The following is a 72,089-nucleotide window of genomic DNA, read 5'->3' as shown; positions in this document are numbered from 1 at the left end:
GAGTTTTCGGCCTCTAGTCGGGTGAACTCTTCGGCGAACTCCGCCACAGCATCGACTGTGGCATAAATTGGCTGCAGCAAAGTAAGATTATGAGGATTCAGTCGATAAAAAAAAACTCGGCAAAGTCAAGCAGGTTGAATACTTACATGGTCGCGACCAGCCGATGAAGTAGGAACGTCGCCAGGAGGAATAACTGTCGACAATGGAACCTTCTCTACAACCGTTCGCGAGGGAGGCGTCGATTTCGCGGGAGAAGGATTAGATTCCTTGGCCGACGCAACTCTCTCAGAGACAAATTTGGCCCTCTTCGCAAGAGGGACCTCATCATCATCATCATCAGAGCTACTTAAATACAGTGCACAGTTAGCATGCAAGATGATACAAAGTAAATCAAGAAAGGAGTATAAGACACTCACAGGTCAAGATCATCTTCGCCTGCAAAGAAGCTTGTTGAACTCTTCTTGACGGGAGGAGGCGCGGCAGTTTCATCGGCATCATTATCTCCTCCGCTAGGACTTGATTCAGCCGTGGTGATAAATTCATCGTGTACCTGCTTCCGACACCTACTCCCGATGAAGGCGTCGTCTTCGGTAGCCTCTTCCCCTTGGACATCGTTGTCCTCAAGGGCGCGCTGGGCATCCTCGGTTCCATCAGAATCTTCATCGTCATCCTCTAGTACCACACCGCTTTCGGGTGTAGGAGGATAGCATCGGGCAGCAGCGAGCGCCTGCCGAGGAAAAAGAAATTTGTGAGACACGGCAGGAAAAGGAGTAACAACAGCAAAAAAAAAGCAAACAAAGGATTACCTCAGTTGGGGGATGATCAGAATCATAAGGAGAACGATCCGATGTCAGGACGATGTTGTCCTTCATAATAAGGCACGTTAAGCGGCGGACTCCGTCTCGGAGGTCTTCAGCCGAAAGATCGGCAGAGCTAACTCTGGACTCGTCATCCTTGCCCGTGTAAAGCCACAGCTGGTGGGGGCGAGACATTAACGGTTGCACTCGACGTTGTAGGAACACTGAGACAACCTCAGTGCCGCACATTGTCAAGCCTCCCGTGTTCTTCAGGATGACGATTTGGTCGAACAGCCTGTCGGCTGTCAATCTCTCTTCGGGAGAAAGGGTGTTTTGCCAAGATTTCTTCGGCTTAGCTATCAGTTTATCTTCGAAGGGAGGAAGGTTTGAGCGTCGCCCAGGCACCAAAGGGTCTCGCAGGTAAAACCACTTGTTGCGCCAGCCTTGGACGGACTCCATTGGATAATCAAGGTAGTCGACCTCCTTCCTAACAACAAAGCCAACGCCGCCGACGACGGGGGGGCCGTTGCTGTCATTGTGGCGCTTCACGTAGAAGATTTTCCTCCAGAGACCCCAGTGAGGGTCAATGCCGAGGAAGGCTTCGCAGACAATAATGAAGATAGAAAGGTGGAGGATGGAGTTTGGGGTCAGCTGCCAGAGCTGGATCCCGTAGAAGAAAAGAAGAGAGCGAAGGAACTCGTGCGACGAAAGAGAAAGGCCACGGAACAAAAAGGCAGTGAACATGATGATGAAGCCCTTCGGGGGCTTTGGGCGAGAAACCGCACCTGGAAGACGAATATCATCCTCAGATGCGGAGATGAATCCAAGGGCTCGCAGCTTGTTGATGTCGCGGTTGGAAATGGCGGAGGCGCTCCAATCGCGGCTAACTTTGGCCGCGTCCGAAGCACTGGCCCCCTTCTTTTTACCCATGGCGCCTGAAGCTTCTGAGGAAAGGATGGGCGAAGAAGATGAGCAGTAGGAAGCGTAAAAAAGTAAAAACGAGGAAGTCCTCTATTTATACCGTGAGAATTAGCGTGAGATCGTGGCCATAACTCCATAGGCGTCGTGGGAGGTGGAGCGAATCTGGCTGTACATGTGGCGCTTGGAAAGGGAATGGAACCGGCGGCCCATTATTCCCACGTCGCGCGAAAATCGAGGAAACGCCTCGGTCGCTGCGCGTGCACTGGTCAAAACCTAAAAACTGCCCGCGCAGAACTAGGGTGGGCCCGCTAGGTCAAGTCTTGTCAATCGAGCCACGACGGCGATACGTCATCAGTGACATCATGGGTGCTGCCGAAAGCATTCGAAGAAATGAAAAGCTATCGGATAGTCAATTTGAGTCTATGCACAGATTGCAAAGCATCTGCACTTAGACTCGGGGGCTGCTCCTATCGGGAGCGCTGGACGCGCACCCGACAGAATGAGGACTCGAAGGAAAAACTTGACTCGAGTCTGCACCCGGTCGTGAGCGCCCGTGCTCAGACTCGGGGGCTATTCCCATCGGGAGCGCTGGACGCGCACCCGACAGAACTTTTTTCGCACTCCAGGATCATGCCCGGGGACTTGATTCTGTGTAGGGTAACGTTGTTTTGCCATCGGCAGTTAACCAACAAAAGTTGGGCACGTTGTTCATTATCCCTTGCATAAAGAAAATATATCGGATGACTTACGAAGACTTGCAGGAAAAACTTCGACAGAAGATGTTCGAGTGGTACAACTTGAGTCTACGCACGGATTGCAAGCATCCGTACCTAGACTCGGGGGCTACTCCCATCGGGAGCGCTGACGCGCACCCGATAGAAGAAAATAATACAGACAGAAGAAAAACAAGAATGATCAAAGAGAAGGACGTCGGAAGAATGCATGCTTCAGTCTCTACCCGAACTATGTTCGGCTAGACACTCGGGGGCTACTGACGTGGGCATTACCCTTCGGGTAACCGATGTTGCCTTACCCTATGCGGTCCAACTGGAGGCCCATGAAGGTACCCGATGGCAAGATGGGCCACTAGGACGGTGCGGCGGAAGCTTACTTGAAGTACAAGGCTCAAAAGAAGCCGAACAAGGAAAGTTTAGAGATAGATCTACTGTAAACCTACTCGTACTCGATTAGACCTCTCGAGACCTGGCCACCTATATAAAGGCCAGGAGAGGGGCTGTCGAGGGAGACAATCAATCTTAGTGATCTTAGCCAGCAGAAGCTTAGAGCTAGGTTACCCTAGCAATTAACCATCTTGACAAGATCTCAGCTGAACTATTCGGCACCCCATTGTAACCTGTTATCATCATAATCAAGAACAGACAGGCAGGACGTAAGGGTTTTACCTCATCGAGGGCCCCGAACCTGGGTAAATCGCTCTCCCCGCTTGTCTGTGTACCGATGTCTCGTGTCAGCTTGCAGGATTCCATCAACCCTAAGCCCCTATCGGAGGGCATTGCCGAGGAGCACCCTCGACAACCGGTGAGTGGCGAAGGCTGTCGTACCGCTCAGAGTGTCGCCCTATGGAGGTCTGGGCGCCGGTGTTGATAGATGGGAAGCTATATGTGGCGACCCTTCCTTGGAAAAAGAAAGATTCGAGGGACCGTTTGATCCCCGAGAGAATAATGGTGATTGATGTCTCTAACGAGATGTGCCACACCTATAGTCTTCCAAGCTATCATACTTATTCCTGTCATAACCCGTTGGCGAACCCCTTTGAGCTCAAGGGTCGGTTGTGCTTTGCTGTGCATGTAACTAACATGCACGAGTACCGTTACTCTCGAACCATAAACTTCTGGGTCATGCCACCGCCACCACCAGAGGACAACGATGACTGCGATAGTTATAGGTATCTGCACTGGGATCAGCGCTACAGCTTCCACATGGAAGGTTACTACTCCCCTGATTTGCCATGCGTCGCCCGGCTTGACGACAATGGCATGCTGTGCTACATGGAGGGTTCCACACTACACAAGTATGACACGAGAGGCCAAGGCTCATTGTCAGATGACGAGGATGGCGATGAGGAGGAGGATGAGAACGACAACCAGAGCGGGAGCGATGAGGACGATAACGAGAGCGAGGGCAACGAGGAGGATAGCGAGGATGATGATGAGGAGGAGGAGGAAGAGGAGAAGGAGAACATTATTCTGCAATGGGAGCAACAAGTCGATTTGCCCATGACTCCTTCCTTATCGGGATGCCAATGGCCAAACATCCACGGTGGTTACCGTCCCACCCTGCTCCCTCCACTCACACTGCAACCCCAAGACGACGTCAATGACGGAAATAGGTACCAGCTGGAGCACGCCATGTTTTTTTTTTGACAATCAATACCACATATATTCATAGTAACAAATAGTACATGGTAGAGATACATGAACTGACTCCAACGATTACAAAATAAATTCTAAAAGATAGTAACAAATCTTCGAGGTCTTCAATTTCTTTCTTCTTCCGAACACAATCTTGTACTCTTGTGAAGGCAGCCAAAGATACATAACGAACCATAGACCCGTAGATACCGACGAAAGTTCTCCCATAATTTTTTGAGCCGCAATGCCAAGACTGCGTGCACGCACGCAACCATTAAAGCGGTCATACAACATCGGCAAGAGTACCAACACCGGTATATCGGGGAATAATAACCAACTAGCTTTGTCGTCGTCGATGGAGAGCCGAGAGTACGAATCACCATTGTCGAGGACGTAGCAGCCGGGACAAAAACTGCGAGGATAATCCTCCTCGCGGCAACAACGACAAAAGATCCAAAATCGATCTGGCGAAGCAAGATCCGAAGACCCATACTGTCGTTGCCTAATCGACGGTACCCCAGAGGAGGGATCCTCACAAGGGGGAGAAGAAGTAGGGGCCATAGGGCGGAGTGCACACGGGACGGTGGTACGCGAGTTACCCAGCCTTCGAACACCCGCACGATGACAGGGCCTACCGCTGCTTGTCTGGAATTATCTGGGCGCTTTCGCGTCGTTACAATGAGTTGTGGTTGTGCCTCTAGGGCTCCCGGGATCCGGCTTATAAAGGCGCACGGATCTAGGGTTTACATGGAGAGTCCTAGCCGGATTACAGATAACCTAACTACGGTACAATATCTTGCCGTGCACGTCACGGATCCGCCTTCCATACACATCGTCCTGGATCCGGGTTCCTCATGGGCCTCCATGGATCCGGGTTACTTCTATGTCGGTACGGATCCGGCCTGCTGATCCTGGGCTGGACTTCTTCCTTCATGATCAACAGCAACTGGGCCGCCCGATGGGCCACATGCCTCATCACCATCTCGTGGGCCACCCGGGCTTGCCGGATCTAGGCACTCGTCGATGGTACACCCATGAAGTATACCCACAACAGTAGCCCCGCAGTTCTCCGAGTTTCGCCCTGGCAGCTTCCGCCTTGCTGGTCCAACATGATCTCCGGCAAACGATGGTAACGCGGAGAAACTTGAAGAGCTCCAACTTTGCATTTTCTTCTTTTTCCCAACTTATAGCCGGAAAATGCTCCCATCCCGCGGGACTTCATCCATCGACGTTCCAAAGAACATTTCCGGATTACTCCCCGCTCGAATGAGAAACAACTTATCTTCACAAAATTACCCGGAATCTTTAAAAGACTCAAACGGCTTCGGAAATCGTTCATCTTCAGATCATACTTAACAACGGAAGTTCCTTATTCCCTGCGCACAACTTCCTCATTTCCCGCGCTAAATTTTCGCAGACGCAAATCTTCAGCCGGAATTTTCGGGAGCGCGCAGTCAAATCACCTCCACGTTGTTTTACCGCATCTGACCTAAACACGTGTCAACCATCCAACGGCGTGACCGTTCAGTTTCCACCGTTGGATCCGGATCCCGAATCTCCGAGCGCGGCCTATAAATACCCCGCGGCCCGGTAAAAACTCATTCTTTCACCCCCTCTCACCACATCGTCTTCCTCCTCGCGCCGCGCCGCCCGCCAGATCTAGACTCCGGCGAACTTTGTCACGGTGAACTTCGCGCGCCGCCGAACCAAGGCTCCCCTCGCACCAAGATTCTCACGTTTGAACGAGAAACTCGCTCCGCCGCCGATTCGTGGTTACGCGAGTCGATTTCCTTCAAGTTCGGCGACCTCATCTCCGCCGGAGCTCCGTCGAGCCACCGCGCCATTAGCGGTAAGTACGCCGGCCTTGTAGAAGACAACCTAGTGTAGAAGATATGTTTAGTGATCCGGGTACTCAAACACTTTGTATGGGTGCAGACGGAAGCATGCCACTCGAATCGTCACTTTGCACTGGTAGCTCTTCGAGTAGCCCGGATCTCAACCAAATAGAACCCATATGCCCGGATCCCATATCATTCCTGCCACCATATATTTCCGACATAAGACTAGCTCAACCTTTTTCCGCATCTTCCAGCACCGCTCCAAGCCGGATCCCTTCCCTCCAAGAGCTCCAAGAAGAACTTGAAGGGCAAGCTCGGATGGCAGCGAAGGTTCAGGAGACGGAAAATAAGAAGGCGTCCAAGGCCCGGATCCGCGAAGGAGAACGGGGTCAATGGTGGCCTTGCGAGACTACCGACGTGGAGCTTAGGGAGCTCCAGAACAAGGAATGATCTCCTCACATTGGAGTTTCACTCGTGATTCCGACGTCCCCAAGCCAGAAGCCGGAGAAGTAGTCATGACCAAGGCTTGGGTGGAACGCGGTCTTTCACTTCCCTGTTCGGAGTTTTTTCTCTCTATCCTCAACACGTACGGGCTCCAGCCCCACAACATCTGCCCAAATTCATACCTTCTCTTGTCCAACTTCGTGACTCTCTGCGAAGGACATCTTGGGATCCGGCCAGATGTCAAGTTGTGGCAATTCTTTTTCCGGGTGAAGAAAGAAACCAAGGACAAAGCAATGGTGAACTGCGGAAGCATGACGTTCATGCTCCGCCCTAGCCGCATGTACCCTCCCCACGACTCGCACGAATCCGTCCGGTACTGGAATGCCGGATGGTTCTATGAGAAGAATGCCTCAGTTCCGAAGGTCCACGAAGGCCTGCCTCAGTTCGTAAACGAACCTCCGGAAGAACTTGCAAGCTGGAGCTTCGTCCCTTCGCTCGCCCAGACCCCAATCCTGGAGAAGGCTGCGCGGAGAATCTCCTGGCTAGTCCACGACGGACTAACCGGAGCCCAGCTCACACTTAGCTGGTTTTCCCGGAGAATCCAACCTTTACGCTACAACGCGCGCCTGATGTGCGCTTATACCGGGGCGGATGATCTTCTCCGGGTTACCCGCCACGATCTCCCGGCCGACTCTCTGAAGAGAAGGATCAAGACGTTGGTGAAGATTCCGAGGGGCCAACAGGTTCCAGAACTGACTAAAGACATTTACACGAACGACCAATGTCCTCTGGTAAGCTTTGTTCTTTTCGCTGCTTCAAACTTCACAAGCTTTTGGGTGTTTAACTTAACTCTTATTTATCTTCCTTCCAGCTCAACACTTTGGCGGAGGAAAGCTTCCGCACCATTCTTCGCGTCCCCGTCACCGATGACACGGCGGAGGAGGCTCCGGACGACGACGAGGAGGAAGAGGAACAGGCACCTCGCAAGGCGGCCCCTCGACCTACAAAGCGTCCCCGCGCCAAGGCTTCCGGTTCTGAGGCCGGAGCTAGCGGCGAGGCCTCCGCCAAGAAACCGAAGACGACAAAACCACCTCCACTTGACTCAAGGAAAGCGGAGCGTGCGCGTATAAGGATGCTCTCAACGGCTGGCCAAGGCACGCGCCCCATCATCCCCGGCGCCTCGTAAGTTTCCGAACATGATGCAACTTTATCTTGGCAAAATTATCTCTTGTCTGAACCCTTTCACTTGTTTGCAGGAATCCGAAAGCCGCCGCCACGCGGACCGCCAGCCAGGAGCCCATCACCAAATACATGAAGAAATCTCCGGCAGTCGGTCCGGCTACTCCGGCTCCACCAAGTGCCTCCCACCCAACTCCTCAACCGTCTCCCCCCCAGGCTGATCCATCTCCCCCACCTGCCGCAAATACTCCACCGGAAGTAATTCCGGTTAGCAGCGGGCATGCGGGCGAAGAAGATGCTAAGGCCAAAAGCCCTGCCCAAGAAGACGCAGAAAAACAAAGCCGAGGAGAGGCCGAAGTAACTTCTTCTGAGAAAGCCGGAGATGGCGCTGGCGACATCGTCGTTTTCCCGAAGAATTTTGGAGATCCGGCTGACATCACTTCCACCCCTAAGGCGTATGCTACCAAATTTTTTAACAAGCTGTCCGAGGCGGAGAAATGGGAGCTTGAACAAGACCTGCTCAACGCCATGCTGAACAATGCCTGGGGGAAACCTGATGCCGCGACATCGGAGATCCAAGATTTTAAGAAGGATGTCGGCCAGTTCTTCGACAAGCTCATCTGTAAGCAAAAGGTACTCCCCAGTAGCCCCCAAGCATGTATGCGGAAACTCAAATAATAGTTAGCGCTTATATGCTTAGAGAATAAATTATTTCCGGGAAAGTTTTTAAATTGGACCAGTAGCCCCCAAGCATTATGGCGGAAAGATTCCGGCAATGATGCTTTGAAAGAAACCACTGCTACAGGCGGAATTTTTACTCCTGCATTGTGTAAATTTTACAGGAACAGCAGGCGCTGCACTACGAGCTACACAAGAACATTGCCCTGCAGCGCCGCGTTACTCTGAGTCAGGCGGAAAATATCCGGACTCTGAAGGATGAGAATGCGGAGCTGGCTAAACAACTGGCAGACGCCCAAGGTTGGTTTCCGCCTTCTTCGTTGTTAACCAAATTCCGACTTTGAACTTGCTGTTAACTTTTATTATTATAGGCGCGTCCTCCTCCCTGGCGACGGCTTCGTCTGAACTTGAGAACCTGCGCTCCTCGTACCAAGAGTTGGAAACGAAGCTGAAGGAGGCGGAACTTAAGAGAGAGAAAGCCGAAAAACAGCTGGCGGAGAAAAACTTCGAGCATATCAGGGAAACAGGCGAGCTGAAATTGAAGATGAATGTTGACAGTGAGACCATCAAATGTCAGCAAAAAGAGCTCAATGGACTCCGGAAGTATATGGAGACCGCAGAACAGCACTGGGATTTGCTCAATGAGAACATCTTGGGTACTGATACTGGATCCTTTCCCAGATATCTGCTCCGACGTTTTACTTTATGCTCAACATTGTATGCTTATAACCTGACTGTTTTATGCAGAGCCGCTTGGGTATTCGGAAGAGCGCCGGAATTTGTTCCCACGAGATGACCTTCTTCAACTTGCAGGCGATGACTGCAAAGATCTCATCTCCGCCTCCCGCAAGATATGTTATAACTTATCCATCAAAAGGAGTCGTACTTGCGACGTCCGGAAACTTATTGGAAAGATGGATGTTCTGCCGGAGCTGGTGACGGATCTGCAAGCGTCGTCAGCCCGAGGCGCAGCTGCAATGGCCTTGACCATGTGCCTAGCACATCATGCGGATCTTGATCTTGATCAGGTAACCACGGCGTTCCTCCGGATGCGGATGTTAGCGCGCTCCTCGGATGCGAGTGAGCGGCTACGACACCCGTATCGCGCGCAGGATCCGGCACGAGGAATTCTACGACAAGGTCGTCCTTCCCGCCGACGAGCCCTTAGAAGCAGAACTTCGAAGGAGCTCGCCGCCAAGGCGCGACCTGCGGAATCCGAACCCGGCTTACTCGGACCAGCTCCAAGAATGCTCCCCAAGAGGAACCCAAGACCAGCGCTGCTGCTTCTGAAGAAAGTGATGAAGACGTGTCCTCTCCGGCCGAAGGCGCCAAGGAAAAAGATTCAGAGGGCAAGACTTCTCCGGCTAAGGGGGAGTGAAAACTTTTATTCCTGCGGGAAAAACAATGCATCATTTTGGCCCCAACGAGGGTTTGTAATAAGACTTTAAATTCTTAAGTAGCTAGGAACGAAACGATTATGCATGGGGCGGAAACACTTATCCTGCTATCCGTTTAATATTATGTGCATGTTTCGTTTTATGTCGGAAAGCAAGTGCTGACTTCGTTATTTTCCGGCTAGCCCGCTTGACCTTCCACGAGCCGGAAAACCTTAGCCGGAAATGTTCGCCAGCGGCGACGAAGCCCAATGGCAATCCGTCCATAACCGCGGAAACAAGCCCCCATGCATAGGTGCCGGAAATCGTTACTAGGAATCCACGAGTTCGCAACAGATAACAACTTAATCAGAAAACTTAAGCTTACGTCCTAAAGGACGGTTTTAGAAATCACAACTTTTATACACGCCTAGGCGGAAAACATCCAGCTCTGCGGTTTTAGTCGGAAAAAACATACACGATCTAAAATGAACAAGTAAAGGAGGTAAAAGACTCAAAGAGTGAACCATAAGCTTTATTTCATTGATCATGTATAACTATTACAAGAGTTTGTAACTCGGAAAGATATGCTAAGTGTAGAAAGGACGTAGGCTGTGCGATATTCCAAGGGCGATCTGTTTCATCGTAGATGTCATCCGGATCCTCACGCTTGCGTTTCCGGCGCCGCTAGCAGTGTCTATCCCTCGGCTCGCGGAAATCGACAAGGTAGTACGATCCGTTATGAAGCACTTTGCTAACGACAAAGGGTCCTTCCCATGGAGATTGCAACTTATGGTCTTTCACTCGTCGAAGGCGGAGGACCAGGTCTCCGGCCATGAAGGAGCGTTTCCGAACTCGACGACCGTGATAGCGTCGGAGCTTCTGGCCGGTAGATGGCGGAGCGCTGGTCGGCTAGGTTCCGAGCTTCTTCGATCAGGTCCACGATAGCTGTCTGCGGCCTCGTCGACTGTTTCTTCATTATAGGCGGAAACTCGCGGTGAATCGTGGATGATGTCGGAGGGAATCACGGCTTCGGATCCGTATACCGGGAAGAAAGGGGTAAACCCCGTTGACCTGTTAGGGGTAGTTCGCAAACTCCACAAGACAGCGTCTAGTTCGTCGGCCCAAGCTCCAGCTGCTCGTCGCAGCGGTTCTTCAAGGCGTGGCTTGATTCCTGATAATATTAGACCGTTAGCTCTTTCGACTTGACCATTGGATTGTGGGTGAGCCACGGATGCAAGGTCCAATCGAATCCCCATTGTCTCACAGTAATCCTTCAATTCTCCCTGAGCGAAGTTTGTGCCATTATCCGTGATTATGCTCGTGTGGGATGCCGAATCTCATTACGAGGCTGATGACAAATTTTAGTGCCGTAGCACCGTCGGCTTTTCTCACTGGCTTGGCCTCGATCCACTTGCTGAACTTGTCAACAGCGACCAGGAGGTATTCACAACCGCCAGGGGATGATCGTTTTAACTTACCAACCATATCGAGCCCCCAGACCGCAAATGGCCAGGTGATAGGTATGGTCTTCAGCTCTTGGGCTGGAGCGTTTGGTTGAGTAGCGTAGTACTGGCAACCTCGGCAGGTCTTGACTATCTTGTCGGCATCTTCTTTAGCTGTGAGCCAATAAAAGCCTAGCCGAAAAGCTTTTGCAACGAGTGACCAGGGAGCGGCATGGTGCCCGCAGTCCCCTGCGTGGATCTCTCTGAGGATTTCAATGCCATCTTGATTGGAGACGCATTTGAGAAATACCCCTGTTGCGCTTCGTTTGTAGAGCTGTCCATCAACAATTGTGTAGGATCGTGCTCGTCGGATGATCTGGCGCGCGAGGACTTCATCCTCCGGCAACTTCTGATCGATGAGGTAGTCCAGGAAAGGCTGTGTCCAAGCCGGAACGGTAGCCAATACCTCTCTAGCCGGAGACACTGCCACTTCTGGGTTTTCCGGGTTAGCGCCCTTCACCGAGGGTATCCGGAGATGCTCTAGGAAGATTCCAGGCGGAATTGGCTTTCTGCCGGATCCGAGCTTGGATAGCATATCTGCCGCTGTGTTATCGTCTCTTCTGACGTACTTGACTTCGTATCCGAGGAAGCTCTTGGCGATCTCATCAACTTCGTCTCTCGTAGGCCGCCATGACGGAGTTTCGGCGTTCCGGGTTCCGGCTACTCGTCGTGCCACCGGGTCGGAATCTCCGCAATGGATGATGTGCTTGATCCCTATTTCCTTAGCGATGCGCGATCCGTGTAGTAGAGCCTCGTATTCCGCCATGTTATTTGTAGCTTCGAAGTGGATCTGCGAACGTACTCGCAGTTCTTCTCCGGTAGGGGACTTCAGGGTGACTCCGGCTCCTGAGCCTTGATGCTGCTTGGATCCGTCGAAGTGCATGACCCATGTTTCTGGTTCCGGCTCCAGACTTGCATCCGGAGCTTCTGTCCAATCCGCAACGAAATCTGCCAAGACCTGGGATTTTACCGCAGTCCTTGGTTTGTAGGCGATGTCGAAGGCGGATAATTCAATGCCCCATTTAGCCGTCCGTCCTGTTGCGTCAGCGTTGTTGAGAATTGTTGACAGCGGAGCTTTGCTCACAACCGTGACCGGGTGCTCTTGGAAGTAGTGTCTCGGCTTCCGGCTGCCTAGGAAAACTCCATAAGCTAGCTTCTGAAAGTGAGGGTATCTTTGCTTTGACTCCGTCAGCACCTCGCTTATGTAGTAGACTGGTCTTTGGACGTCATATTCATGACCTTCTTCCTTTCTCTCCATGACGATGACGAGGCTGATGACTTTGTTGGTAGCTGCCAGGTAAAGGAGCATTGGCTCTGACTCTGCTGGGGCTGCCAAGATAGGTGGGGAGGTGAGTAGTTCCTTCAAACCTCGAAGAGCTGCATCAGCTGCGTCGTCCCAGACAAATTTGTCTGTTTTCTTCAACAACTTGTACAGAGGTAGCACCTTCTCGCCAAGACGGCTAACAAACCTACTGATTGCTGCGACACAACCAGTTAGTCGTTGCACATCTTTGAGACAAGTTGGCCGTTTGATACACGAGATTGCCTTGATTTTTTCCGGGTTAACCTCAATGCCTCCGTGAGAGACTATGAAGCCGAGGAGTTTTCCGGCTGGCACGCCAAAGACGCACTTCAGCGGATTCAACATCATCTTGTACCGACGGAGATTCTCAAAGGTTTCTGTGAGGTCGCTGATCAAGTCGGATCCTTTCCGGGTCATGACCGCGATGTCGTCGACGTAGGCGTGCACGTTCCGGCCAATTTGGTCCTTCAGGCACCGCTGCATCGTCCGTTGGTAGGTGGCACCTGCGTTTTTCAAACCAAAGGGCATAGTAACATAGTAGTAAGTACCAAACGGGGTAATGAATGAAGTCGCCTTTTGGTCGGACTCCTTCATCCGGATCTGATGGTACCCGGAATACGCATCAAGAAAACACAGAAGTTCCGCCCCCGCCGTCGAATCAATGACTTGGTCAATGCGCGAGCAAGGGGAACGGATCCTTCGGGCAATGTTTGTTCAAGCCGAGTAATCGATGCACATTCTTAGTATTTCAGTGTTCTTTTTGGGTACAAGGACGGGATTCGCGACCCAATCGGTGTGAATAACTTCTATTACAAAACCTGCTTCTAGTAACTTTGCTAGTTCCATTCCTATGGCGCGGCGCTTCTTATCTCCAAAGCGTCGCATAGCTTGCTTCACCGGTTTAGCCCCCGGATTTATGTTGAGGTAGTGCTCGGCGAGTTCCCTAGGTACTCCGGACATGTCGAAGGTTGCCATGCGAAGATATCCATGTTAGCGCGGAGGAACTCGACGAGCGCGCTTTCCTATTTGGGGTCCATGTTGGCTCCGATCGAGACTTGCTTGCTAGGGTCATCTTCCTTGAAGCTGACTTTCTTGGTCTCAATCGCGGCCCCGAAGGAGTTTTTCCGCTCGGAGATCTGCTTCTTGGTGGTTTGCATCTCGGCCGGATCCACCGCGGCTCCGTAGCCTTTCGGCTCTTCTCCGGATATGACGGACTCGCGAAGGCGGCTTCGCCCAACTCGCACTCGTGAGCCTTTTTGTAGTCTCCGGTTATGGTAATCATGCCATTGGGACCCGGCATCTTGAGTTTGTTGTAGATATAGCACGCTCTTGCGTGGAACTTGTGGTAGGTGGGCCTGCCGAAGATGACGTGGTAGGAGCTCTTGAAGGGCACAACTTCAAACGTGATCTTCTCTTCGCGGAAATTATGAACATCGCCGAAGGCCACGGGAAGTGTTATGCTGCCGAGGGAGTTCGCCTTCTTACCCGGAACCACGCCGTGAAACTCAGTGTTGCTGTGCTTGAGCTGTTCCTTGGTGAGGTTCATCCGCTCTAGAGTCTCCAGGTACATGATGTTCAAGCTGGCTCCGCCATCCATGAGGCACTTGGAGAAGTCATACCCGTCTATGCGGGGACTCACAACCAAGGCGTAGTGTTCTTTTGGCACAATGGGGGGATGGTCCTCCCTGTCAAATGTGCATGGAACTTCCGACCAACTGACATACTGCGGCACAGCCGGAACTGTGGCGTTCAGGATCCGGGTAGCTGATTTTGTAGCGCGGACTGTGGGGGTTCCGAGGAAAGTGTGGTAAGCCCCCACGCTCTTTTTCTCGAAGGGGTTGGATTTACCTGTGGATCCGGCTTTGGGATCCGGCGAGTTGTCATCCTCGTCCATCGCCTCGGAACTGTCCTCCTCCTTGTCCTTGTTCTTGCCCTTGCCTCCTTTGCCGCGTGGGCGGTGCTTCCGGGCTCGCTTGTATCCTGCCTCCGGGTCGTTCTTTAGGTCGTTGACCCACTTGCGGTTGCGGTTGGTGTGTGTGGACTTCCCGTAGCCGGATCCAAGTGGGCCGGGCAGGGCATGTCTCCAGTACTCCTCGTAGGTTTGCGGGGCGCGGGATCCGCCGGCGGTGACCTCGGTGCCATGCCGCCGACCCTCGCCGGCTCCGCCTCCGCGGCCGCGTCCTCTTCCGCCTCCCGAACCTCCGCGTTGGAACGCCATGGCGACCATGTCGGATCCGCCACTCTTCCGGTCATCGGGGTTTTTGCGTTTCGGCCGCTGTTGTTACCGTTATCGCGGTTCTTCTTTTGTTGGTGCAGGGGGATTGCTGTAGCTGCGAGATCACCGCCTGCGTCGTCATCGGCGGCAGTGTGGTCACTGGCAATGGAGATCATCTCGTCCAAGGTCAGTTTGTTGGCGTTAGCCAAACAAGTAAGCTTATGCCTCAGCAATCCTCCTCTCTGCAGTCCACCAATGAAGGCGTACATGGCGATGGTGTGGTCGACGTTTTCGCACTCGTTCCTGCATGCCAACCATCGTGTGAGGAAGTTTCTTGAAGATTCTCCCTTCTTCCGGATACAAGCTTGTAAGTCGCTTGCCGTGGCGGGTCTTTTGTAGGTGCCCACGAAGTGTTTTTCAAAAGCGGTCTTCGGGTCAAACCAGACAAAAGATGGAGTTTTCTCGAGGTCACCGAGCCGGATCCGGGCTGGGCCTACAAGGTACAACTCGGAGCATGCGGCGGGCGATATTAGGGGTTCCTCCGGCGAAGGTTACTCGCATTGTAATAATCCTCAATCCAGGTATCCGGCCTTTCGGTGCCATCGTAATGCTTCGGGTTTCGGGTAGCTTGAGGGAGCTCCTTGGCTTTGGTTCCTCTCGAATCATCCTGCCAAAGCACTTCGGTCCGATGTAGTCGGTTCTGTATTCGTTGAGGCGTTCCCGCGCGTCGCGCGAACCGTGACGGGGGGACTGTGAGCGAGAGCGAGATCTCCGGCCGCCGCCTCCGCCTCCACCTCCGCCGCCACCGCTAGGTGGTGGTGAGGGAGACCTGCGAGGGGGCCGATCCGACCTCTTGCTTCCGCCTCCGAGATTCTCCCCTGTGCCGGCTCCGGCTCCCGTGGCTGCCTTCGCCGTGGCGCTGGCTGCCCCGGTCGTTCCGGCTCCGGCGAGGTTCCGGTCGCGCTCCTCATTCCGGCTCCTCCCGGGCTCGGGCTCTCGATCGTTGTTCCGATTCCAGCGAGGTTCCGGCGTGCGCTCCCCGTTCCGGTTTCCGGAGGGCAGCACGTTGTCGCGGATAACAATTCCACCATGCCCTTGAGGCCCGGTGTTTCCGGGCTGGACTACGGCGGCGAGGGGGATGCGGGTAACCATTAGGCGGAGGAGAGGGGTTGCGGTACTTGTCTCGTCCAGAGTACATTGGGTCCTTTCCCTTTCTCGGATCTGACGGTGGCGTCTTTGATGGTACGGGGATCGGATTTGGATGTTCCCTGGTTTTCCTTCGCGTTCGAGGATCCGGTTCGCGATTCGTCATCTCGATGGCGGTTGTCGTGGGCGTCCTTACGCGCAGTGGAGACGCAATGCTCCGGGTTAGATTCCAGCTTGCGTGAAGTGTCTGCCTTGCTTTGCTGTTTAACCGCTGAAGCGACGAGCGTGCGCAGGTAGTTGATGTCGATCTCCTCGTCTCGTTTCTTCAGGAGTTCTGCAGCTTTTGTCATATTGTCTTTTGGGGTTGCAAGCGGCTGTTGCTCTGTTGGAGTTGCGAAAGTGATCTTGCGGGGAGCTATCATCTCACGCCGGATCTTCTCGACCTCTCTGTGAGCTTCAACGACCTTGTCTTCCCAATGCTTGCGGAGTTCCTTGACTTGCGCCAGTCCTGCGTCCACCTCCTGCTCACGCTGGATGAAGTCTTCCACAAAAACTGCGGCGTGCTTCCTTTCCTCCAGCATGGCGGCTGCGGTGTCCTTAAACTTTTTGGCTGTGGCCAGCAGCTCCACTCTTTTAGCTTCTAAAGCTTCTACGTCTTCGGGAGTGATGGGTTTGTTAAGAATATCCGAGCGATAAACCGCATCCATGCCCGCTTGCGCGACCATCTCTTCGGGCGACAGGAGGCTCTCCGAGGAAGAATCCTTACGGGGCCGTTCCCGCGACATCGGAGATCCGTGGCGGGATGGCTGGGGGTCGGATTGGGTGCCTGCGTCTTCTGATCCGTTCTCTCCCGGCGCTGCTACGCTTGCAAGTACACGCTTTGGCTGGATGGAATCAACTTCAGACTGTTCACCGTATCCGAGCTCCTTCACCTTGCGATCGAACTCTTCAGTGTTCATGGATTGAGTGTCTCCGGAGATTGGGCTTAGATTTCCCAAAATCGACTCTTCAGCCGGAGTTTCGCTTTCTCCGACAGACCTGCGGCCGATCCGGAGCGGCGTTGTTTTCCGGGGCCTCGACTCGCTCGGGGCCAGCTCCGACTTCATGAGGGGCGGTTCCGGCGGTATGGGCCAAGAAGTGTACGAAGTGACACCTTTGCTTCTCTAACACTCGGGAGACCCGGGCGGATCTGCATTGGTCTTCCACCGTTACTTCTGCTCGTGGGCGGATTGGGTGGGTTTTGATTTTTTCAGCATCTAAGGCGGAATCTTCGCTAGGAAGTTCCTGCGTCTCGAATCGGAACTTCGTGACTCGCGTCCAGCTCGGCGGCGGTCGCGTCAGCGTTACTTACCAGTGGGTTTCCGTCGGAATCGACGGTTTCCCCGATGAAGATGTGTATGCCGCCAATTGGGACGATGGAGAGCTTGACGGGGTCGGTTTTAGCCGGAATCCAACACTCATCCGGAGGGACGATTGGCGTACTTCCGGCGTAAAGGACACGCCCCACGCCGATGGTGTCGTCGTAGCTTCCCATGGCGGAACCCTCCCGGCTCCGGCCTCCGGACGCCGCAGGCCCCACGGTGGGCGCCAACCGTCGTTGCCTAATCGACGGTACCCCGCAGAGGAGGGATCCTCACAAGGGGAGAAGAAGTAGGGGCCATAGGGCGGAGTGCACACGCGGACGGTGGTACGCGAGTTACCCAGCCTTCGGAACACCTCGCACGATGACGGGGCCTACCGCCGCTTGTCCGGAATTATCCGGGCGCTTTCGCGTCGTTACAATGAGTTGTGGTTGTGCCTCTAGGGCTCCCGGGATCCGGCTTATAAAGGCGCACGGATCTAGGGTTTACATGGAGAGTCCTAGCCGGATTACAGATAACCTAACTACGGTACAATATCTTGCCGTGCACGTCACGGATCCGCCTTCCATACACATCGTCCTGGATCCGGGTTTCTCATGGGCCTCCATGGATCCGGGTTACTTCTATGTCGGTACGGGATCCGGCCTGCCGATCCCGGGCTGGACTTCTTCCTTCATGATCAACAAGAATCGGGCCGCCCGATGGGCCACATGCCTCATCACCATCTGTGGGCCACCCGGGCTTGCCGGATCTAGGCACTGTCGATGGTACACCCATGAAGTATACCCACAACACATACCTAGAAAATTGTGATTGTTCAACACCACCATTGACGCCGGGAAGAAGATCTCGTCGCCGAACGAAAGTCCGAAGATCACTTATTGCATACGATGCCATCTCCATTGAGGGGAAACCAACAAGAAGGCGGCTACCAAAATCCTAACATAATCTAATGAAAACAATACTTTTATTCAAAACTCCACGCATAGATCGGGTTCACCACTCCTCCTGACGCCGGCGAAGCCGACCGGAGGAGGGGGAACCAATCTATGAAGGAGGATGAACTGGAGGCGGCTAGGGTTAGGATGGCGGCTGAGAGGAGAGACCACGGGAGGAAAAGAATTCGATTGGAGCACGGAGCACGCCATGTTAAGTGCGCTGTATGGTGCCATGAGTAAACCAAACACTAGTCCGCAACCGCAACTTATGATGGATCACACAAAGTAGAAGCGGCCAAGACGATTTTGCTCCAGGAACTGCCTGCATTTAGGAACATGCATGCGTGGCCACGTCAGGTGGTGCTTATCATGCATAGCACAACGGTTGTATCGATCGGCTTGGACCGACATGCTTGACGGTGTCCCCTGTTATTGGTTGGCTACAGTTTCGTCTACGATTTTTAATATAAAAAAAAGAATTTCGTGCAGCATTCCAGTCCCTTAAACTGCGTCCGGTGGCTCCGCTACCGCTAGTGGGCGCTGCTTGTCAGATACACTTCACATCAAGGATATCTTAGATTTTCTAAATTTGGATGTAACTACTCCGTATATGACATCCTTTTATGGAGAGGTACTAGTACGAACCCGGACGAATGGAACATGGGTGCTCGCGCACCCATTTACGAAAATTTCAAAAAAATGCTATTTAAAAGTTTCAAAAAAATGTGAAGTAAAATTTTGCATGTACATATTATGTTGATACTTACTCATGTGAGTTTTCACGAAAAAATACCATTGTGTGTGGCCTGCATAAAAATGACAAAATGTACAAATGAGAATAGTGAACATGAATTTGTACTATTCACAGGAATAGGAATTTGCATTTTGTCATTTTAGTGTAGGTCACACACAATGGTATTTTTCTGTGAAAACACACACGAGTAAGTATCAACATAATATCTACATGCAAAAATTTATTTCACATTTTTTGGAAACTTTTAAATAGTATTTTTTTGAACTTTTCGTAAATGGGTGCGCGCGCACCCAGGTTCCATTCACCATTTTCGGGTACTAGTACTGCTAATTTAATCAATCCACTTGTAAGCACAGTCAGTCAGATAACATCACATGGGACGCATCTTAGTTCGACACCATGAGCTCTCACTGCTTACCAAAGGGTACCCACAGGCACAGTTGTGATGCACAACGGGAAAAGACAGACTGGATCTGTTCTGCCGACCGTTGCTTCATGGGCGACTCTGTAAATACTCTTTTTTTTAGAACGACTCTGTAAATACTCTGTGGCTGCCACGGGAGCTTTGTCGCGGCAGCGCATCATGATATGTCTACCACATCTGGGGCGCTCAATCTATCTACACAACACGCCCACATTTGGGGGCCACAACAAGCAACAGTTCTACGAAACTGAAAGTTCTGAATGCCTCCTGTCATGGGGTAGAGGAGTTCACCCAGATCTCTTGGGACACAGGGGGGCTCTGCGTCTCTGGGTGAGAGGGGGCTACAAGCCTTTGGACGGTCTTCAGAGCAGTTGTTAGCTGTGCGAATGAAGGGCGCAGATTCGGATCCCTAGAGATTAACAAAACCAGATGTTAGCTCGCATCTCCCATCACCATTATTGAGTCAGTAAGTTAATGAGAGCAATAATTGGGACTACTTTTTAAGACTCAATGTAAAACATAGTACTCCCTCTGTCCATAAATAGATGTATCTATACACAACATCCAAATTTAGACAAATCTAAGACATTTATTTATGGACGGAGGTAGTACTAATATTTGGGAACTTAGAAAGAACTTACTTCTGCCAGCACTCCCATATAATCCTTGCAACTAGAGGGTCGATTTCCTTTGGAATGTCAAGCCTTCGGTCCTGGAAGCCAACCGCTCCCACGACCTGCATCGGGTTCATCCCACTCCATGGCATTCTAAGTGTTGCTAGTTCCCACAAGATGACGCCAAAGCTGTAAACATCGCACCTGCATTTTCAGGTAATAGTACAGTGAGGTTAATTCAAATGTCACACCAATAAAGAACAAGTACACAATGATGAATAAAACAGGCTGCTGAAGGGTTTGGGAAGGTTCCACTCCTATAAAGAATTACAAAGGTCCTTAATAAAAGGGTTTATATCCCATCCAAACTAGGAGTCAAAACTTCAAGCATGAAAACTGGAAACATGTCTCTGAAGGATAGACACATACTCACATAGTTGTTATACCAATAAAAAAGGTGCTACATCTGTTACCCAGTACTTTTTTCACGTCAGTGGGAAAGGATTGGTGCCTATGTGTGATGTCTACTCTACTTCTCTTTAAACACTAAGCGTCAGGAAAGCTTGTCAGCTGTCTTCGTTTTCCATTGTAAGCTTTTCTGATGCCACTTTGTTTATGATCTCAATATATAAAGCAGGGGTTACCATCCTTGCACAGAATTAAATGAAAACTGGAAAGGAACACGACAACTCAAATAGAAGATCACTGCTTCATACGGAACAATGCAGAATGAACAAGTAAATGCGACTTGTAAGGACATTATGCAAACAGTTAAAATGGGAGACATAAACAACCACTCACTTTTCATTTGATTGCTCATTACGCAAGACCTCGGGTGCCATCCACTCCGGCTGGTGGAATACAAAAAATTAATACAAAATAGAACAAGTATTAATGGTGACTAAGGAATAAAGAAAAGTCCCTTAATAGTACAGACTACAGGAGCTAGGTACTTACAGTTCCAGCAGTTGATTTGGATGATAAAAATGTGCTGTGCTTCAAGCGTGAAAGCCCAAAATCACAAACCTGTGCTTCATATCATTGGTGAGACAACAGACCACACACATTAATACAAATATGATGCGATCAAATTTTAATTGTTAAAATACGAAAGAACACACCTTTACAGTCCAATTATTGTCGACCAGCAAGTTTGGTGATTTAAGATCCCGGTGAACAATTGTCGGTACACTAGTGTGGAGGCAATTCATGCCTTTGGCCTTATAAGAAGAAAACGTCTGCATAAGCAACGGCAAATAAAAAAAATGCCAAAGAAATATGAAGATTTGCCCATACCACGTCAATGGCCATCTTAATCCTCCTCTTCTCATCAATTTGGCAGCCAGGACGGTGAAGGATCTTATATAAGCTTCCCCTAAACAAGGAAATCACAATCAAATCAAGGGTGGACCATCAAACTTGAACCAGTAATATATTAGACTTGCTTAAGACTGAACATAAGTATGACACTAGCTATGTGCCACCTCCAGTTAACCAAAATACTTCTGTTCATCAATTTTATGTGATATCAATGGACATAAGTACTTAAATAGCATGTAGCACCTTCAGTATCATGTCCTATTTTAAAGTTGAGTAGTAAAAGGAACTTCTCGCATATAGGTCTGCTTGTTACAATTTATTCCATGATACTAGACCAGGATACTTCTAGGTTGTAATTAACTTGAGTAAAGAAACCCACAAGATATACCAAGCGATGCCATAAAAGAGATAGATACAAAACCGGTATACCTTGGAAGATACTCAGATACAATAGATAAGTTTGGAGGGCGTGTGACAGCACCCATAAAGAGAACGATATTTGGATGACGCAGCCGACGCATAATCCGCACCTTGTACAGAAAATATATGCAATTATAAAGAGAATGAACCATATGACAGATGAAGTGTAAACTAAGTGGTAAGTACAGCTCTTAGAAAAAAAAAACATATACTTTCACCTACTTCACTTCGGAATTCATCCAAAGCATCGCCATAGAAATCTTGATCCAAAAATTTCTTTACAGCTACCTCCTGCAAATAAGTAGAAACTTCGCAGTGATCACATAACCAATTAAAGATAGAAAAAAAAGTGAAGATGGCCCATGATTTGTAAACCTGAGAATGGTTGGGGATTTGCCCCATATCTCAACTGTACCCACGCGATCAAACGTGGCAACCAAACCACAACTAAACCCGTTCGTAACTCCCATAGCCCAACTAAAACCAAATCTGATTCATATTTCCACCCGAACTAAACAGAACCCAAAGGCAAGACTGTGGGCTGAAACTGTTTGAAAACCGTTTTCTGAAGTGGATTGCATACAACAGTTTCGTTCGGAGCGCTCTTTCGTTCAATATTCCACCAAATAATACATTGCACGTCAGCTGCACTAGCTCGCAAAGAAGAAGTCAGCGCACGCTTGACTGCAAACAGCAGCCTGTGGCCGGCCTCCGGCAGCTCGTCGCCGGCCTCGCGCAGCTCATTGTCGCCCTCCAGCAGCACGGCCTCCAGCCGCACCAGCCACGGCCACTCCGCGAAAGCCGCTTCCGCCGCCGCCCGGACTGCGCGCGTCGCGATGCCGCAGCAGCCGTGCTCGACGCGGTATCCCAAGGACGCCCTCGACGAGCGTCGCCCGCCTATCTCCTCGGCGCGGTCGGGCTTGACGGAGATGGAGCCCACAACCGCGCCGCCGACGCAGATGGCGCGGTACCATGGGTGCGGCAGGACGTGGTCCCGGTCTCCCGGATGTAGCGGCGGGCCTCGTCCACGCGCGCGTAGACTTCGTGGCGCTGGAAGAGGACGACGCGCATGTCGGACGCCCACGAGAGGAGCGCCTCGGCGTCGGCCTCAGTGAACTCGCGGAGGGTGACCTCCATCTCCGGTGCTGGGAGTCTGGGCGTTGCTGGAGGTCCTGGTCAGGGCGGGGGGAGAAGAAAGCTGGGAGGTGGAGAACGGATTCGGGTCAGCGGCGCGGCGGCAGGCCAGCCTGGGATGCGAGGCGCGATCGGCGGCGGCAGGCCGGGGAGACGAGGCGCGAGCGGAGGCCACTGCGGCGACAGAGATTGGAAGCTGTGGCTGGGAACTGATCTGCCCAACCGGGTGAGACCCATGGTTTTAACTGTGTGAAACCAAACCTGTTCAGGCCTGAACCAAACCAAAACCAACTGTTCTGTAAAATAAACCGCACCAAACCAAACTGTTGTCGACGCGGACTATTTACACCCAAATCAAACAGACCCACAAGGAATAACTGACCCATCCCACCCGGTTTAGACAAAACCATTCTCAGGTTTAATGATTTGGTTTCTTATCATGTTGATCATCTCATGCATGCGACATCGTGTAACAAGTGAAAAATATCAAGATACAAATGAAGGGAAATAACTGCTTACTGTTCCATTCCAATCAGCACGGTACACCTCCCCATATGAACCTATTGAAAGGAGGAACACATTCACTCAATTATTTTCTCGTGGACTACAAAGATGCAAGTTTGAAACAAATGGCTCCTAATAGCGCACAAACTGGAAGTACAAAATTGAGCCACACTAACAATTTGACATAGTGCATGACAAGTATAAATATTTCTCCCTAGAACTAAGAGTGTCAGTTAAACTTATCAGAGCAAAGGGCAAGTAAGGAAATCATCAAAACTTGGTTACGAAAAAATACCTAAGCCAATCCTTTCACCAATCACAAGATCTTCCCAAGGAATTTCACATTCAGAAACGTCATCAAACACACAATCAAGCCTGTGTGATCTGGCAGAGGATGGTGAAACAGATTCCAGATTTCTTGATGGGACTGATATGTCCATGAATCTGTCGAGTGGGGACTTCTTTGGATCAGGAAGCAAGTTTTTATGGTCTTGTTTTCCATCGTAGTTCGCCTCACGTTCTTTAGCTTGATTCTGAACTGAGTTGGTTGGAACCCTTTGTTCTGCAGGATTACCCCATTTGTGTCTTTCAAATGGTGGTTGATTTTCCAGACTAGAATCTGTAGGACCTTTATTTAAATCACCACGCATCACCTTTTCAGCAGCCTTCCCACTCTCAGCTACAGAAGGCATCTTCATGACAGTAGAACCGGCCATAAAACTGTGATTATTATGAGCTGATATCGGATGTGATGCATCATTACGCGCTCCAATATTAAGATCAGTATTATTTGCAGCCAAACGTGGCATCTCTGATGATGATACGACATTATCACCAATATTTCTACGTGCAAATGAGTCCTGAACATAGTTGTACTGCTTGTTGTTAGAGACATCATTGTAAGGAGACCAATTTTTCATAACCAATCTTTGTTGTGGTTTTCCAGTGCTAGGGACCACATTCTCTCTACGCCTTTGTAACTCGTTGTTTCTATTATCTGGCCCTTTGAAAGGTACTGAAGCTTTCTTTGCATCAATACGCCCAAAAGGATTAAGCTCAGCAAATAGGTTTTCAGACTCAGAATTTTGGTGACCTGGATTTTTTGTATTCCCAGCCCCAGGATATTCAATTGTCTGCTGCGACGATGTACCAGCAGAAGTTGACGGCTCGTCTGATTGCCCACGGGAAACTAATGTCCAAGAATCATCAAAAACACTTGCAGCAGCAACAGATGGCATGCCACTAGAAGAGATTTGTGAAGGTGCTCTGGCTACTTCTTTCTCATATCCAGATTGACTGGCTGATATCCAATCACCGTTGTCAAACAAAGGCAGTTGATCACCTTTATGTTCAAGTGGCAATGCATTAGCAACCAGATCAGAACCAATGGTACTTGATGGCCCAGCCATTTGATTCTGGCCAAGTTTACGGTTAGGATTTAACGAATTGCCCTTCCAACTTAAGACATCTGCTGGAATAAGAGTACCGGGAGCAGCCATCAGATCTACCAAAAACTCCCTGCAATTTGCAACACAAAATATACTTAGCAAACATGATGAAGCAGATGAACAATGAACTTGGATTGTGTTTCCTTCATTCCTTGAGAAATTGCTATGTCGTGAATAAATTACAATGCTTAATCTTGTCAATACCTTTCTTTGTCCACCTTTATTATGTTAACAGCATCATCCTCATCACCAGTATAATTACTCCCTTTGACAAGTTTGCACGGAATGCCAACGCTATCAGCAAGAATCTGCACAAAGAAGTACATGAGCTATAAGAATGATCTAGGTATGTTAGTGCAAATGAACAGATCTAGTGCTATGTTCAATATATTTGGGTTTTTTTGCATTTACTCTTGACTCTTGAGCATTGTCCGATTGCTGTCAGTTCATTTTTATACAGAAGTAAGAAAATCAATTAATTAGTAATGAATACAATATTTAACACATCTCGCTACTGTCTGATAGGATCGTGTAGAAACATGTGAAAGCACATCATAAACTACTCAAATGGCAAAGTCCATTAGTAATTTGATATGCTTCCAAAGAACATGATAACATCTATCAGTACTGACATACCGTAACAAGGCAGATAGATGTTTTTCATAAGATATAAGGTAGGTGAGTGAATGGCATGTAGTGATTATTCAAACAGCTAATGGGGTATTTTAAGTAAGAGGGTGATCCTTCCCTTCTATAGATGATGAAAATGCTAACTAATTTTTCAAAGCAAGACGTCCTTATTAGACGCAGAAGAATTTGTTTAGATCATCCTGGGAAACAGACTTATACTGATGTAATACAGAATCCACACTAGTAATAACCAATCGTCAAACTTATCCAAACATTAGTCCTAGTGTTTATCACATAATCTCTTTGACGTTTCCTCTCCTACCCACTATGCTGCCACAGCCACATGTTGGGTCCAGGCATGGAGGCACCTCTATCCATGTGAGGCTAGTGTTGGTGTCAGTGTACAAAATTGTTTTTATTTTCACAAGATGTAAGGTAGGTGAACAAATGGCATGTAGTATTACTCAAACAATGAAGGGAGTATTTTTAAGTAAGAGAGTGATTCTTTCCTAGATACGAAAACCCTAACTACTTTTTTAAAGCAAGCTGTCCTTATTAGACGTGGAACAGTTTTTTTAGATCATCCTGGGGAATAGATTTATACCGATGTTTTATAGACCCCATACTCGTAATAACCAATTGTTAAACTTATCCAAACCGTAGCCCTAGCAGTTATCACATAATCGCTTTGATGTTTCTTCTCCTGCCTACTATGTTGCCACAGCCACATATTGGGCCCAGGCACAGAGGCACCTCTATCCAAGTGAGGCCAGTGTTGGTTTTACGCAGTGTAATGCTAGATGCAAACACCATCTGGGGTCTACACAATTTATTGGGTGCCCAGTTCAAATTTCACAATGATAAATAGATGGAGATGGAGCGATTATATTCTTCAAATTAAATTCCATTAAAAAAATGTACTGTAGATTCAAAGTTCACTTTGTTGGTGATGCGTCCATTTGACATTACGTTCTACTGTTCAGATTAGGGTGACTAACGGTATGGTCTTAATATACCAATCCAAGCCATGGACTAGAAGCTTTCCTATCTCTAAGTTAAAGATTGATAAAACAGCCCTTTCAAAAGGTCTGCGAGGTACAACAAAGACTGGGCAAAAGATATTCTACTTTTCTGAGGAGACAGCAGGTGCAGGTGCACTACACACGCACGTCGACATGGAGGGGGGGAGGCTGACCTTGAAAAGAAGGGCACGGTGGCGAGACAGCCCTATGTTTATGCAGCCAATCGGCAGCAAGCTAGTATGTAGTGAGGTTCTCAGCTGAGTACTCGTCTCCAACCACCTTGCAAGCATGGCATTTGCATCTTTCACAGGTCCACCCAGATTATCCGTGACAAGATCAGCTATTCTTTGCACTAGGAGTGCAATATTTGCAACAGGAAAGTCCAGCAAGATGCACTGCGCCACTTGCTCCATCTCTTGCAAGGCACCATCAATGGTACGGTTGATTACAATGACTTCAAAGCCCAGGTCCCCTATGCCTGTTTGAAGATCTTCTAGTGATGGCATTTTCCCCTGCCTAGAGGATTCCATAGAGGGACCAAATATGTCGTAGAAACCATCAATAACTTTCTCATGATAATCGAGAAAATTGTAGTCCTGGAAGTCAGAATGGAGCACGGTCATAAAAATGATGACAAGAGAATTTGAGCTTAACTGACAAATCAAGGAGGAAAAAACAAGGCAGTACATCTAGGAAACATTAGTGAATAGCACATATCACTAAGTATATCAATGGCATAGACACAATATGTAGTAAAAATTAGCTAGATACAGTTATCAGCAAATATGTTACAAATATAAATGGATAGCACATGCTTGATGAAGGCTGAGTATTTCAGCTGAATTGTGGTGAGGAAAAGCACCAATAACAGCCTTCTCTCTATAAATAGGAATTAGCAGAAAATAGCATCTTGCTCAGTACATATCCTAATGGCAACGCATCACATAACATGTGCGGAAAAAAAAAGGTTGATATGACCGAGCAAGCCGGTTGTTCGTACCAGAACCACCTCTAGCCTGGATCATTCCCATTGAATTCGTAAAGCTTTCTACTTATGCAGATACATGCAGCTGCTAACTGGTAGCACCTCTGTATTCGGACGTGATTATCCACTGTGGACCAAAGTGACGCTTGCAAGCAATCCAGCCACACACAACCACTAATATCCAAAACGATTGACCTAAGTTAAATGCGATAGTGATACAAATAGGTCGTCCGAAACGACTGATATGAATAGGTTACTTATTGGACCCTAATCGCACGCAGCAACTTAAGGAACGGACTAATTGCAGCTCGCCACGCGGCAAGGGGAAAAAAATCAGAGTTGCCATCCTACCGTCGCTGCAAAAATCGACCGGCCGTCATTCCGTCGCGCACACGCGGGAACATACGAGCGACTCAAATTCCATAGTTATTTAGATAGATTCAGCAGTAGCATGGACAGAAATGGTAATAAATGGCGAAGATGAACTAGCTAGCAGTACCAATGAAACTGGACCTAATAATAGTACTTAGTAGTCTGTTCTGAAAACTGGCGTCAGGAACTAAAACCTAATAATAGTAGTTAGTAAAGCTTGCAAGCAGTCCAGACACACGCAAGCACTACCGTATCGACCAAATTTGAAGGACCCTAATATTGCGCGCCACGCAACAGCGTGATCCAGCCCGAAGTTGCCACGCGTCAATCACGGCAGCTGCCATCCCGCCATCGCTTCAAAGATCTGACGGCCGGCAAGTCTTCGCGCCAGGAGACAAAAAACTCTGAGGCGCGCTCGATATGAATTCCCAATTTGAATGCAATACCGGTATGGACAGGCTAGTTATTCAGCTATTGATAGGGGAACTCAGCAGTGGTATGGATAGAAATGGCAAGCAAATTGCGCAGATGAACGAGCTAGCAGCACCAACGGGGCATTGCTCTAGGTTGGGTGCGTCGGTTCTGAAAACCGGCGTCAGCAACTGAAACCTAATAATACAGTTGGAACTGTGCAGCAGTTGAGCATAATATAATCCGGGTCGAATTGCGCGTAGAGGGGCTCACCCAGTATCGCCGTGAGAGCGACTCGGCGGTGTGGGCGTCGTCCCGTCCGGCGGCGCGGAAGCGGTGGTCCCCGGCGGCGAGGCTCATGAGCTTGGCGTCCCTGATCTGGTCCCCGTCCCGGTCCCCCAGGAGGTCGCTGTTGGAGGCGGAGAGCGCCATGGCGAGCTGCATCTGGAACTCCTCCTCCGAGTACATGTAGTCGTCCCCGCCCCCAGCCGCCGCCGTCGGAGTCGTCGCCGCGGCGGCGGCGGTAGGGGACGGGGCGGAGGCCGCCGAGGTGGAGAGCGACGGCGCCGTGCCCGACGGGGAGGTCGCCGGCGAGGTGGACGGCGGCTGCTGCGAAGAGGATGAAGAGGAAGCGGCGGGGTCGTTGGAGCGGTGCTGCCACTTGATCTTGCTCTTGAAGAGGTTCTTCATCTCCGCGGCTGAACCCTAGATTCTGCCCCGGCTAGGGCTCGGCTCCCCGGGATTTTTATCTTCTGCCGTGCTGATGATCGGTGAAGAAAGTCTCCGTGTCGAGGAGGAAGCGGGGAAAGCGGAAATGGGGCGGACAAGTGTTTCCCGAGACCGCAAAAACGCGGGGCTGTGCGGCGTTGAGAATGGAGGCTGGGGGTTGGGGGTTATTTACCGAAGGAAAGCCACTGGGGTTAGCAGGACGATGATGTGCGAGTGAAGTTCACGCGGGATGAGACGTGGTCGCTTAATCATGTCTCACGGCGTCGCGTGGGGCAGTGCCGCGGTGGAGACGGCCAAGTACAATGCGCCGGCGCCGTGTTGGGCCCCCGGCATGTTTCGTGGTCGCTTAATCATGGCGGCCTCCGGCGAAATCCAAGGTCATTGATCGTTCGCGTAAAACACGAATAAGACTTCTACACTGGCAAATCCCAAATGTTCTCAACACGTTTACCGGTGCGTCCAGCCGGAAATAGGCTTGTACCCCGAAAGGATGGGCGCGCCGCAAAAACTCCGTCCAGCAACCCCGCGTCGGACCCGGCCCATAGGGATCAGCCTCGGGCGTCGGCAAGCATGGCCACACATGATTTGCTCCGTGGGTGTCACACACGGAATCGTCAATTCTACTTACCTCTGAATCCACGCTCTTGTCCACCATTTTCCTCTAATTCTCCCGCCCAACCCACTTCGTTATCCACCGCTGTCACACACCTTCGCCTTCCCCGAGATGCCTCCGAAGCAGCCGCCTCAGAACGTCAAGTTTAGGAAGCCATGCAAGAACCACATGATGGTGAAGCCAGCATATTAGACACATGCACGATAGGAGACGGATTGCAACCTGCAGAAAATGAAGGCGCTTGACTAAGACCAAAACATGGAGATGGAAGCGACGACGATAGAGGTGAAGTTTCTTGGAAGCCAATGCCATGGAGCAGTCGGGGCTACCCAAGGGAGCACAACCATGGGTTCTTGGTCGAGCAGCCCGCTATCCTCGCCGGCCTACTATCACCGTATCACGGGAGGCATCGAGCTAGACCCTAACCAGACCTACTCCAACTCGCCGACCATGCGCAGGGCACTGCTCTTGTTCATCAATGACACCGGCACCCACTTGACATTCTCATTTCATCTCTCCATGGATGCAATGTGATCGCCGAACTTGGATTGGGTGTGTCGGTGGCCCGGACTATGGGCCTTTTCGGGTGTGGCAACACTTTGATGGATTTGTAACTTTGTTAACAGTTAAATGGCCAGATTGTGGGTCTTTGCACGTTTTTATTTGAACCACTTGCATGGTTTAATTTGAATAATCTGATCGAGCTAAATTTGTTTACAATCTGAACCGGCCTATTGAGGAGATCGATGTCAACAGAAGAACCCGGCAGGACGGGGTGGTGAAGATGCTCTAATGTACTACCTCCGATTCAAGGAATAAGGCGTCCTCGTTTTACGTGCTTTTCGTTTGACTAAGAATTACTTCAAATGTATAAAGATTATTTGTATGAAATTAACATCATTAGAAAGTGTTTTTCAATACGAATCCAACGATACTAATTACATATAATATAACCAAGATTTTGTTGCTTAATTTTTATGGTCAAAGTTTGCCTTGAAATACGCGTGCGCCTTATTCCTTGGGACGGAGGTAGTATCGTAATTTTCCAATGACCGGTCCAGCAGGTTACGGCGCGTTTGAAAATTCCACGCGCTTGCTGGAAAAGCTCTCACTCGTCAGTTCAAGCGCAGCTATCGCGTTGTTATCGTACGGACGGGTGGTCGGAAGCTTCACGCCGGCCGAACGGGACGAGGAACAGTCGAGATTGTCGATCGCATCCGACCGATCGTATCACCACTGAGATTGAGCTAGCTAGTGGGATCACACACTCGACGCGTATGCGAAATTACGTGCCTTGCGTGTGATACACTGACGGGACTTTGACGGGCTCGGATGCTCGTTTGTGGACATCCTCGTAATTAACGTGTCGGCGGTCCGACAGGCTGTTTTTACAGAAATAAATTTTCAGCAACATTTTTTTAAAGAGAGTAAAAGCTTTTTTTTCTATTCATTCCACTAATAGAAAACAGGCTTTTCTTCTGGCCTGTAGTCCCGGCCTTGTCCTTGGCCGGGACTAATGGGTTAAACACGTCGCCCCGAAACCGTCCTAACTATTAGTTCCGGTTTTTATGGGCCTTTAGTCCCGGTTTGGGATACGAACCGGGACTAAAGTTTTTGTGCCTGCTGGCACATCCTTTAGTCCCGAATGGTGATACGAGTCGGGATTAAAGTCGAACGTACCGTTCGGTTCCAGCGCGGAAATCGATCGTCGCGCATCGGCACACGAAACGCGCGTCGAAATTTGCATCACTGCCGGCGGCCGGCCATGGGAATTGATCACCCGGTGGCTGGCCTTTTCATCCTCCCTCACCGGCATGTTCACCTACCTCCCACATATATATGCATCTTCACATCTCCATTAGCCACATCTTCACATTCTCCATTAGCCCTGTCTCCCAAAGAGCTCTCTCCCGCCCCGACCCCAATGACGCAGCTCGCGCGCATCCTCTCTCTACCTCGATCTCGGGTGTACTATCGCCGAAGAGATGCACTTCAAGATCACGGTCACTCTTCGTGCATCAAGGGTGGAGAGGTGGATCCGCATCATCAAGAGGGATTTCCTCGACGCCCGACCAATCAAGTGTGTGGGCTTGGACTGCGAGTTTACCGACCCTCGCGAGGGTAGAGATAATCAGCGCGCCCGCTGTCCTTCAACTCTCGGTGGGAACCGAGAATTTGGTCTTACAAATTTGTTGGGCTGATGAAGTACCACAACTTCTGAAGGATTTATTGCAGGACAAGACCATCAGATTATGCGCCACCGCTATCCACAAAGATGTGGAAATACTACGTTCCTACGTAATTGATATTGCATTTGTGTTCGATCTCCAAAAAATAATCCCGAACCCCACCAAAAATCTCATATCGAGTCTATATGATCTGATAAATTCTACTATTGAAACAAAACTTGAGAAGAAGAACAACAAGAAGAAGGATGACGAAGAAGAAGAAGAACTGATTTTTAGATGGGGCAATGTTCCATTGAGCTATGAGCAAGTGCACTAAGTCGCTCTAGACACTCGCCTGGGCTTCGAGATGGCTAGGAGTTATTAGAGGCTACTTGGCTACAATAGCCAGGTTGATAGTCTCAATATTATTGATGATGAGTGGTGGTGTGGTGTGTGGTGTGTGTGCCTTCTATGTTTGTACGAACCTATGAACCGTCTCAATATATCGAATCTTTCTATTATTATTCAAATTCCTCACATTTTTCTAATAATAATGCATATCTTATTTGTCCAATTGCAATTTACAGATTTAAAGATATTAATTATGTCATATTATATGAATAATGCATATATTATTTGATAATAATAATAATAATAATAAATGAATAAAAACAAAAATATTTCATACTTAAATTCCTCACATTTTTCTAATAATAATAATAGATATATTATTTGTCCAATTACGATTTACATATTTAAAGATATTAATTATGTTGAATGTAGATGGGCTGCAGCCCAGTAAGGCAGCCCATATAATCTACAATTCCTGAAATCTCAAGACTCATCACGTTGGCAGCTTGGGACAGCCTTGGGGGACAAAGTTTAGTCCCACATTGCTAGTTGGGAGAGAGTTGAGTGGTATATAAGGGCTGCTGTTCTAGTCATTCCAAGTGAGTGAGAATAGAAGGAGCCCTCGCGCACTCCTCCTCCGCCCGCCCGCCCCGCCTCGCCTCGCACGTCGCGTTTCGTGACTCGAGTTCGAGTTCGAGTGCGAGACACACTCAAGGAAGCCTAAATTTTTGCTTGGTGCACCAACGCGTGGCAACGCGGTCGGGGCGGCTCTCCTCCCAGGCTATACAAGGAGACCGATCAGATCTGGGGAACAATGCTCTTAGATCTCTCTCGCGAAGTTTCTTTTGCTGCGCTACTCTCTAGTCTTCCCCATCCCGGCGACTGCGTGCACAGCCGTCCGGGAGAGCAGGCCTCCGAAACTCCGTCCGTTGAGATCCTGCACCGGGAGACGGGCGATAAGGTTTTTGGGGAGCGTCTCGACGCGACTGCTCGCTGCTGTTCGTGTTCGTCTTCGCCGATTCGACGGCTTCATCGACGACTCCAACTACACCATGGGCGACATCAACAACTCCCATGGTGGTGGTGCTGCTGTTGGTGCAACCTTCCCGGTCGCGATGTACGTGTTTTTCCTCTCCAACCTTGCACTGCTACTTGTTCCATGTTCAGATCTGATGCATGTGCTTAGTCTGATGTGTATGGTTAAGTATGCTTGTGCATCTATAATCTTGATTTCGGTAATTAAACTCACATGGAAATTGCCTAATAATCCAACAAATTATACCATATTATTATATGAATGTACGCGGATTTTCTACCACATGGCTAGCTGTGCATAGGCCGGCCGCCGTTGGATATAGGGAGCATGCATGCTGAAACTAGTATATTGGCTCCTTTGTTGGTTATGTGGAGATAACGTTGTTAGTTTTTTCGTTCTGACACATGCACTGGCACATAGTGGCAAGGCAAACTTGTTTGAATCCTGCGTGTTTCTTGATGAGACTTGACATGCTTCTATCGTTTGGCTGATCAGTGGATTCTCCCATTTTAGCCATAACTTAGTTGCCACTCAAATGATGCCAGTTGACACGATGATGCTAGGCAGCTATTTTTTGCCAGCTTCATGAGACCATCCCTCGCTTATCCTGCAGCTGTTTACCCCGTGTATATATGCAACATGAGAGACTGTACATTTAGATCCTCGCCCACTCTTTGCTTACCTTGTTCTTTGAATCACGGGAGGAAAACCAAAACCAACTAAACAGTAACGCGTCCTCATGGGAGATGGAGGCACTGGTAAGTGCTGCATTCCTATACTGTTCTTACATAGATTCAAAACCAACTAAGCAGAACAGTCAAACTTTCAAGAAGAACATCCAACAAATTGTGCACGCGGCACAAGTGTTCTAGTCAGCCGAGGCACGGTAAATATTTGGACAGAAAAGGTTGGTATCAGTCGCGCACAAGCTTTCTAGTCACTATTCAGGAACACTCTTGCAGGAGGTATTTGTACAAAAGCGGCGGGGCTTCCATCAGGCATATTTTTGCCTTCCAGAACAGCAACATCTCTCCCAACGCAGGTCCTTCGGAACTCGCGAGCTCCTCCGGGAGAGGCTTAATCTGTTCGGCACCCTTGTGCCTCGAGCAGAACCCCTCACTACAGCTAGTGCTATCATCGTCATTCTTCGTGTGGGACATGCGGGATTCTGCTAGATCGCTGCCTTTTGACAGGATGACCACGGTGATTTCGTATACGTTGTCCTTCTTCGGGAACTCCAGAGGCGATCAGCTTCTATAGGGAGGACACAACACAGTGGACAGTACATTAGAAATGCTGAAAGAATTGCAGATGCTTCTAGTACACTATTGAATAGATGTGTCTTCTCATCAAAAGTAGGTCTTATCAAATCGTTGCACCGACAGAACTACAACTGGGTTTTAAGAGAGTCGAGAACACATACAATGCTAGAAATTCATGTTCCATGACACAAAACCAAACCACATATCCAGTATTTGTATGTTGCCTAGCATCTGCCAGTGAATAATTGAGGTGGATCAGTAGCAAAAGAAAAAATCCTACTGTCTGTGAAACCCCTGTCGCTCAAAAAACCTAGAAAACACTCAATCCTCACGGCAACAGGACAGGAGCACCACATGCAGTAGGACAAATCAGACCAGCCCCAAGTGCCGTAGGACACAATGGCAATACATTATCAAAGTTCCTAGATGCTTGTGGTGCCCTACTGCATATTTGCGAATTTTCACAAAGCAAGTCTTGTGGAACCATCGCATAGAGAAAATTACAGGTGTCAACAAGATACACTATCAAAGCTGGAAGGGTGGAAAATTTGATTGTCTCGAATGATTTGCTTTTGAGCCAGAATAGAGCACGGCCACACAACCCAGAGGGAGAACCAACCCACTCAGGGCAGGCATACACACAGGACCGGTTTCAGGCATTCGTCGCGGCGTTCCTGGTGGGCAGCGGCACGGAACAGACTACCAGACCAGACTAACAGAACACGACAGGAGGAGGAAGGCGCACATGCTCAACGCGCTCCATGGTAATGACAACTTATGCAGCAATGTGCTGCCGCTTCAGATGCATACGATTACTAAACATAACAACAGCCTATACTGAAGAGCGCAAAACTAACATGGAAATACTAGTGTCTCAATTTGTAAGACTAGAAGTGACTTTTTCTCCAGTCGCAGTTAGCCTCAGGGGATTCTTTCAGACAACCGCTAAATTGAGAGGAAAGAGTTAAGTAGAGGCGAAACACTTCAAAGGTGACTTTTTCTTGAATTGAAGCAATCAGCACAAAATTGCAAAGACGGGTGTGAATTGAAGAATGACACATATTGAGTCATCTGGAGTTCTGTCAACCCCTATAATAAACAAAATAATGAAATGAGCATAGATCAATTATCTAGATTTAAGATTGTGTTTTTTTAACATAACACAGGACCAGAGGCATAATGATTACAATACAATCTGAATATGATAAGTTTCTTGTTGGGGTCTTCATAATTAGTGGTGAGTGATACATGTTTACATCGATGTAAAAGGTGCAGGTATAATGAGACTCAATAGGGCACATTGGTTCTTAGTTTCATGTTAAGCTCCCAGACAAGAAGCTTAGCAAAAATAAGGTGCATAAAAAGAAGTGTTATTTTTATATATGCAAATATTTATGTTTACATGTGTGAACAGTGCGTAAAAAACTGAACTTAAAGACCGTGCAACGTACGTACATTCAACTAGTAATGATAGTTCGGAGTAAGCCCGATCTATTGTTACCTGATAGATTGATAGATAATCTGTAGCAGGTAACCCAGAAATCTAGCAACTTTGTTTCTTTTATCCCCTCCACCACTTCCATTGGAATAGGCAACATTTAAACACCCACAAATTGACAATGTTGTCGAAAGCTAGACAAAAAAGATAGAATGATCGAGTTATGCTTTCAAGTAAGTACTACTTCGTTTGTGTGAGGAATAAGGTGAATGGATAGACTAATTTCTTTTTTTTTTTGCGAAACGGATAGACTAATTTCTTACCCCTAAGTAAATTGTCACCAGAAGAAATGTCCATATGAATGACAAAGAAATGAACACACATTAGGTGCTGATTTAAGCACCAATTTAAAAGAGATCAAGCCAGTTATTCAAAGAAATAGCAAATGAAACAAGCATGTGTAATTTCCCTATTTTCATTTGAATGATATCCTCCCTGGGTTAATTAGTTAGACCATGTACAATAGAGTGACATCAGCTTTCTCTTCGAGTTGGCACGTTGGATTTTTTCTTAGTTACCGGAAAGTGAATGAAGAAAAGCGAAGATTGCCTTCCCTTAGTTAAGGGATGATCTTTTAAAAAACTAGATGAGACCCCGCGCGATGCTGCGGAAATAAGCGAGAATAATTGACATATATGATATATGTAAGCAACAAACGTATGCTTGATGAAAAAGGTTTACAAAATTAAAACAATAAAAAAGTTTCTGTTGAAATAAAAATATGAAGTCTTTCTAACATATTGAGTAAAACCAGCTTTAGTGATGGTTAACCATCATAATTTATGGTATAAATGTTACAAAGAAAATAGATAATTGGCAAAAGAAGTTTTACAAAAGTAGCTGAAGGTGCACAATCACTTTAGTCCAGCTGCAATGCAATGTTCACACATTTTTTTTATCATTATTTTGACTATTGATCTTTACTGCCTAATAAAAGATATAAATAGCATTTGCCATAACAATCAACTTTTCGCTGGTAGTCATTGGACATTCTTGCAAGTGTGCAATTCGACTGGAGAGATGATTAGTTTGGGCAAAAGTCTACATGATAAACGGAAATGGGCATTCACTTGTCTGCTATTCAAGCATCACAATATTTGGTTTCATTCGCTGCGTTTTATTCAAGATCTGAACTACCTTCGGTGATCCTAGACCTGATAGTAAGAAAATATGAACAAATTGCCAAGATATGACCAGTAAGATAGTTTTCATTTATTTTGTGCGGTTCCTCCTTGGTACTCGAATGGCCAAAGTAACTCGACAAGACTGCAATGATGTAAAAACCCCAAAACAATTGATAAAATAATTGAATTAGTCAAGTGAAATGCAAGCGAAAATATCCAAAAGAAAGTGTGCATCCATTAGTAGACAATCCATAAGCTAATGTGCAAATGCAAAGAATTAAGCAAGAAAAATATATTTTATGGACCAACAAACCAAAGATTGCATATCAATGTAGGAACCAACAAAAAATAAGAATCTTACCACCTGTTTATTATTGGTTGTAGTAGAAAATATTCATCTTTGATAATCAATACTACACCTGCTTCAAAAATGCATCGCACTTATAAACGTTGGCAGAGCCCTGTAAACATCACCAAAGTAGGAGGGAAAGAAATGAATCATTTTTAAGTGAGAGAGGATGACAAACACAAAATTGCGGATTGAGAATTGCAATGACTCAGAGCATCAAAGGATGACGTCGTACCTTCTTACAACAACTGATGACGAACTCGAGGATGAAATGCTGGTGGCTGCCGACGGCCACCCATGTTACGGCTTAATCGACCTTCCCACCCCGTTTGATAGCACACTTTCAGTAACTCCGAATATATGAAGTTGGCCAGGTGCAGCATTAGTGCCAATAGCCCGAACGCAGTTACCATGGGGAGGGGAAAGGATTAGCCGATGATTTATTGAGAGAGAAAGGGAAAATGGAGGCGAATGGTTCCTTGCTCTTTTATTGAGGAGATGAATCGTTCTGTGTTGCTTGCTCTTTTATTGAGGAGATGAATCGTTCTGTGTTGTTTGCTCTTTTATGTAGGGACATGAATCGTTCCATACGCTGACTGAGCCACGTCCGAAGTGAGTACTACATGCACTTCTGCTTCAGATATTAGTGTTGTAATAGAATAATTGAGCTGCTAATAAATTAGATGTAAGGACGTGGCATAACTGCATGGGAGTGGGGATCATCTATATCTGATTTGCTTAGGTGGCATGCTATGATTGCTTAGGGATGCTTGATGAGGTGGATAGGCTGCATGTGAATAGAAATGAGATCACCTATTAAGAATAGAAAGATAAGGAAAGATTGTTTTTCCCATTGTACCATATATCTTCCCTTATCAACACAATTTTATACTAAAGTTGTATTAGTTCACATTAATTTCTAGGAATAACAATAAGATGTAATGCATTGTGTGGCTTATATTGTTGCCTTCTCTACATAACGTGGAGGGCAAAGGGAAGACATCCCTTCTCTATCCTTGTACATCCTCTCTATTCTTTTTGTCACGTTTTTTCCAGATTAAAAGAGTTCAGTTACAATTGACGATAGAATGAAACATATGCCAGTGGCTCTTCCTAATATCTATTCAGGGATCGTTGGTTTCAGATCCGGAGCCAACAAAGCCCCATGTGATCAACACATATACCAAATTCAATCCATGTCATATCACTTTGTACTTTCAAGTTGTTTCATTTGTTATTTTAAATGACAGATTTGGCCATTTGGGTCCTCAGTTGTTTCCTCTATCACATATATGTTGCACACAATTTTGTCGCTGAAACCTCAAATTATAGGCTCTGCAATTTATATTATGTTCATATAAATTAAGTTTACTATTTTAGTTTCTAGGGTGAAAATATAGCTACATGATCCATCCACCTTGAATCAAATACAACACTTTTCTCTATGTATTAGCAACACTATATTTACATGTTAATTGTCTACTAATGCTTAACCAGAGTGTTTTTAATCTTATATCTGTTTCTAGTGATTATGTGACAAATGGACAAAAAAATTAGTCAAGGCAATCGGTTCCTAAGTAATTAAGACATGAATCTGTAGTTCTAAAATTTCAGTACCTTACTACTGCACATTGTGCTATCGGTTCCTAAGTTGTACAATATAGTAACTAATGTAAGTGAATAGAGGCTGGCGTACTCTGCTTAAGATAATCAAATTACGCTCTTGATGTCAATTAATAATGAATCATTGTAGGAATGGTACATATATATACAATTATTCATACTTTTTCGAAAATGTGGAATTCGGACCGTTCAGGTCTCAATTGAAAATGACTGAGTGAATAACCAGATAGAAGACACAGTTTATTACTTCGTATTTACCCGATTTTAAGGACACCTAAGTTTCTGAATAATGGAACAGACTTCATACTGTATGGTGTGCTCAGACATAGTTATCTAAGTTCTGAACTTCTCTTCCAAGATGGAGATGTTAGTGAATACATAATCGTATGTGTTAGTTTATATTCATAATGATTCACATGTAACAGTTTCCCATGGTACCTTTCAGACGATGCCTAGCTAGCTCATTTTTCTCATGACCCTTCTAGGTTTTTTATTGCTTACCGAGACTACATGATGCTTATTAGGGCTCTTTTTTTTGGTATAATTAATATTCATTTTCTTATTAGCCATTGAGATAAATACCTTCGAATTTCATGCTTGTGTTGGTGTCTGAGCCAAGCATGTTTTTTTTTATTTGGTCCTTAAATTTCTGATACCGAATTACCAAAACATGCAGCATTTTCAGAAGAAAATCATTGCAGCGGAAAATGTATGAGTAGAGAGATATTAAGGCACATGTGCCTTTGGCCATATTAGCCATGTATGTTAGTTCGTCTTCTGCAATTAACAAGCTTTCGATTAGGGAGAGAATATCTTTTAGCCTGCAACTATAAAGCTTTCCAATGCAATACAGGCTAAATCACCTCTAATATTTACGGAACATCTGCATACAAGTTGAGCTACAGAGATCCGATAATGATGACAGAAGTTGGTATTACTATCGACTACACAAATTAAATAATTGATATTGTAGATCATACTTAAACTCTAGTAATTTCAACTCAAGCTTATCTATATTATTATGTGTGTGTGTGTGTGTGGGTGGGTGGGGGGGGGGTGGGGGGGGGGGCAACTTCCAAACATGGCAAATCATAAAACTATCAAGGTTCTTTAGTATGGAAATATTCGCACATAATTGAGGTCATGTTTCTTGTAACTGTTTTTTCTCTCTACAATGACAATTGCAAGTTTAAGAACTACAATCTACTAATGATTTTTTTCTTTTTTGTTTGCTTGGATGATTTAATCCAACTATGAATCTCCAACACCATCTAAAAGCAGAATATCTCTTCCTACAACAAAAGTAACGTTATACAACACTTACTCAGTGTAGTAAGATAGGATGGTGTGGCCGCGTGAAGAGATGATGATAAATGTGAGCACACAAAGTGAGAGAAACACAGAAGATCTGTACGCCAGAAGCCAGCCAGGGTGCATGTTGTGAAGGTACGGTCGCCAAGGCTCCTCATCGTACACAAGCCCACCCCGCCTCTCCCCGTGAGCCTATCCAGCACCTGCCTCGGTCTCGCGTGGGAACCCGGACCACCGTACCGCCAAAGCACGTACACTGAGACGGCTAAACACGCCAGTAGTGAGACGAAGCACATGGCCACCTGCCAACGCAGCTAGTACTGAAGGCTGGTCGAAGGGTCCATAATCCTGCGACATAAAATTGCATGTTAACAAGCTTGCGGACAAAAGCAAAAAAGATCATACACACATGGGGTATGTTTTTTATTGAAATGGAATATGATAATCTAGTTTTTTCTTGCAGATTTTGCATCATAACAGATGGAAAGAGGAATTCTACACACTACCAGGGGCGGAGCTATGTGCATGTCGGGGGGGGGGGGGGGGCACTGCCCCCCCTAGCTTTTGACCATTCTCAGAAGATCTTTTTTTTGGGGGATAGGCTTAAATGGGATTTTTTTTCAGCGTTTTTTGCACTGACCCTCGATATGAACAGATTGAAATCCGAGTCAAGGTCAGCACAGATATTGGATATAGCGACATCGTCCTGGGATTATAAAAACCCATTCCAAAGGACTTTCTTCTAGCGCTATTTCAAAAGATGAAGTTGAGGTAAACATGATTCAGTCAAGAATTGGTGGCTCAAATTATGTAAAGTTTAACAGTTGTTCCCTACTGGTCAAACATTTTCTTATAAAACAGTTTCTCCTCTTTTTATTACTTGCACAATGAAAATTTGTTTTTGTACAACATTAAGACCACCACACAAGAAGGGGAATACAACATTAAGACCACCACAGAGTGCCCTTGCACTTGTATTCCCTCCATTCACAATTACCCTGCGTTCTAGATTTAATCAAAGTCAAACTTTACAAACTTTAACGGTAAAATATAGGAAATAATATTAGTGTCTAAAATATAAAATTAGTACCATTACAATCATCTTAAAATGTATTTTTATATGATATAAATATGCAATTATAGATGCTTATATTTTTTTGCTATATCTTTGATCAAACTTTAGAAACTTCAACTTTAACTAAAGCTAACATGCAGGGTAAATAAAACGGAGGGAGCACAAAACTCGGTGACAAATGCTATGACCAAAAACCTACTTGCAGCCTAGACTATGGAGTTTCAGTTCAACAACCAATAGGATATTCAACAGCCAGCAACTATGGAAACTTCCATATCTGGCCCTTCGATCATAAAAGATCACGCAACACCTTGAGATTGGCTGGACATTTGCATAGCTTTCTTCATCAGTACTTGAGCTTCCATCTTCAGCTTCTCTACCGGTCAATTTTTTTTTTTCCGAAATAGGGGATTTTACCCCAGTATCAAAATAATGCACACAGCCGTTTTTATTAATAACTTTAAGTATCAAGATTCAAACTTCAAGCATTACAAATCATGGATCACATAGCGTGGCAACATGAACAAGCCAACGTCGAATACATAAACCGCCTATGCATCCTGTATTCTATTAGAACGCTACCAACCACCCTGGCTGAAGATAGTCCGTACGATCGCCATCAACCGAGTGTATCAGACTCCATAGGTTCCCCCTATCCTCCAGCAGGAGATAAGACCACATGTTGACCCAGTATGTAGCCTTGTGGATAACCTGTAAAAAAAAATTACCTTCCACTCTATTATATACTTATAATATTATTGGGACAATTCTAAGTTGCCCAAAGCAAAGCACAAATTCCTACACGAATTCGAGCCATCGTTTTTGTATCAATCCCATTTAGCCATTTGCCAAACATATTCTTATATTAGCTGGAGGCGTGATATTAAAAGTAAAATGTACCAATTGCCAAATCAATTTTGAGAAACTACATCTAATAAATAAGTGCTCTAAAGATTCGTCCATCTCACAAAAAGCGCACTTCTTAGAACCAATCTGAGTTTCTTTTAACTAGATTGTCCTTTATGATACCTTCTGTTTAGAAGATACATGCATTGCTATATCTACTGTTGAGTTTAAAGTTACTCACGAAGGACAATCTACCGACCATTAAAAACATCGTGATACATGCATTGCTATATCTACTGTTGAGTTTAAAGTTACAATTATTAAAATTTAATCACGCAGTCTACGTGCTCCACGACTCGAATCAGAATAGAATTCAAGTATGGATACACTAGTGAAAAAAATAGGGCATTAACACCAGTTGGTAAGAGGTTTTTATACCGGTTATCCAACGGATGCAAAGTTTTCGGAGTTAAAGCCTGCTCTTTTAGTACCGGTTGTATGGTAGCAGTACGTGACAGCGCCTCTAGAAAAATTGCTGTGCTAATTTTTGTCTGCTTCTAGTCAATGCGACAACAACTCCCCTGGGTGGGTGCGATCGATCCGTGCTTGATCAATTCAAACAACCTTGTCCTGTAAAATGACCTAAATCTCCAAAGTTTAGCCATCACTAGAAGCAGAAGTACACGCATGGGCGAGCAACCCACACACAAGGGGTTGATGACGCAGCCTGATTATCCTAACTCGATCTTCAAGTGGAGCACCTTACTCTAACTTATCAGTTAGACAGTTATCAGTGCACAACTGACTCGTGCCAATGCATGTATATCCAGATTAGATATACTTCTAACAAACACAACGTGTGAGCTGATGCCGCAAGAAAGACGCATCCTGGCCAGCGTTCGGCAGTTTAGATAAGCTCTGCCTGTTCACTGGTGCATATCCAAATATCGCAATGGGTCTTGGCTTCAAACAGGTAGAAATACCTTTTTTTTTGTTTTTTGTTTTCTGAGATCAGGTAGAAATTACCTAACCGCACATGATTGATGCAGCTCCGCGCGGTGGAGATTCCTTCGAGCTAGCAGGGGAAGCTTCGCATGAAGTTCCAGTCGTATCTTGCACAGCTTTGCGGTATGACTGATTTTGTGGTTAGCGAGAACCGTATTTAAAGTGACAAAGCGACATGCAGCACTCATATCAGGAAGAAACACGCTTGCGCTTCTAAGTTAATTTTCTCATTTTAATTAAAAAAATGTTCTGAACTATGCTAGATGGCTTCTCCGAAAGAAGAAACCTTCCCTTCTCTTCAAACTAGATATCAAGAAGGCCTTTGACTCGGTCCGATGGGGTTACCTCCTTGAGCTTCTCCAACGGCTTGGCTTCCCCCCCCCCCCTTCCGCAACTGGATCTCCACCCTCCTTTGCTCCTCTTCTTCGCGAGTCCTCCTAAATGGAATCCCCGGTGAGCCTATCTCTCATGGCCGCGGGCTTCGCCAAGGAGACCCCCTCTCCCCGCTTCTATTCGACGTCGCCATCGATCCGCTACAACACATCATTGAGATCGCCACCACCCAAGGGAGGTTGCGCCACCTTGCCGGTAAAGGAGCTCACTTTCGCACGTCGCTTTATGCGGATGATGCCGCCATTTTTGTGCCCCCCTTCAAGAATGATGTTACCAACCTTGCGAGCATCCTTACCAATTTTGGCAACGTCACTGGTCTCCACACTAACTTCCATAAGAGCTTGGTCGCTCCCATACGTTGCAATGGCATAGACCTCAACGATATTACTTCTGATCTTCCGGCCACCATCGCCTCCTTTCCGCTGAAGTATGTTGGCCTCCCCCTTGACATAAAGAAAATCAAACGCATCCACCTACAATATATTGAAGACAAGACCGCCGGCCGTCTCGCCCCTTGGCAAGGGAAATCTTTCAACATTGCGGGCCGGGCTACGTTGGCCAAATCGGTGCTCACCTCCCAAGCCATCTACCTACTCACAACTCTTGACGTCCCGGCGGAGTTTCTTCAAGCTCTTCAAAGGATCATCCGGGCTTGGCTTTGGGCGGGTTCCGACACGGTGTCCGGCGGCAAATGCAAAGTTAATTGGACTGTTGTTTGCCGCCCACCAAGCTTGGTGGGCTTGGTATCCTTAACTTGGAGGTTTTCTCTAGAGCTTTGCGCCTTCGTTGGCCTTGGTTGGAATGGACTGAGCCGGATAGACCATGGGTTGGGACCGAGATCCCTTGTAATGATGATGATATGGATTACTTCTATGCTCTTACGAAGGTCACAATCGGAGATGGGAGGAAGGCTTGTTTTTGGAACTCCCTTTGGGCGGATGGCATTGCCCCTAAATTTCTTGCGCCCTCCATCTACGCTATCTCTAAGAGGAAGAAGTGGTCGGTTCGGAATGCCCTTCTTGGCAATGCTTGGGTTGCCCAATTTGACCTCTCCAACGGCCTAAACACCACCCACATTGAGGATTTGTGCGGCTTTGGCGCTACACTTCTACTTTGCGACTCAATGACGAGGTCCGTGACTCCATTGTATGGAAGGTATCTACTTCGGGCTCCTACTCCTCGGCCTCCGCTTACAAAGCTCACTTCGCCGGATCGACGGTCTCTACTATGAATGGCACCATCTGGAAAGTTTGGGCCCCTACAAAGTGCAAATTCTTCTCTTGGCTCATCCTGCAAAACTGGGTGTGGACGGCTGACCGCTTACATAGACGTGGATGACCTAATTGCGGTAATTGTTTGCTTTGCAATAGCGCCCCCGAAACGGCTGCCCATCATATGTTTAAATGTAGGTACTCCAGGAGGGTTTGGTCCATGGTCAAGGATTGGCTTGGGCTTTATGATTTCGAGCCTTCGAAATGGGACAACTTCGAGGACGTCAAGACTTGGTGGCTGCATATTCTACATGCGCAACCCGGTAGAAGGAAAGCTGTCGCCACCCTCGTCATGCTTGTTTCCTGGGAACTCTGGAACGAGTGGAATGCTAGAGTCTTCAAACATAAGAGCTCCATGGCTACGGAAACTTTGGACCGCATCAAGTTTGGAGCTAGATCTTGGTCCTTCACGGGGGCTAAATTCTTGGGTCATCTTATGCCGGGAGATTAGTTTTCTTTTGGTTGATTCCCCCTCATAGGGGTTGTTGCCTACGGGCTGTAAACCTGAAACCTTGCTGGTTCTTCACTCTTCTTTATCAATGAATTAAAGCAAATCTTTTGCCTTTATTTCAAAAAAAAAATATCTCCAGAAGTTTGAACAAGAAATGTCAAAATGAACTAGACGCGGGAATTCTCGCTTGACACCTTAGACATGAGCCACCTAAGCATGGGCTCCTAGAAGCATTTTTTTCCTCCTGTTTTAACGGGGTTCTAGCTCTATTTTAGGTTTAAGCACCCCGCTAAAGTCAGTTTGCCTTGGGTACACATCAATATCGTTCAATATTTGTTTAAATGAAAATATTGTAAGAAGTTATCGGATGGAGGGAAAAGAGGAAACATGAGAAAGAGCAAGAAGAATAGAGAAGTCAAGAACACAACTGGCCTCGATGGCGAGACAAGGGGGTGACTGACTTCAAGAGACGAGATGATGGTCCATGGAAGGTCAAGTTGTTTTAGACATCTAATGAGTGCCCTTAAGCTTACACAATGAAGTTATGGTCCCGGCTTATGCCGCAGCCAGCTGCAACAAAATATCGATGAAGATGGCGAGGTGGTGGTGGAGCGGGAGGAGGAATACATGAAGAAAGGGCCTATGATGGATGGAGCGACAGGGCGTGTCATTTTGGCCCGACAACCAGCGAAGAGTGGTGTGTTTTCAATACATGGGTGTATACAAGCTTATCGGGAAGGAAACACGCATCCACAAAAAGCAAAGGCGGAGGGGTGACCGACCTGCATGAGACATGAGCCACATACATATACACTATGCATGAGACACACACTTTGATTTAAGGGCGGACCAGAACTAGGTCATACACCGATACCCAACGTTGGCCATGTATGGGCTTGAAACATTTTTCTCCTAATTTTTAACAGATTTAAGCTCTATATTGGGTTTTAGTACCACCCCAAAATCCAAGACGCCCAAATGAATTTCATCTATATTTGTTTAAGTGAAAGATCGGGCAAAAAGTTGTAGAGAACAAACCCTTTACACTATTAAATTGGAGGATATGAACGACTGATGAAGGAAAAAAAGAAAGATGATAGAGTGCGGGAAGAATGAAGATGTGAAGGACGCAACTGACCTCAAATCAAGACAAGTTGATGGTAGAGGAGAATCAAGTGGTTTTGGAGTAATGAGTGCCCTGAGCTGACACAAATATTTGACCCGATGGTATTACTGTCCCGACTTGTGTCATTGCCCATCACAACTAAATGTCGATTAAGATGGAGAGGCGGTGGAGCAGGAGGAGGACTGCATGAAGGGATGAAAGAGTAGAGAGAGACTATGATAGAAGGAGTGAGGTGGTGTGTCATTTTGTCCCGGTACTCAGAGAAGAGTGGCGTGTTTTCAGTATGTGAGTGCATACAAATTTAACAGGAAGAAAACATACTTGCACAAAATGCAGAGTCAGACGGGAAACTGGCATACATGAAACATGAGCCGTATGCGTATACACTATGCATGAAACACACACACTTTGATTTAGGGGCGGCCATAAGTAGGCACTACATCCATACCCAAGGTTGACCATTTATATATGCTTGATGAATTTTTCTTCTAAATTTTAATGAACTTCATCAGCTATTTTTTTTATTTTAGTACCACGCTAAAATCTAGGCTGCCATAGGTGTAGCTTTACCCTCAGTACAAATGGATTTAATCTATATTTTTTTAATGGAAAATATGGTATGAAGTCATAGAGAACAAACCTTTACATTGTTGAATTGGAGATGAGCAACAAATGGTGGCAAAAGAGACAAGAGTAGAATGTGGAGGAAGAATAAATATGGGTAGGGTGCAACTGACCTCGAGATCAAGACGAGATGATGGTCGATAAGAGGTCAAAAATTTGGGTAGCTAATGAGTCCCCCTAAGCTTACACAAATGTTTGATCTAATGGTGTTATGGTCTCAACTCTCGACTTGTGGCATAGCCAACAACGACTAAATGTCGATGAACATGGTAGGTGGTGTAGTGCAGCGGAAGGAGAAGTGCATGAAGGGATGAGAGAGGAGATCGGGGCTACCATGGAAGGAGTGAGAGGGCGTGGCATTGTTTGACCCCTACATGCTTAAGACACTCTTTCAACCATATGAGAGCTCATTTTATTCATAGGATTTTCAAAGGTTGTGGATACATTTTAATTTATAAGTTCATGTCTTGTAGAAAATAATCCTACAAACATACTATAAGTAAATTTTATTTTTTCGATAAAGGGCGCTTTATTACTCAAGTTTAAGCAATACACCCGTTCTCTGCATAACTAGGATGCACACAACCGTTTTTGATTCTCAAAACACACCGACAAAGAAAATTACATGAGTACGTAATCTGGAAAGAACAAATCACTAGACTGTAGGAGGCAAAATCCTTCAACTATGCAGCCACCCATGTTGGGTAATAAAATCCTTCACCATTTCCTCCAATCTTGAAGACATCTCCATAAAGAGGTCGCAGTCCTCCAAGCGCTGAAGCGACGACCATAAACGAAACAACGCCGTACATCGGTAGATGACCTGCATAAGAGAAGATTTTTTATTGTCAACAACCTTGTCATTTCTACATAGCCAAAGCGACCATATAACAGCAATTACTCCCATTCTGATAAGAACTCTAAACCTAGCATCCACTCCATTTAGGCAATTGCCAAAAATATTTGCAATGCTTTTCGGGGGAGGGATAAGGTAGAGCCTATCTGAATGATTGACCATATAGATCTCGCGAACTGGCATTGGAAGAACAAGTGTTTTATTGTCTTCTCTTCCTGATAGAAAACACACTTAGTACAACCATGCTAATTCCGCTTTGCAAGGTTATCTTTAGTAAGATTAACACCCCGACGAAGGTACCAAACAAAAAACCATAGTTTTCAGTTGTATCTTCATCTTCCAGATGGATTTGTAATTTACTACCGGTTGAATAGGTTCAATTAGGGCCATGTACATGGACCCAACAGAGAATACCCGGTTTTTTGTGAGATTCCATCAGAACTCATCTGATCCTTGTAGTAGATGGATAGAGGCTAATCTTTGTATTAGCTCATTCTAGGAAGCCGAACGAGGACCAACAAGATCACGCCTGAACGTCATAGATGGAGGATATGTTTCCATCACCTTCTGTAAAGTATTATGTTTATGTTGCACAATATTGTACAAGGCCGGATATTGTTTACGAATGGTGGTTATTCCCAACCATTTATCCTCCCAGAACCTTATATCAAACCCATCTCCAATGGAGAAGGAGCCACATGTGGGATGAAGTATTTCTTAGTTGCCATAATAGCAGCCCAAAAATGTGAATCTCCTGGTTTCCATACAACCTGAGAAATTGCTTTTGAGCCAATATACTTCCTCCGCAGTAGATTCTGCCATACATCATCCTCAGTTAATAACCGAGCTAGCCATTTACCTAGCAAACCTCTATTCTTAACCTCAATATCATGAACACCAAGTCTACCTTGATCTTTTGGACGGCAAACGACACTCCATTTTGTCAACCAGTATTTTTTCTTTTCACTATCTCCTTGCCAAAAGAATCTTGATTGGAAGTAATCCAATCTATGTAACACTCCTTTAGGCAACTGGAAAAAGGAAAATATACAGTACCATGTTCGTGAGTACTGAGTTAATGAGTACCAATCTTCCACCAAGAGATAGTAATTTTCCTTTTCAACTACTAATTCGTTTCAGTAGTCGTTCCTCAACAAGTTTCCATTCAGCGAGCGTGAGCCTCCGGTGATGAACCGGAATACCAAAATAGCTAAGTGAAAAAATTCCCAGCCCACATCCGAAGAGTTCGGCATAAAAGTTGGCCTCATCTTGGGCTTCGCCAAAGTAAAACAATTCGCTCTTATGGAAATTTATTTTGAGACATGTTAGATGCTCGAACGCTGACAAAATTAATTTCAGGTTTGTAGCTTTTTGTAGGTCATGACCCATAAAAAGGATCGTGTCATCGGCATACTGAAGGATTGATAAACCCCCATAAACTAATTGAGGTACCACTCCTTCCATTTGACCATCAATTTTAGCACGCTCAGTTAAATTTTCCAACATGTTCGCAACAATGTTAAATAACATTTGAGATAGCGGATCGCCTTGTCTTAAACCTTTTTTTTTGTTTGAAATTATCTAGCAATGTCGTCGTTTACTTTAATGGCGACACTTCCTCCCAAAACAAAGTTATTAATTAAAGCGCGCCACTCCTCAGAAAAACCTTTCATATGGAGAGTTTCTTGAAGAAACGACCATTTGACTTTATTATAGACTTTTTCAAAGTCGATTTTAAGGATAACTCCATTCAAGTTTTTCTGGTGCAACTCATGAATTGTTTCATGCAACGTAACGAATCCATCTAGGATATATCGTCCTTGCATGAAAGCAATCTGAGTAGGGCGCACAACATGATCTGCCACCGAGTTTAGTGTAATAGTAGCCAGTTTGGTGAAAAATTTATAGCATACATTTAAAAGATATATTGGTCAAAATTGTTGAATCCGCTCCACATCATTAACTTTAGTGAGTAGTATTATCTCCCCGAAGTCGATCCGGAATAGTTCAAGCTATCCAACATGAATCTCAATGGATAAACCCATCAAATCATTCTTAGTAAGGTTCCAGAAGTTCTGGTAGAATTCCGCAAGAAAACCATCAGGTCTTGGCGCCTTATTAATCTCCATTCCAAAGACAGCTTTTCTCACCTCCTCTTATAAGTAGGGATTCGTAAGAATCGCGTTCTCTTCTGGAGAAATCTGAGGTATATCATAGATCCTTGATTCATCTAAGGATATATCTAATACCTCTGGTGCGCCGAATAAACATTTATAGTATGACGTAATATAAGACTTAAGCTGCTCATGACCCTCATCTTGTGTAAGAGAATGAATGCATTTCTTCGTGTGCCGGCCATTGGCTACACTATGGAAGTATCTTGTATTCAAATCTCCTTGAAGAATGAATTGGGCTTTAGATATTTGGTACCATTTGATTTCCTCTTGTCACAGTAGTCCAACTAAATTTGCATTGTATTGAATTTTAAGTTTAATTTCTTGCGTAGTCAGTGGTCGTATTTCAGCGATTGCCTCTAAATCATCGATAGATGATGAGAGAAAGAGTTTCTCATGCTTAAGCTGCCCAGCCAAATGTCTCGCCCACCCACCAAGGTATCTCCGTAAAGATCGAAGTTTGTTATTCCACCTTTGGATGGGGGTAGACCCAGCGACAGGATGCTCCCACACATTCTTAACCATATCTGAGAAACCATCTCTAAGCATCCGTCCAAGTTCAAATTTAAACGGACGACGATGTTGGGGCGATGGTGTTCTAGTGGTAATTAAGATAGGAGCATGATCCGACAAAGACCCTATCCGAGGTAGAACCTGTACAGATACGAGAGAGAATTTCTGTTCCCATTCCGAATCCATGAGTACGCGATCTAATTTCTCGTATGTAGGCTTTGGAAGATTGTTAGCCCATGTAAAATATCTTCCAACCATTGCAACTTCTCTTAAGTCTAAACTATCTATAACAACGGTAAACAAAAAAGGCCAATGGTTGTCGAATCTTCCTTTGCTCTTCTCATGAGGGTATCGAAGCAAATTAAAATCACCACCTATAATAATCTTCCTTTTGCTAGATTAACCAACTCACGAAGGAAAGAAGGCTTAGAAATATCATGTGCAGCTCCATATACAGAAACCAAACTCCAAATTAAATTGTCTGACTTATTCCGGATGTGTAGTTTTATATGAAACTCACCTCCCGACTTATCAAGAATTTCCATGGTTGAAGATCAGACTCCTATTAATAGGCCGCCAGAACGTCCCCGCGGTGGATGGGATACCCAATCGAAATCTTCCCCCGCCTAAAAGGCGATTCAGAAAAATCGTTGAGTAATTCCGTTTGCCTGTCTCGGAGATGGAAACAAAATCTAAAACTTAGTCTCTTATGGATTCAGCGATGTGTAAGTGTTTAGCCAAGTCTTGAAGACCTATGCTATTTTTAAACATACCATTCATTTGGAAACTTTACTCGATTTTGTCACCCCGCCTTTTTATTAGGCCAAGCATTCTTTTTAATATGGGAGGCTCCGGATTTGCGATCTGTTGCTTTTAGTTCGAAATACAAACCTAGCATGGCGTCATCCGTACTACATCCAAAACATCTCTAACAAGATGTGTGAGAAGCTGACCATCCGAAATGGCGTACACTTCATCATTAGTTAGAGTGGTAGTAGACTGACTTCCAACCATAGGAGTGAATTTTATTCTATCAAACTCCATATGTTTGAGAGCCTTAGTCGAAACAGAAATAACATCTAAAGAACTACCTAAGGAGACGCCAACATTATGAAGTTTAGCAGAAACCTGAGGTGTAGTATAAGATAAAAAAAAGACTTAGAGCATCCATCCATACCCTTAGTGTCGAGGTTTGCCGCCTCCTTATGGCGCATTGCCTTGGCCATGGAGTATTCATCCGTGGCCGCATCACCATAGGCGGTAACTCTGTGGTGCGTACTACGACGTGTCAGAGTCTGCAATCCGGAGCACATGGTATAGGTGCCCTTAGAGGAGGGTAAGGCGATGCAGGCCCCTCCTCTAAAGAGGCTCCCACCCCAACACCCATCTCCGAGGGAGGGCATGTCAATGTAGACCCTCCCCCCAGACCTACAGTCGGTGATGCAGTGCCCCGCGGAGGCAACGAGGATCCTCGCGCGCCTATCGAAGTAGTGACCATGGACGTCACTGCGCTCGGCTGCACGAACGATGCACAAGCAGTAGAAGGCCGGCTGCTAAGCCTGCGCGCCAGCAGCGGAGGCTAGCGAGGCCGAGCTGCAGGTCGGCTGCCCAGCGTGAGGTACATCGGCGGTGGCTGATTTGGTCGGGCTGCTGGGCTGCGTCATTGGCAGCTGAGCCTACGCGCCATCCACGTAGGCCATCGTGACCGAGCCGCAGGGTAGCTGCTCAACGCGAGGTGCAGTGGCGGTGGCTGGCATGGCCGGACTGTTGGGCTGCTATCCAATGCGAGTCGCAGCACCAGGCTGGGCAGTCGGAGCACAAGCCTGCCGCCCCACCGAAGAAGCCGCAGGTGTCGGAGAAGATGGACGGGGCTGCTGCCCCGCCGAAGCCCCAATCGACGTCGCAGTGTCGGGACGCCCAGTGCCAGGCGGATCTAGGGGAGCAAGGGCGTCTGACCCACTACCGCCTGGTGTCGACATGGCATCAACGTTACTAGCATCCGCATCAGAAACCATAGAAGACGCCAACGAAGCCGATCCCATGGCCGCTCTCCTAGCGGAAGCCGGCGTCGTGCGGCCGAGGGTACTCACCCGCCCGCAAGTAGGTCTATCCACCTCTGGGACTCCATAGCATCATGTACCGCCAGGGTAGCACCAGCAGGAGACGGCTGCGAGCCAATAGTCGGCAGAGCCTACTTCAAGCGCTCAGCCGAGATCCTCAGAAATTTCTCCTGTTGGAGATATGCCCAAGAGGCAATAATAATTTTATTATTGTTATATCTTAGTATTCATGATAAATGTTTACATCCCATGCTATAATTGTATTAATCGGAAACATTAATACTTGTGTGTTTTGTAAACATAAAAGAGTCCCTAGCAAGCCTCTTGTTAAACTAGCTTGTTGATTACTAGATGATCATGGTTTCCTGATCATGAATATTGGATGTTATTAATAACAAGATTATATAATTATGTGAATGATGTGATGGACGTACACCCATACTAAGCGTAGCTTATGATCAAGTCATGAAGTTCGTTTTGCTTCAAGCTTTATGATATATAGTAACCTAATCCTTCGACCATGAGATCATGTTAATCACCTACACCGGATGGATGCTTTGATGACATCAAACACTACTTCGTAAATGGGTAGTTATAAAAGTAACATTAAGTATTCAGAAAGTATAGGTTGAAGAGCGTGGATCAATAGTGGGATTTGTCCATCCAAATGACGGATAGATATACTATGGTCCCTCTCGATGGAATGCCATCCAATTAGCTTGCAAGCATGTGACTAGGTCACAAGGGATGTCATATCATGGTACGAGTAAAGAGTATTTATCGGTGACGAGGTTGAACTAGGTATAGAGATACCGACGATCAAAACCTCGGATAAGGGAAGTATCGCGCGACAAAGGGAATCAATATTTTATGTAAATGGTTCTTTCGATCACGAAGTCATCGTTGAATATGTGCGAGCTATTATGGATCTCTAGGTACCACTATTAGTTATTGATCGGAGAAGAGTCTCGATCATGTCTGCATAGTTCACGGACCGTACGGTGACACACTTAAGTTTCGATGTCGTTTTAAGTAGATATGAAATATGGAATGGAGTTCGAATATTCTTCGGAGTCTCGGATGGAATTTAGGACATCACGTGGAGTTCCGGCATGATCCGGAGAATAAGATTCATATATGGGAAGTCACATTCCAAGCTTGGGAATGGTCCGGTGAATTTATGGAAGGTTCTAGAAGGTTCAAGAATCATCCGGAATAAATCACTATGGCAGGTAGAGTCCCGGAGGGACTCCACCAGCCCTAGCCAAACCTACCAAGCTATTGGGAAGGTGGTCCATGGTTTCCTCCACCATGTTGGACGGCCAAAGAAGAAGGAAAGGGAGAAATCCCTTTCCCTCTAGGTTTCCAATTTTGGTAAGTTTGGGAGTTGGACTCCAAAGTGGTTTTGGGGAACCCTAGGTTTTCCACCTATATATGGAGGGGGAGAGGGGAGGGGGCAGGCCACCACAAGCCAGCCGTAACACCAAGGGGCTCCTAGGCCGGCGCCCCAAGCCCCCTTCTCTTCCGAACCCTAGCTACTCCCCTCCTCTCTCTCCCGCACTACTTATGGCGAAGCCCTGCCGGAGATCTCCACCACCACAGTCACCACGCCGTCGTGCTGGAGGGATTTCGAGGAGGATCTACTATATCCACTGCCCGCTGGAACGGGGGAGGACGTCTTCATCAACACCGTACGTGTGATCGAGTGCGGAAGTGCTTCCCGACTGTGGCACCGTCAAGATCTTCTACGCTCTTTTGAAAGCGACAAGTGATCGACTAGATCCACCACGAGATTTATCTCGTTAACACATAGCGGTCTTCGAGGGTATGTTGATCTTCACCCCGTTGCTACCATCTACTATATTAGATCTTGGCTTGTTATTCGTTCTTATTGTAGGAATTTTTTTTGTTTTCTATGCTACGAAACCCTAAACTGGTATCAGAGCTGTGTCTATGCATAGATTGGTTGTACGAGTAGAACACAATGGTTTTATGGGCATTGATGCTTTATCTGTTTATCATGTATTTTGCATCTTGCGACATGGTGGGATGAAGTCGCCCGGGCTAACCTTACATGACCACGTTCATGATACTTGCTCCACGCTTGACATGCAACTTGTATTGCATAAGTGGCTTTGCGAGTATCAGTTTCTCCCACCATAGTTAAGATTCAATTTACAATTTGGAATTGACAATACTTGTATCAGTGTTGTGGTTCATGTCCGTAGGTAGATCGGAACTTACTCGAAAACCCTAAGCCACGTAAAATTTGCAAACAAAACTAGAGGAGTCTAACTTGTTTTTGCAGGGTTTGGTGATGTGATATATATGGCCATGATGTGATTATGAATATATTTGATTATGAGATGATCCTTATTGTATTGTGGAAACCGGCAGGAGCCTTATGATTGTCTTTAATTTTGTTTCGATTCATCATGTAGTAGTTTTATTTCAAAGTAGTTGTAATAGTTCCCACAAGTGGTGGATAACCATGAAAACGGCGCCATGGACCTTGATGTCCCGCCTATGATGATGAAGATCATGCCCGTTGATGATGGAGATCATGCCCGTGCTTTGGAGATGAAGATCAAAGGCGCAAAGATAAAAGGGCCATATCATATCACATCATGAATTTCATGTGATGTTAATCCTTTTTATGCATCTTTTATTGATTAGATCACGATGATAGCATTATAAGATGATCCCTCTCACTAAAATCAAGATAATAAAGTGTTCGTCCTTAGTTGGCACCGTTGCTAAGACTCGCTGTTTCGAAGAATCACGTGATGATCGGGTGTGATAGACTCAACGTGTGCATACAACGGGTGCAAGCCAGCTTTGCACATGGCCTGAGAACACGGCAAACCGAAAGGTTAAGATGAATCATATAGATGATCTGATGAACATGTCGACGTTCGCCATTGAAGCTACATCATCTCTTGTGATGATTGGACTTGGTGTACTGGATTTGGTTTGTGTAATCACTAAGGCAACGTGAGGGATGTTGTTTTGAGTGGGAGTTCACCTAGTTAATTTAAGAATTAATAGTAAACTAATTTTATCATGAACTTAGTCTAAATTGTATTTGAATTAAATTTTGTAGAATTGGCATCTATTTTCTTGTAATTGAGATAGAAACACTGTTAAATCTGACAAGTAACTTTATGGACCGGTACCATATTGTTAAAGAATCAAGAAATGATTAAGTCCTTTTGCAGACTTTTGGTAATCCTCCAATTGCTGATTCAAAGAGCAATGGTTTCAATTAGTATCTAAAATTATCTTGTCTCCATGAAACTTGATTTTCAAATCCGTTTGAAAAGTAAGGAGCTCAAAAGTTTGTTTTCAGAAATAAGCAAAGTGTGAGATATATGTGATATCTAAGACCTTATTACAAGATGATAGAATATATTTTAGTGAGACTACATAAACTCATAAGTTTTATGGGAATGTATGAAGATTGAAGACGCAAAGCGTCCCGATCCTCCAACTAGTTGGGCACTAACGTTATTCGCATATCCATATAAGACATAGTAGCTTTATCATGAAATTTTCATGATTTGATGGATAAAATTATGAGTGAAATTGTTCATCACATTAAAAGATTACTAATAGTGAAATCTGGAACACTTGTCATGTGATGATCAACTTGAAAGTACGAACCTCAAGGTTATTGGTATTTGACCAACAAGCCTAGAAGTTATTGATGTTGGAGTATTTTCTAAAATATGAGGAAAGTCAAAAGAGAAACTACAAAATATTTTGGCAGAAAGAAAGAAAAGACTAGAAAGTCTAGCTCAAGTGTATACAGATGATATACATGTTATGAATGTATTCTTTGATTGGTCACACAATAGAATTTTTGGGTATTTGTACCATATTGGTTGGTATGAGGTGTCATACAACACAACGCAATACAAGAATACAATGGCCTAAGTGACTGACAAGGAATGTGGTAATAATGCACGCCTGGAACAAAATAAAGTGGTATTGTGTTCGCCATTGGCATTCTACCTATCTTGTTAGATTTATTATAAAGAACTTTATAATTGTTATTTTGCTCTGATCAAATGAAAACAATTAGTTGTTCAAATTATGACCGTACTCCATGTACGATGGATAAGTTATTATAAATCTTAATGGTGAAACACACATGCATAACACTGACGCTAAAATGCCATAAAGGCAAATGATTTGAATTTCACTTATTTCTGGAACCGCCATTTAGGTCATGTTAGAAAGGAACGCATGAAGAAAATCCATGCAAATGTATTTTTTGGAGTCATTCGACTTTGAATCGTTTGGCACTTGCAAATCTTTTCTAAAGAAAATGACTGGAATACCGTTCATAGGCCAAGAGTTGAACAGAACCCTAGCTTAGTGGAAACATACATGATGATGTATATTGTTCATTGAGCATAGTTGTGTGCGGAAGATTCTTCTACTTCATAAAAACTTCCAACAATGAATTGAGTGTATATATATGGATATATTTATTCGACGAGGAAGAAGTTTGAAACATATTGAATGGTTTCAAATAAATTTTAGCACAAAGTGGAAATCATCGAATGGAAAAGTCAAATGTCTATGATTGGATCATAGTGGAAATATTTTAATTACGAGTTTTAGCGAACATCTAAGAGAGTTGCGAAATTGTTCCACAAACTCACATTTCTCGGAACACCATAGTTATGATGGAGCATTCGAGAGATGTATCCAAATCTTGTTGGATTAATGGTGAGATAAAATAAAATGATGCCATTATATTTTTGTGGATTATGCTTTAGATACTACCGCTTTTACACTAACTAGAGCGTCATCATAATACGTTGAAACAACACCATACGAGTTATGACATGGGTATAAACCCTAATAGTCCTTTCTTAAAATTTGGTATGCATAGCATAAGTAAATGAGTTTACAATCAAAATCGAATGAATGTCTTTGTTGGCTATCCCAGAGAACAAGTTGGAAATTCTTTTCACTATGAAGTCAAAGACAAAAGTGTTTTTTGATGTTTCTAGCTTATTTCCAAGAAATTGCTTCTCATGAAATATTTGAGTGGGAGGATAATGCAAGTCGATAAGGTTGATGAACCTGAGCATAATGAGCAGAGTAGGACATCATCATCGGAAATGGTTCCGTAAGCGGCCACGATGCTCATGGCTCCCATGTCTACAAAGTATTATAGCCATGGAGATCTAAGTACCTATTGAACCTTGTAAATATGGTTTTCTTTGTGATCAAATAAATGATTTATGGACAAAGGATTGATTTTGAACAATGATAAACCAACTTCATACAAAGAAGCTATGATGGGCACTGGCTCCGTTAAAATGGCTACATGCCATGAAATCCAAGATAGTATCTATAATCAAGCTTGAAGCTTGGTAAACCTTCTAAATAAATAAATATTTTTTGAAACTAAATGGATCTATAAAATTAATAGACTTGGATATAATATCCTTGAAGAAGCTTGACTTGTCAAAAGATTGTTTACGACAAAGTTCAAAGAGTTGACTGCGACAAGATTAGATCTTCCGCAGCAATGCTTATAGTCTATACGGATTGTTCTAGTCGCTACATATTTATTTTATGAGATATGTTAGTAGGATGGCAGAAATACATTTCTTAACAGAAGTGTGTATTAATTAAAAGTGTGTACAAGATACAACCGAAAGTTTTGCTAGTCTGCAGAATGCTAGAAAGGCATACAAACTTCGCTGGATGAAGTGAGTATCATGGAGTTGGAATCTTCATCGGATGGAATAATCAAAGAGTTTTGATTTCATCGGAAATGATGAAGATGCTTGCATTTGCAAGAAATTAAGTGGTAGCGCTGAGATATATTTATAACACTTTATGTGGAGAACATATTGTTGGTTATAAATAATATAATCATGTACTTGATGTGATTAAAAGTTTTCATTGCAAATTAACTTCAATGAAAGGATATGGACTAAAAACATATTTAGCGTCAAGATCTATGAAGATAGATTGAAGCGCATAATAAGTTTAAGTCAAAGTACTTAGAATGAATATTTAAGTAGTTCAATATGAAAACGTCAAGAAGGTGTTCTTTTCCATGTGGAGGTTTAACAAGACTTGAGTGTATTTGACACTCAATGAGTAAAAACACATGAGTGATTTTAGATCGCGAATAATATGTACACAATCAGATGTCCTATGCTCTAAGGTGTTATGAGCATTTATCAGAATAATTCATATGATGATCATTGGACAACAGTAAGAATATCCCTGAGTGCTTTGTCAGAGTCAATGATATAAATATATATAGTTTTATATGGGGTAATGACAAACAAATCGCTGTAAGGTGTTGCACCGATATTAGTTTGGTCACATATAAAAATAAATTTCAATCTCAATTAGGCTAAGTATTCATTAAAAGGTAGCACGATGGGCTATACGAAGTCTATGCTAGATTTAGATGAGCTCTAAATATTGTGACGGATTCTACAAACGAAGGTAAAGTATATCATTGTATTGACAATGGCCGAGGGTGTTTGAGTCGAGGAGTTCTTTGAGAACTTGGTGTAGTTCCGGTAGTGTCAGAACTATGAAGCTATATTGTATGTGAAAATATTGGTAACATATTTCAGACCGCGGAATTAAGGTTCTACTAGAAGACCAAACATATACGATTAATACCAACTCATTTGAAAAACTGAGTGATGCGTGGAGACGCAAATGAATTGCAAAATACATATGTTTCTGAGCATGTCGGATTCATTGACTGAAACCTCTTCCATAAGCAAACATGATAAGCACCAGAAGGCCAAGGTGTTAAATCTTTACAAATGTAAAGTAGATTATTAACTCTAGTGCAAGTGGGAGACTATTGGAGATATGCCCAAGAGGCAATAATAAAAGTGTTTAATGTTATATCTTAGTGTTCATGATAAATATTTACATCCCATTCTATAATTTTATTAACCGGAAAAATTAATACATGTGTGTTTTGTAAACATAAAAGAGTCCCTATTAAGCCTCCTCATAAACTAGCTTGTTGATTAATATATGATCATGGTTTCCTGATCATGAACATTGAATGTTATTAATAACAAGATCATATCATTAGGTGAATGATGTGATGGACATACACCCATAGTAAGCGTAGCATATGATCAAGTCATTAAGTTTGTTTTGCTTCAAGCTTTAAGATACATAGTAACCTAATCCTTCGACCATGAGATCATGTTAATCACCTACACCGGATGGATGCTTTGATGACATCAAACACTACTTCGTAAATGGGTAATTATAAAAGTGGCATTAAGTATTCAGAAAGTATAGGTTGAAGCGCATGGGTCAATAGTGGGATTTGTCCATCCAAATGATGAATAGATATACTCTGGGCCCTCTCGGTGAAATGTCATCCAATTAGATTGCAAGCATGTGACTAGGTCACAAGGGATGTCATATCACGGTACGAGTAAAGCGTACTTATCGGTGATGAGGTTGAACTAGGTATAAAGATACTGACGATCAAAACCTCGGATAAGTAAAGCATCGCGCGACAAAGGGAATCACTATTTTATGTAAATGGTTCTTTCGATCACAAAGTCATACTTGAATATGTGGAAGCTATTATGGATCTCCAAGTCCCGCTATTAGTTATTGATAGGCGAAGAGTCTCGATCATGTCTGCATAGTTCACGAACCATAGGGTGACACACTTAAGGTTCGATGTCGTTTTAATTAGATATGAAATATGGAATGAAGTTCGAATATTGTTCGAAGTCTCGGATGGGATCCAGGACATCACGAGGAGTTCCGGAATGGTCCGGAGAATAAGATTCATATATGGGAAGTCACATTCAAAGTTTGGGAATGGTCCGGTGAATTTATGGAAGGTTGTAGAAGGTTCTAGAATTATCCGGAATAAATCACTATGGCAGGTAGAGTCCTGGAGGGACTCCACCAGCCCTAGCCAAACCCATAGTGTGGGAAGGTGGAGTCCATGGTGGACTCCACCATGTTGGCCGGCCAAATAAGAAGGAAAGCGAGAAATCCCTTTCCCTCTAGGTTTCCAATTGGATGTCCACAATTGAGTGGATACACCACAAACATTCTTCGCGAGACCTTAGAAGAAGTAAAATCCATAAGTTAGGACCAGACCAATATTCCAACCATAAATCCAATAGTTGGAAGAAAAGGAGTTGAAGACCATAAGAAAACTCTAAGGGGTAGAGTAAAGTTGAGTTGGATATACGATGACTTAATACTTTGAGTAAAATGGAAGAAGAAGGTCTGAACTGAGAGGAAGTTCAATCTTATTTTCATAAGACTGTTGAACACTACTTTCAGAAGGATGTCAGATCAGAAGTCGAGGTTCATACCTCGAGGACGTAAGAAGTGGATTATAACTCAAGAAAGTAAGTAATAATTACTCATAAGTACTAGAGCTCAAGTAAGTCAAGCATAAAGAAGTTGGATGAAGAAAATACTATACATCAAATACAACTCAAGAAGGCCAAAGACTGAAGTAAATTGACCATACCAAAATTAAAGTCTATTTGAATGATTCCTTTCATGGAACCTAAATAAACAAAAAATAGTTATAGGTATCAACTATAAACCATGATTGGATGGACTAAATGAGTCTAATCCATTCTTAGGAATAAACCATCACGATCATTTCCATGATAAGCACTTTACGAAGTACCAATATTGAAGTTTTGGTAGTAAGGGGAAAACAAAGACCTATTTTATCAAATAGGAGAATGTTATCCAATTAGTCCTCAATAAAGACTGCCTGGACAAGAAGAAGTCCTAATCATTGAATCTTCAATGAGATAGGAAACAAGATTATAATAGTTGGAAGAAATCAATGAATCAAAGTAAGAACCATGGTTCGAGAGACAAGTATTATTAGATTCCAGGAAGAAAATCATAGAACTCGGAGAAAGAACTAATGTTCGAGAGACAAACCCTAATGGATTCCGGGAAGAATGCGGACAAGGGATATATTCAATTATATCTAGTGAGATCAATACGGAGTTCGAGAAAAGTCGTAGTCACGCATAAGTCGAACCACACTCCGGAAACGTGAGAGAGATCTAACTTCGAGGACGAAGTTTAGTTTAAGGGGTAGAGACTGTAATATCCCGTGTATTGGGGTTACAAAAATAGAGGAAACAGATGTGTGCATTGCATTCATGCATAGAAAACTGCGGGAATTTTCGCGCTTTAAAGTAAAACGATCACGATGACTCGAAGTTTCACTTGACCTTGGTGGAATTGAAGTAGATCACCAAGTCAAGCGCTATAAACCTCAATGTGACTTTGCCAAAACCTTGCTTTGGGTAGAGATGATTTGATCTAAGGGGTTAGATCAAATGGAACTAACACAACAACACTTTAATCAATGGTCAATTGTTTGATCTTATAAAAGATCATAACATGATATTCCTTGCCATAACATAAGAACATCTATTCAATTGGAAATCAACTAACAATAAGAAATGGAGAGAATTACTCTTGACTTATCTTTCCCATGTCTTTAACAAATAAATATTCCTACCATGAACCTCATGGTATTTCTTGAACTAAACTCTTGAACTTAACACCAACAAAAGCTTATCATTAAACCATAGAGATGGGAGAGGTATATAACCATTAAAGAGATAAGAAGCACACTCTAAAGTATTAACATTTAAAAGTTAAGCAACTACCTTGAGGTACAATTGAATTCACTTTAAAACTAAATACCAAATATAGCAAAACACAAGGACCTAAGTGCATAAAAGCCACACATTCTTATTGCAATCATAACTTATTAAATATGTGGAATATTACAAAACTAAATTCGTTTACATTACGAATTATAGCTCAAACTATTTGAATAAAATAAACTATGAGTACTTTGAAACTCATATGATCATGCCTTGGTGAAATCAACAATCACCATTCAAAATTGGGGTATAACCCTTGTCTTTGACATTCTAATCCCAATTACCATATAATACAAACCCATATGATATAGTGACTCACCCACAAGCATAAAATCATTCACAAGATATTTAGTAACAAAAGCCACTTGGCTATCCAAAAATAAATCACATGAGAGGATAATTCCAATGCCACATAGGATGAAAATATCTACATAGCTTGCATCCTAAGCAATGCCACCTCATGCTTAAAGGATTGCTATGGATGAGAGCATGACAACCAAGCACCTTACTCATCAAATTAAAGCAAGAGTCATCTACCCATGTGTCATGTTACTAGAGCATGCCAAGCCTATAAAAGGAGCCTCACACTTCATCCATTCCATCATCTTGCACCATGATGCAAGAAAACCAACACATAAAGCCACTCCATAAAATAGTTAGGATCAAGATGAAGCAGACTAGGAGGTGGATGCAGGCCACAAGATGCAGGTTTATCAGAATTCCTGAAGAACAAGCTACAGAAGATAGCAAGGTAGAAATTCTAAGGAAGACCACATATATAGATAATCACATCATCATTCCTAGAGTAGAACCTTAGGTTATAATCCAAGTCCTTGTGGAGTGAGAGGGATAATTGGTAAAACCATATCTAAATATTTCTAGTAATAACTTAGGAAGCCAAACCTTGATCATTATAAATTGTGTAGTGATCATAAACCCTAAGAACTTGAAGTAGAAGATATAAGCTCATAAGTAAAGCTTAGAGTTAAAGCCTATAATATATATGGTGAGAAACCATTCATCATTATCACCAAAGTTAACTATAAAAAGAATTATAGCTACTTTAGTTACTTTAACAATAGATTAAGAATATAAAAGAAATCTATTGGTATAAGATAAAACCAATTCTCAAGTCCTTAGTAACTAAAGGAGAACCTCAACTATTAAGCAAGTAACCACCTTATCATGGATAGGGGAAGACTAAACCCTAGTTGGTGCATCACTTGGAAGATCATCACCATAAACCTAGTTCACATTTGAGTTCCAAACCACATGCCATTAGGTGAATATAATTAGGACCCTAGAATTGCTCATTAGCTAAGTTCTATGCTTCACTAATTAAACCTAAGAAACATCTAGTGCTTATATTCGCACTTAAAACCCATGTGTGGTGAATAACCACTCATATCAATCACTGATCTATATAATTAAGACCCAACCTTGAGGAGAGTAATACCTACTCTAGATAATTCAAAGTGTTAATAGACCGAACACAAATGCTAATGAATATAGGTGATCATCAAACCTACAAAACCTTAATAAAATGTTGCTCACATGAAACTAACGAGGCAAGTGATTAATTTCTCAAATAGGAACTAAGACATAATAACAACTTCAGAAATACCTTGAGAAGAAGGTATCAACTCTTATATTTCTAAATTAAATAGGAATTCAAAACAAAAAGGAAATTGAAGTGAAAATAACAACTCATGTCTATTTGCTATTTTGAATAAGTTCATAAATATGCAAATAATCTAATATAAAATGTGAATTCAAATTGAATAGTGAAACAATAGTCGGTATACTAAATCTTGAATGGATTAGCATAATTACAAATATCTGCAAATAGAATGGTATTCAAATATGAGTTAAAATAGAAAATATACAAAAGGAGAAATAAAAACAGAGAAAAAATGGGAGAAAGCCTCACCTGGACCTTACCTGGCCGAGCAGCCCAACAGCAGCCCAGCAACCCGGCCCAAGCCACAGCCCAACAGGCCACCCACATACCCCTTCGTCTAAAAAAACAGAGGAGAGGGGTCATCCTCATCCTCTTCGAACGCATGGAGGACAGCACGACGGCGTGCTCCTCTTCTCCTCGCCGTGGCAGCACCTCCTCGACCGGAGGCATGACGAGGCGCACCTTGGCGCCATATAAAAGCCCAATGACGACCTGGAGCTTCGGATTCTTCCTCCCCTGCTCCAAAATTCGCCCCAGATGAAACCCTAGCTCGCCCCGGCCATCTCCCTCGCCGCCGTTCAGAGCCTCCCCAAGCCCAACCGTGACCACCATCAGCACCGCCGTGGCCGACATGCTCTGCCTGCAAGAAGAATCGACCCCAATCGACCCGTAGCGCCGTCATCGACCTCATCTTCCCCAACACCGGTGCCATGAATTCCGGCGAACCGGACCTCCCCTAGCCTCGCCGTCACGCGCGTCGTGATTCTGGTGAGCTCCTAAGTCCCCCAGCATACCTAGCTCGCTCGATTGCTCGCCGTAGCGTCACCGCGTCGCTAGCCCGTGACCCCCGCCGCAGCACCTCGCCGTCGGGCACGCTCCGGTGACCAAACCGGAGCGGCGCCGCCACCATTCGATCCGTCTCGACTCACCGATTCCAACGAGCACGCGCATGCCCCCGCGGGAACCCGGAATCGCCGGCGGCGACCACCACTGGCCGCCGGTGAGGCACATGGTTTCCACGTCGGCACCACGTGGCCGCCAGCGTGGACACGGCCCACCAGTCATTGACTGTGGGTGTGTTCTGCCCGGTACATTTAGTAATTCCGCTTTAAATTTAAAACTCAGAATATTGTTGTAACTTCACATGAATTTAGAAAATTCATTATAACTCAGAAAAATACAAATGAGATATCAAAATGATCCTAAAAATAAGATCTATCCAATAAAAATATAATATGAAATTTTTATTGTTAATAAAAATTTAATTGTTTAATATTTATTAATTAAGCCTTTATTTCTATTCTTAATTGAATTAAAAATTCAATAATTAGGAAAACTTTCCAAATTAAATAAAAACCAAGTAAATAATTAAAGAAAAAATTAAAACTAATTTTCTTTATTTGTTAATTTATTAAATCCTTATTAGAAGGATTTAAACCCTAAATAATAATTACCTTAATTATTAATTATTTAAAAATAGTAAAATGCCAAATCCAATCTTATGTTTATTTTAAAGTGATTAATAACTTCAATCTTATAATGAAGTTATTATCTTAAGAACTATATGTTAGATTAGGAAACCCTAGTTCTATTACACATAAAATAGCGAGTTCCATAATTTCATGTGAACCCTAAAACCCTAATTCAATTAGGAACTCTAGCTCCATTAATCCATATGAACCCTAATTTGTCCTAAACCTAAACCCTAGGTTATACCATGTGATCATCCTACTTCCTTTTAAATCATAGAACCATATAGAACCTAGATAATGGTCATGTACACATAAAATGTAGAAGACCTATCACTAATAAGATGTGGGTACCCCATATGTTCATCTTCATCTGACCTAGATGATCAAATTGGGTTAACCAAGTGCAAACCCTAGCTTACACTACCAAAACCATCATGTTTAAGTAACCATCCTTAATTAGCATCACACCACTATGATGAACTCTAATAGCATTTATGCCCAATATTTATCATTACATTCCATACTCCACTTAAACCTACTAGTGTGAGATAATTATGAACCATCCTATTTAGGAACCAAACATTCTTTACTTAGTGAATCCAAAGGTAAACCTTAGGCAACCACAACCTTAATTGTAATATTTCTTATTACTTAAGAAGTATGTTCTTCAAAAGTTATTCTTTTGAAGAAGATAAGGAATCATCATCCACCCTATCTAACAGGATCTATAAACCCTAGCCAATTATCACCAATAAGGTATACCACGTTGATAGCAACTATTGGTAATTAGGATGCCTAGGCTTAACTCAAACTTACAAGCCCTAGGTGTTGATGAATCCAACATTGTTGGGATCCATCTAATACTTACTCCAATAACTACATGAAACCATAGTCAACCATAGAACCCCAACTTAATTATCATACTTGTCCTTTATTAAAGAATATGTTCTTCAAAAGTTATTCTTTTGAAGTATATAATAATCAATCATTAACCATGACATATAGTGCTAAAACCAACCACTATTCATTACATGTTAGGATTTTACCAAATGTTATCGTTGTGTGCTATTAATGCTATTATTATGATATATTGCGAGCACATGTTTAGGATACCATGTAACCACACTCGAATAAGAACCTTGTATGAGAATCATTCTAAAAGTGCAACACACCCGAAACTAATCATTACCACTCACTAATCCTAAATCATCGGGGTTAGGTCACGCTTAGAGCGATTGCATCTCATACTTATGCATTATTGCATCCTTGCCAATCTTTTAAACATCGTCCTTACCGAACGATGATGCAATTTCAGAATTTGGAGTTATTGCGTATCGAAGACCTTGCCTGCATAATCTTGCAGTCAAGAAAGGCAAGTTCATCACTTGCTCATGTCATTTGAGTATTTTTATCAAATTACTTACAAAGTATTATGGTTATCACTATTGCATAAAAACCAAAACCACTACTTTCATAACTATGAATATGACTATGTGGTGGGCAATGGAACCATGGATTGTGTTGATATGGTGGAGGTTCCATTGCAAGGGTTAATATCCATCTAGGATTAAACAATAAATGTCGCCAGTGATTCTTGTGCCGTAATACCCGTGTTAACCATAAGATCCGGAGTGGGACGGAGTAGTCAAAAGTGTTTCCACCTCTCGTACATCAACGGATGCGCTTACCGTAGACACTTGACCCGAGGTTGGGCAAGCGGTGGGGTGGGGATCCCATTCTAATTCCCCACGGTAAGTGGTCTATGATGGGTTGCAGCTACCGGCGAAGGAGTTTGGTTAACGAGTCCCAAGCCGTTGTCGTGGTCGGGGTCCATCCTTAATTGGTATAAGAGGACCGACGAGGACCCGTGGTCGGGGTATGCAACAAAGGGTGGGTGTGCGAGGTAGCGGAGGAACATGATTGGCTAGACCTTATACCGGGCCTCACACCAAAGGAAGTGTGGACGGGAACATATGCCCGGTTGGCACCAAGGTTAAGATCTCTTATGGGTAAAGCAACACACCTCTGCGCGAGTGTAAAGAACCGTGACTGTCACTCCCCGTTCGGGAGATGGAACTGCGAACGCGGCCGGAAAGGAGCTCCATGAAGTTCTAGTAAACCGGTGAAGGCCGACGGACATAGTTCTTCCGAATAAAAGCAACCTTTTGAAGAAATGGTTATGAAAACCCGCATTGGTATTAGACTTTCCGGTCTAATGCCGTAGCTAGTGCATTAAACACCTATTTCCTATAATGAACTTGTTGAGTACGCTCGTACTCATCCCACTCTTAAATCCCCTGCTTAGATATGGAGGCATCAAAGGAGGAGCTACAGTGCAACTCGAAGGCCGAGGAGTCAACAACTACTTCAAGAGACAGGACCATGTCAGATGAGTCAGATACCACATCCAACAAGGAGAAAACCTAGTTTAGCCATAGAATGGAACTAGCTTCCTAAACCTAGCTCCTACTTAGCTAGAATCTATTCATAGCCTCTATAGCTAGTCAAATACTCTACAAATAGAGTTCGTGATAGGAGTAGACTACGAGTCGTTCTTCTGGAGTTTATTTGCGGATTTACCTCATTGTAAAGTAGGAGGTCCGTGATGATCTTATGTAACGAGTCAATGTTGTAATTCTATAGACATGCCTTGGACCCGCATATGTTTCGTTGTACCACTCCGAGCGATATAATACCTGGTGGAACGGTGTTTCATTGGTGTTATATCAGACTTGCATACTACACCATGCAGTGGTATGCCGGGTCACCACAGTTGGTATCAGAGCAAATGCTTTGACCTAGGATAAAAAACCTTTAAAGGAGACCTATAGGATTGGTAGTGTCTATAGGAAGTTGTCTTAGATAAACCAAATACTTCTTATGACTTGAGACGGATATTCACTTGAGAATAATCCTGACACACTTGAGTCAACATTTCTTACCTAGCTTACTAAGATAAAATTAAGTTAGTTAGCTAATCCCCAAACAAGTAGTACACCATGAAGTCCTTAAACAATATATGAGTAAATCACAGTTGGTATACAATACATGATAGTCCAAAGAGAGGATACAACCATAAGGAAGATATCCTATTGGAAGATGTGTACCAACATATGATATAATTAAGTAAGAGTTATCCATAACTGTAATAGGAGTAATTTTAAGTGACAAAGATAAGCAGGATATCCTATTAGAAGATGTAAACCAATACAAGTAATAAGTAAGTAAAATTATCTAGACATGTGAAACAATTGATAGTAAGTGATAACTATAAGTTATTTAAGATAGTATAGACCATGATGAGTCAATCATGGGAAGTAAGGAAGAGAAATAGAAATAAAACATGACTACTTACTGATTAGAGATAGTAATCATATATGATTCATCTGAGAATCATTATGTGATGGAATAGAACATCATAAACATTTAGGAGAAGAACAATAAGAAGCCAGACAATAGTGTCAGAAATGTGTTCCAAAAAAATATGGGAAGTGTGCCAAGCACATCTTGACCATAGTCTTATGATAGAATCACTTGGAAGTATAGGAGCTATATTCCAAGAGTTATGTGTTTAGAGTAGCCATGCTAGAACCTAGACATATCATGTGAGATAGTCCTCAACAAAATGGAAGTTAAGTAGTATTTCCGAGAGAAAATTAGGTTAACCTTAACTATCCTAGACCACTTTGTGTCAAGTTTATCTCATTGCAATTGTGCAATTAAGGTAAAGGTTGAGACGAATAGTAGACTTCCATATATTCGTGCTAAGTATCACGATACAAACCTATCTTATGTGGTGTTATATACTACGCATCAGAGCCTGATGTTTAGAGATGTCTTACTCAACTAGTATATTCAGGCTTATGATGGTGTGTATTATATGCACAAAGCTGAATCTTCTAGGATTTTATTGGATTTTTATTGTTTGACTAGATCCATACATGAAGTTTGACTTTGATATGCAAATGCATGTTGCAATATCAAGTTCCTACTTGATGTTAAAGATCTAGAGGGTAATGGTATTCGTGTGAGGAAGTGACGAATTCTGTATATTTTGAAGACAAGATGAAGGTTCATCGGATAAAGGAAACAAAGTTGTGGGAAGCAACCACAATACTCTGAAGGAAGTGCCAATCAACATTCATGCTTTACCTCAACAGAGGAGTACTTTAGTACATGAGAAGCATGAAGGTAAGAAATATGGTGATTATGGTGAAGCTGAAGCAGATCCATAGTCAACATAGGAGAGGGAATGCATGGGAAATCACTTAGGATACTATGATAATAGTGTCAGCTAGTGGTTTTCTTGCAAAATAAACCCTGAATGAAGGAAGATGATATATGAAGTCATAGCAGATATAAGAAGACCACAGTTGGTATCAGAAGACCACAGTTGGTATAGGATCAATACTGCGAGATAAAGTAGAAGATGTCTCGTCCAGTTGATCAGAACCTAGAATAGAATCCAATTTTAGATATCAAATAGCCACAGTTGGTATAATAACCACATCTGGTATCAGTTGGTAATACAAATAGTCCATGATTTAATTATTTGTAACAAAAGTTTGTGAACAAATAAAAATCTTGTCAGCCAAATAGCTAGATCTATAAACATTTAGTCGAAGGATTCACATTGGATGTCCACAATTGAGTGGATACACCACAAACATTCTTCGCGAGACCTTAGAAGAAGTAAAATCCATAAGTTAGGACCAGACCAATATTCCAACCATAAATCCAATAGTTGGAAGAAAAGGAGTTGAAGACCATAAGAAAACTCTAAGGGGTAGAGTAAAGTTGAGTTGGATATACGATGACTTAATACTTTGAGTAAAATGGAAGAAGAAGGTCCGAAGCGAGAGGAAGTTCAATCTTATTTTCATAAGACTGTTGAACACTACTTTCAGAAGGATGTCAGATCAGAAGTCGAGGTTCATACCTCGAGGACATAAGAAGTGGATTATAACTCGAGAAAGTAAGTAATAATTACTCATAAGTACTAGAGCTCAAGTAAGTCAAGCATAAAGAAGTTGGATGAAGAAAATACTATACATCAAATACAACTCAAGAAGGCCAAAGACTGAAGTAAATTGACCATACCAAAATTAAAGTCTATTTGAATGATTCCTTTCATGGAACCTAAATAAACCAAAAATAGTTATAGGTATCAACTATAAACCATGATTGGATGGGCTAAATGAGTCTAATCCATTCTTAGGAATAAACCATCACGATCATTTCCATGATAAGCACTTTACGAAGTACCAATATTGAAGTTTTGGTAGTAAGGGGAAAACAAAGACCTATTTTATCAAATAGGAGAATGTTATCCAATTAGTCCTCAATAAAGACTGCCTGGACAAGAAGAAGTCCTAATCATTGAATCTTCAATGAGATAGGAAACAAGATTATAATAGTTGGAAGAAATCAATGAATCAAAGTAAGAACCATGGTTCAGAGACAAGTATTATTAGATTCCAGGAAGAAAATCATAGAACTGGAGAAAGAACTAATGTTCAGAGACAAACCCTAATGGATTCCAGGAAGAATCTGGACAAGGGATATATTCAATTATATCTAGTGAGATCAATACGGAGTTCGAGAAAAGTCGTAGTCTGCATAAGTCAGAACCACACTCCGGAAACGTGAGAGAGATCTAACTTCGAGGACGAAGTTTAGTTTAAGGGGTAGAGACTGTAATATCCCAGGTATTGGGGTTACAAAAATAGAGGAAACAGATGTGTGCATTGCATTCATGCATAGAAAATGCGGGGAATTTTCGCGCTTTAAAGTAAAACGATCCACGATGACTCGAAGTTTCACTTGACCTTGGTGGAATTGAAGTAGATCACCAAGTCAAGCGCTATAAACCTCAATGTGACTTTGCCAAAACCTTGCTTTGGGTAGAGATGATTTGATCTAAGGGGTTAGATCAAATGGAACTAACACAACAACACTTTAATCAATGGTCAATTGTTTGATCTCATAAAAGATCATAACATGATATTCCTTGCCATAACATAAGAACATCTATTCAATTGGAAATCAACTAACAATAAGAAATGGAGAGAATTACTCTTGACTTATCTTTCCCATGTCTTTAACAAATAAATATTCCTACCATGAACCTCATGGTATTTCTTGAACTAAACTCTTGAACTTAACACCAACAAAAGCTTATCATTAAACCATAGAGATGGGAGAGGTATATAACCATTAAAGAGATAAGAAGCACACTCTAAAGTATTAACATTTAAAAGTTAAGCAACTACCTTGAGGTACAATTGAATTCACTTTAAAACTAAATACCAAATATAGCAAAACACAAGGACCTAAGTGCATAAAAGCCACACATTCTTATTGCAATCATAACTTATTAAATATGTGGAATATTACAAAACTAAATTCGTTTACATTACGAATTATAGCTCAAACTATTTGAATAAAATAAACTATGAGTACTTTGAAACTCATATGATCATGCCTTGGTGAAATCAACAATCACCATTCAAAATTGGGGTATAACCCTTGTCTTTGACATTCTAATCCCAATTACCATATAATACAAACCCATATGATATAGTGACTCACCCACAAGCATAAAATCATTCACAAGATATTTAGTAACAAAAGCCACTTGGCTATCCAAAAATAAATCACATGAGAGGATAATTC

At 44.3% G+C, this 72,089-nt stretch overlaps 1 protein-coding gene across 1 annotated transcript; it reads right to left on the bottom strand.

Annotated features, from left to right (window-relative positions):
• Nucleotides 1-19,270: 19,270 nt before the first annotated feature.
• LOC124701488 (serine/threonine-protein kinase EDR1-like) lies at nucleotides 19,271-28,890 on the bottom strand. Its single transcript, XM_047233556.1, has 13 exons — nucleotides 28,382-28,890; nucleotides 26,514-26,936; nucleotides 24,893-24,996; nucleotides 23,536-24,758; nucleotides 23,256-23,296; nucleotides 21,825-21,893; nucleotides 21,612-21,712; nucleotides 21,159-21,237; nucleotides 20,984-21,082; nucleotides 20,820-20,888; nucleotides 20,664-20,713; nucleotides 19,890-20,066; nucleotides 19,271-19,657 (listed from the first exon to the last, which is right to left on the bottom strand). The coding sequence occupies exons 1-13, from the start codon at nucleotides 28,796-28,798 to the stop codon at nucleotides 19,519-19,521; spliced, it is 2,991 nt and encodes a 996-aa protein (XP_047089512.1). The 5' UTR covers nucleotides 28,799-28,890; the 3' UTR covers nucleotides 19,271-19,518.
• Nucleotides 28,891-72,089: the final 43,199 nt, after the last annotated feature.

Source organism: Lolium rigidum, chromosome 3 (genome assembly GCF_022539505.1).
Source record: "Lolium rigidum isolate FL_2022 chromosome 3, APGP_CSIRO_Lrig_0.1, whole genome shotgun sequence".
NCBI lineage: Eukaryota > Viridiplantae > Streptophyta > Magnoliopsida > Poales > Poaceae > Lolium > Lolium rigidum.
This window is presented reverse-complemented; position numbering and strand designations above follow the sequence as displayed.

Coding starts and splice junctions, on each gene's coding strand:
- LOC124701488 (XM_047233556.1), bottom strand. CDS start 28,798: ATGAAGAACCTCTTCAAGAGCAAGATCAAGTGGCAGCACCGCTCCAAC. Junction 26,937..28,381: donor CGCTCTCACGGCGATACTGG/GTGAGCCCCTCT, acceptor TCTGACTTCCAG/GACTACAATTTTCTCGATTA. Junction 21,238..21,611: donor GTATCTGAGTATCTTCCAAG/GTATACCGGTTT, acceptor TTCCTTGTTTAG/GGGAAGCTTATATAAGATCC.